Consider the following 72,089-nt stretch of genomic DNA (forward strand, 5'->3'; position numbering starts at 1 on the left):
AGAGACCATTGTTTCAGGGTGCGTGAGGAGAGGGGATTCAGAGCACCGCCTAAATGAGCTCCAGAGATGGGCGTGAGCTGCGGCTAACAGCGTGGACACCAGAGATGGCCATGAAATGCTAAGGCTGATGCTGCAGCCACCAACAAGCCTGTGTGCAAGCACAGGTCGTTATCCACACCTCCCCTCCCAGGAGCCTGTGCACACTCCCACTGCCAGGGTCCCGTGATCCAGGGACACTTCCCCGGGGAGAACACACGGCGTGCCTCAGGCTGTTGCAATGTCACACCAACCTCTGTTACCACAGGCTCGCCCAGCATTCTGCACCCCTCTCCCCCCAGCCTGAGAGAGCCAGAACCCCCTAATCAGCTGCTACTTTAACCCTGTCCTGTCTGGGCAGGGAACTGATGCCAGAGGGTGACCTACATGCAGAGGAGGGGCCAGATCCAAAGCTGAACCCCAGGAGCTGTGCAAACAAAGAAGAGAAAGGGAAATTTCTCCCAGCAGCCTCAGGAGCTGCAGCTTAAATCTCCACAATCAACTTGATGTACTCTGCATCTCTGGAATACTTTAATAAACAACAAATCAACCCAAAATTGAGGCAGTGGACATTGGGAGCAACAGTAGACATGGGGTTTGCTTTCTGCATCTAATTTGTTTCTGGTTTTATGTTTATCTTGGTTTAGTATTTAGAGCTTACTATCATTGGTAGATTTGTTTATTAATTTCGCTGCTCTCTTCCTCTCTTTTTATACATATATATTTTTTCCTTTTTCTCTTTTTCTGAGTGTGTGTGTATGCTTCTTTGTGTGATTTTGTCTGTATAGCTTTGCTTTTGCCATTTGTCCTAGGATTCTGTGTGACTGTTTTTTAATTGTTTTCTATTTTTAGTATAGTTTTTAGTGCATGTTATCATTGGTGGATTTGTTTTCTGGTTTCGGTGCTCTCTTCTTTCCTTTTTTAAATTACTGTTTTATTTTTAATATTATTTTTTATTTTAATAACTTTTTATTTTATTTTACTTTATTTGTTTATTTATTTTCTTCTCCCTTTTCTTCTTAGCCATGTGGCTGACAGGATCTTGGTACTCCAGCCGGGTGTCAGTCCTGAACATCTGAGTGGGAGAGCCAAGTTCAGGACACTGGTCCACCAGGGCCCTCCCAGTCACACATAGTATCAAATGGTGAAAGCTTTCCCAGAGATCTCCATCTCAATATAAAGACCCAGCTCCACTCAATGACCAGCAAACTACAGTGCTGGACACCCTATGCCAAATAACTAGCAAGACAGGAACACAACTCCACCCATTAGCAGAGAGGCTACATAAAATCATAGTAAGTTCACAGGCACCCCAAACCACACCACCAGACGAGGTCCTGCTCAACAAAAAGGCAATATCCAGCCTAATCCACCAAAACACAGGCACTACTCCCCTCCACCAGGAAACCTGCACAACCCACTGAACTAACCTTACCCACTGGGGGCAGACACCAAAAACAATGGGAACTACAAACCTGCAGCCTACAAAAAGGAGACCCCAAACACAGTAAGTTAAGCAAAATGAGAAGACAGAGAAACACACAACAGATGAAGGAGCAAGGTAAAAGCCCACCAGAACAAATGAAGAAGAAATAGGCAATCTACCTAAAAAAGAATTCAGATCAATGGTAGTAAAGATGATCCAAAATCTTGGAAATAGAATGGAGAAAATACAAGAAATGTTTAACAAGGACCTAGAAGAACTAAAGAGCAAACAAACTATGATGAAACCACAAAAAATGAAATTAAAAATTCTCTAGAAGGAATCAATAACAAAATAACTGAGGCAGAAGAACAGATAAATGACCTGGAAGATAAAATAGTGGAAATAACTACTGCAGAGCAGAATAAAAAAAAAGAATGAAGAGAATTGAAGACAGTCTCAGAGACTTCTGGGACAACATTAAACACACCAACATTTAAATTATAGGGATCTCAGAAGAAGAAGAGAGAAAGAAAGGAACTGAGAAAATATTTGAAGAGATTATAGTTAAAAACTTCCCTAATAAGGGAAAGGAAATAGTTAATCAAGTCCAGGAAGCGCAGGATAAATCCGTACAGGATAAATCCAAGGAGAAACAAGACACATATTAATCAAGCTATCAAAAATTAAATACAATGAAAAAATATTAAATGCAACAAGGGAAAAACAACAAATAACATACAAGGGAACCCCCATAGGGTTAACAGCTGATCTTTCAGCAGAAACTCTGCAAACCAGAAGGGAGTGGCAGAACATATTTAAAGTGATGAAAGGGAAAAACGTACAGCCAAGATTACTCTACCCAGCAAGGATCTCATTCAGATTCGATGGAGAAATTAAAACCTTTACCGACAAGCAAAAGCTAAGAGAATTCAGCAACACAAAATCAGCTTTACAACAAATGCTAAAGGAGCTTCTCTAGACAAGAAACACAAGAGAAGGAAAAGACATACAGTAACAAACTGAAAACAATTAAGAATATGGTAATAGGAACATACATATCAATAATTACCTTATATGTAAATGGATTAAATGCTCCCAACAAAAGACACAGACTGGCTGAATGGATAAAAAAACAAGACCCATATATATACTGCCTACAAGAGATCGACTTCAGACCTAGGGATACATACAGACTGAAAGTGAGGGGATGGAAAAAGAAATTCCATGCAAATGGAAACCAAAAGAAAGCTGAAGTAGCAATTCTCATATCAGACAAAAGAGACTTTAAAATAAAGACTATTAAAAGAACAAAGAAGGGCACTACATAATGATCAAGGGATCAATCCAAGAAGAAGATATAACGATTGTAAATATTTATGCACTCAACATAAGAGCACCTCAGTACACAAGGCAAATACTAACAGCCACAAAAGGGGAAATTGACAGTAACACATTCATAGTAGGGTACTTTAACACCCCACTTTCACCAATGGACAGATCATCCAAAATGAAAATAAATAAGGAAACACAAGCTCTAAATGATACATTAAACAAGATGGACTTAATTGATATTTATAGGACATTCCATCCAAAAACAACAGAATACACTTTCTTCTCAAGTGCTCATGGAACACTCTCCAGGATAGATCATATCTTGGGTCAAAATCAAGCCTTGGTAAATTTAAGAAAATTGAAATCATATCAAGTACCTTTTCTGACCACAACGCTATGAGACTAGATATAAATTACAGGAAAAAATCTGTAAAAATACAAACACATGAAAAAAAAATACAAACACATGGAGGCTAAACAATACACTACTTAATAACCAAGAGATCACTGAAGAAATCAAAGAGAAAATAAAAAAATATCTAGAAACAAATGACAATGAAAACACAATGACCCAAAACCTATAGGATGCAGCAAAAGCAGTCCTAAACGAGAACTTTATAGCAATACAATCCTACCTTAAGAAACAAGAAACATCTCAAAAAAACAACCTAACCTTACACCTAAAACAATTAGAGAAAGAAGAACAAAAATACCCAAAAGTTAGCAGAAGGAAAAAATCATAAAGATCAGATCAGAAATAAATGAAAAAGAAATGAAGGAAAAAATAGTAGCAAAGATCAATAAAACTAAAAGCTGATTCTTTGGGAAGATAAACATAATTGATAAAGCATTAGCCAGACTCATCAAGAAAAAAAGGAAGACTCAAATCAATAAAATGAGAAATGAAAAAGGAGAAGTAACTGACACTGCAGAAATTCAAAGGATCATAAGAGATTACTACAAGCAACTATACGCCAATAAAATGGACAACCTAGAAGAAATGGACAAATTCTTAGAAAAGCACAACTTTCTAAGACTGAACCAGGAAGAAATAGAAAATATAAATAGACGAATGACAAGCATGGAAATTGAAACTGTGATGAAAAATCTTCCAACAAACAACAGCTGAGGACCAGATGGCTTCACAGGCGAATTCTACCAAACATTTAGAAAAGAGCTAACACCTATCCTTCTCAAACACTTCCAAAATATAGCAGAGGGAGGAGGACACCATCACCCTGATACCAAAACCAGACAAAGATGTCACAAAAAAGGAAAACTACAGGCCAATATCACTGATGAACAAAAGTCCTCAACAAAATACAAGCAAACAAAATCCAACAGCACATTAAAAGATCATACACCATGATCAAGTGGGGTTTATCCCAGGAATGCAAGGATTCTTCAATATATGCAAATCAATCAATGTGATACACCATATTAACTAATTGAAGGAGAAAACCCATATTATCATCTCAATAGATGGAGAAAAAGCTTTCAACAAAATTCAACACCCATTTATGATAAAAACCCTCCAGAAAGTAGGCATAGAGGGAAATTACCTCAACATAGTAAAGGCCATATATGACAAACCCACAACCAACATCATTCTCAATGGTGAAAAACTGAAAGCATTTCCACTAAGATCAGGAAAAAGACAAGGCTGCCCATGCTCACCACTATTACTCAGCATAATTTTGGAAGTTTTAGCCACAACAATCAGAGAAAAATAGAAATAAAAGGAATCCAAATCAGAAAAGAAGAAGTAAAACTGTCTCTCTTTGCAGATGACATGATACTATACATAGAGAATCCTAAAGATGCTACCAGAAAACTACTAGAGCTAATCAATGAATTTGGTAAAGTAGCAGGATACAAAATTAATGAACAGAAATCTCTTGCATTCCTATACAATAATGATGAAAAATCTGAAAGTGAAATTAAGGAAACACTCCTATTTACCATTGCAACAAAAAGAATAAATATCTGGGAATAAAACTACCTAAGGAGAAAAAAGACCTGTATGAAGAAAACAGTAAGACACTGATGAAAGAAACTAAAGATGATACAAATAGATGGAGAGATATACCACGTACTTGGATTGGAAGAACTAACATTGTGAAAATGACTATACTACCCAAGGCAATGTACAGATTCAGTGCAATCTCTGTCAAACTACCAATGGCATTTTTCACAGAACTAGAACAAAAAATTTCACAATTTGTATGGAAACACAGAAGACCCCGAATAGCCAAAGCGATCTTGAGAAAGGAAAACAGAGCTGTAGGAATCAGGCTCCTGGACTTCAGATAATACTATAAATCTACAGTAATGAAGACAGTTTGGTACTGGCATTTAAACAGAAATATAGATCAATGGAACAGGATAGAAAGCCCAGAGATAAACCCACACACATATGGTCACCTTATCTTTGATAAAGGAGGCAAGAATATACAATGGAGAAAAGACAGCCTCTTCAATAAGTGGTGCTGGGAAAACTGGACAGCTACATGTAAAAGAATGAAATTAGAACAACTTCCCAATACCCTACATAAAAATAAACTCAAAATGGATTAAAGACCTAAATATAAGTCCAGACACTGTAAAACTCTTAGAGGAAAACATAGGAAGAACACTCTTCAGCATAAATCACAGCAAGATCTTTTTTGACCCACCTCCTAGAGAAATGGAAATAAAAACAAAAATAAAAAAATGGGATCTAATGAAACTTACAAGCTTTTGCACAGCAAATCAAACCGTAAATAAGATGAAAAGACAACCCTCACTATGGGAGAAAATATTTGCAAATGAAGCAACTGATAAAGGATTAATCTCCAAAATATACAAGCAGCTCATGCTGCTCAATATCAAAAGAACAAACAACCCAATCCAAACATGGGCAGAAGACATAAATAGACATTTCTCCAAAGAAGATATACAGATTGCCATCAAACAAATGAAGTATGTTCATCATCACTAATCATTAGAGAAATGCAAATGAAAACCACAATGAAGTATTACCTCAGAATGGCCATCATCAAAAAATCTACAAACCATGAATACTGGAGAGGGTGTGGGGAAAAGGGAACCCTCTTCCCCGTTGGTGGGAATGTAAATTGATACAGCCACTATGAAGAACAGTATGGAGTTTCCTTAAAAAACTACAAATAGAACTGTCATATAACCCAGCAAACCCACTACTGGGCATATACCCTGATCAAACCATAATTCAAAGAGTAATGTACCACAATGTTCATTGCAGCTCTATTTACAATAGCCAGGAGATGGAAGCAACCTAAGTGTCCATCGACAGATGAATAGATAAAGAAGATGTGGCACATATGTACAATGGAATATTACTTAACCAAAAAAGGAAATGAGATTGAGTTATCTGTAGTGAGGTGGATGGGCCTAGAGAGTGTCATACAGAGTGAAGTAAGTCAGAAAGAGAAAAACAAATATCGTATGCTAACACATATGTATGGAATCTAAAAACAAAAAAAACAACAAAAAAACAAGTTCTGAAGAGCCTAGGGGCAGGACAGGAATAAAGATGCAGATGTAGAGAATGGACTTGAGGGCACAGGGAGGGGGAAGGATAAGCTGGGAGGAAGTGAGAGAGTGGCATGGACATATATATACTACCAAATGCAAAATAGATAGCTAGTGGGAAGCAGTTCATAGCACAGGGAGATTAGTTCAGTGCTTTGAGTCCACTTAGAGGTGTGGAATAGTGAGGGTGGGAGGAAGACACAAGAGGGGAGAGATATGGGGATATATGCATATGTATAGCTGATTCACTTTGTTATACAGCAGAAAATAACACACCATTGTAAAGCAATTATACTCCAATAAAGATGTTAAAAGAAGATAATAAACAAAGATACTAGATCTTATTCCAGTAACCAGCTTATTCCCGTTATCCAGGCCACTTGGTTGTTTCATCTAGCAAGCTCAGAAGAAGGAACAGAACATGATTTTACAATACAATGTGGTGCCGTTAAAGACTGGATGAAAGCATAAGGGGTGGGAAAGCAAAATGTCCACCGAGGACAAGGGTCCCCTATGTGAAGTCACCAATGGAGTGAGCTAAGGAGTAGGAGCTTTAGCAGAACACCCTGTATCCATGTAAAAAGTTATGTTTACCTTGACATTCCCTGTAATGGACTGAATGTTTTAGCCTGTTACCCATTCATATGTTAAAACCATATTCTCAATGTGATAGTATTTGGAGGTGGAAGCTTTGTGAGGTAATTAGATCATGAGGGTGGGCTCTTCATGAATGAGGTTAGTGCCCTTATAAGAAGAGGCTGGAGAACTAGTTGGGTCTCTTCCTGCTGTATGAGAATACAAGTCAGCAGTCTGCAACCTGGAAAGGGGTCCTCACCAGAACTGGACAATGCTGGCACCCTGATCTTGGACTTTCAGCCTCCAGAACTGTGAGAAATAAATTTGTGCTGTTGATAAGCCCCCTAGTTTATGGCATTTTGTTAGAGCAGCCCAAGTTGAATAAGATATCTCCTCAGGAAAAATAAGATGCATCTCTGAGTGACTAAGGAATGGGTTGAAACTTCTATCTTGTCTAAAGATGAAGAGGTTACACCTGACACATCTCATTGCCTAAGAATAAGGGAGATGGTCAGACATTGGATTCTCTGCAGAAATGAAAAATCCAGTTCCCCCCTCCCGTCTCTTTCAGACTGGTTCACTGTCCTGGCTCCCTCTTCTGTCTTTGAATGAAACAGTGTAGTTCTGATATGCCAGAGAGAAAAGGCTTAGAAAATAAAGACAGTGACTTATTACAAAGATAGAAAAGCATTATTGTTTTTACAGATGAAGTCTCAAGCTTTCCTATCCAAAATGCATTTTGAGTGACAGTGGTAAATATTACTGTACTGTTACTGGAAGAAAACTCTAAAAACAGAAATAGTAAAGAGTAGTAAGGATTGAAGTCTTAAGTAAAACTGCCACTCCTGTGGGAGCTGGGGTGGATAGGAGACAGTGGTAGCAGAGCAGGTGGGTACTTCATAGGGGAAAGCTACCCATACACCAAACATGAACTGGAGTGCTTGTGGTTTGACCATGTAAGGGAGACATGGTAGGTGGCATGTCTGGTTCTGAATGTCCTGTTTGCTGGGGTTGTTTCTCACCAGGTACTTTTCAGCAGGAACTGTAAATCTTACTGCTCTGAAAACTGTTGTGATCCTTCTCTCCAGAGCTGTTTCCATGTCCTGGGCTGACAGTCAGCTCTTCTGGGCCCATTGAGGAGGGCCCAGTGACCGTGATCTCTCTTGAAAGACCCATCCCTCTCCACAGAGCTCAGATGCCCAGCTCCAGTTTGCTTCTTCAGGGATAGCAGGACCCTGGGGTTAGGCTAGAGCAGCTCCCCAGAGCTCTAGTTCCCCACCATGTGGAGCGAAGACTCAGGGTCTTACTGGTGCCATGCAGAGACAGTGACTCACAGTGTCAGAAACTGGAGCCTCCAATCTTAAATTCACGGGCAGAATAAGTATCAGTGGGGCTGAGCATGGGGAAAAACATGAACACTGTAGCTTCAGCATGGATGGCTAGTCTTTTGTTTCTTTGTTCAACTTCTGTCCTTGTGGAAAGTAGGAGCTGGACTAGAGAAACTCTCCAAATTGCTCTTGGCATTTCATAAGAATAACAAATGGACTAAGCTCCTTATAATCTTTCTCTTCTTATTAAAGTAATATCATCAATCAAATCTTCATTGATCACCAACTGTGTGCATTGGCATTTAGTAGAGGGTTGGGAACTTTAAAAGACAAGGCTCCTGCTCTCCAAATGTCTCCACATGCTGGATTGCAACACATATGGGGCTAAAATGAAGAGTCAGAAGAGCAGAAATCAAAGTGAACTGGAGTGGTCAGAGGAGAGGGTGACAATTTGTGTTGATCCTTGAAATTGGGAATAGTGGAGGAATTTTTATTGACATTATTAGGAACAGTGCCTTTTTCGAGGTAGACTGATGCTACCAGTAAACTTCTTAATTCTATGCAAAAGGTATGTGTCTGCACAGTGACTCATCCAAAAAAAAATGTTTCTTCTCTCATGTAGTGGATGATTCATCATGATTCTTTAATGATTGCTACCCATGAAATTAGCCCAGATCTGGGTTAGGACCTGAAAGTATCTGCATCCACATTCTTCAAGGATAATTACCATGGATTCCTTACCATTGTATACTTGTAATATGTTACATAAGCAATACCCATATTCCCACTCCTTGTATTAGAGGCTGAAATAAGTCTACCTTCTGTTCCCAGAGTCTTTCATAGTCAGGGTTCTCATATGTCATCTTCTATTCAGCTAGAAGTCCTGGGCTCTAATGTAAGCTTAGATACCCAGGTCCCTGGGGGACAAGAGACTGAAGGAGGGGATCTCACCCTACTCTGCTCAGTGGCTGAGGGCACAGGAGACATCACATTTTCCTAGCACAGAGAGACCACAGGAACCAGTCTGGGACAGAAGCCCAGCATTTCCTGTCAGCAGACCTGGAGATCCCAGCTGTGAAGGAGTACAATGCTGGCCAATATTACTATAGAGCTGACAATGGCCACAATCCCATCCAGAACAAGGTGGTGAATATTTCTGTGAGAATTAAATTTCACTCCCATTCATCTCAGACAGAAATCTCCAAACAAAGAGCCAGAAGTCATGAGGAAATTCCAGGAGATCCCAGTGATCAGTGATGTGGAGAACCACCAACAACTTGAGGATGGGTTACCTTCACAAGTTAAACTGCTGACATCTTCTTTTTTCATAGCAGAAAACACAAAGGTGGTTGGGTTGGCATTAGAAGTAAATAAGATGAGAACGACAAATGATCATGTCTCTAGACAATTACCCAGAATTGATATTTCCCCAAATTTCTAAAGACACTTTGAAAAAACAACCTCTGATTGCTCTAATGGGGATACAGGAATGGAAGGAATACACAATGACCAAGAGCCAGGCCCGATGCTGAGATCCTGGTATGGGAATTCATGAGTCTAATGCAGCGTCACAAATCCTCTCTGATAGCCCCCTTTGGGTCTGTTAGTTCCAACATCTTGTCCTGTCCTCACCCTCAGGGGTCCCAGGACCCAGGCTGTCATGGTGGATATGGTAGAGCTTTGCTGTGAGGCTTGGAGCTGCCCCTACATCCCCCACCCCAATCCTGTACCGGTTTTATCATGAGGACATCAACCTGGGTAGCAGCTCAGTGCCCTCTGGAGAAGGAGCATCCTTCAACCTCTCTCTAACTGCAGGGCATTCTGGAAGCTACTCCTGTGAGGCTGACAATGGCCTGGGGGCCCAGTTCTGTGAAATGGTGCCACTCTCCATCTCAGGTGGGTTGATGGTCCCTGGATACAGGAGTAGTATTATAGTCAATGGCTTTTTATTGGTACCATACTTGGGTTTCAGAAAATAGGTGGAGGTCTAGGTGATGTCTGCTCTATGGGGGGAGTTGGAGAAGGTGAGCTCCCTCAATGCCTGACTGCTTTTCTTCTCTCCACACTAACCTGAAAAGTACACACTATGCTTAAATTTACATGAATTTATTTACTGTTTCTGCATAGTATTGGCAAGGATTCCAGGACCCATTACTGCTATAGATTGGATTTGAAAAAAAAAGAGAGAAAAATGAAAACCTTCAAAAATCTGATCATTTATTTTCATGCTTCACAATTTTCTAAGCCTCCATGTAGTGGGCAATGTTGCCATATTACTAATTTTACAATTTGTCATTTTTCCCTGTGTGTAGTCACTTGAGACTAAAACCATTAGCACATTCCTCCATGCTTGACTTTTAAATAAAAAGTCCAATTATTAAATGTAATTTAATAATTTTCAATAGACAAAATTAGTTTATATGCAATGGAGTAAAATATAATTAAGAGTTTTATTTAAATAAATGAAAACAACTTAGTATAATATTTTATTTATCCATTTCTTCTCAGTTACCCAACTCATGACAAGAACAGTGACTCCTTTTTGAATTCTTGGATCTATTATATAGATCATAAGGGGCCATCTTCACCTGCATGTCTGGTGGTTGATGCTGGCTATAGGTTGGGACCTCAACCTGGACAGTCAATTAGAGTGTGTATGTATGACCCTTCAGTGTGGTCTGGACTTCCTCATAACATGGTGGCCTTAGGGTAGTCAGACTTTTTATATGTTGGCTTAAGCTTCAAAAAAAAATGTGATAGTAAATCTATAACATCTCATCAACTAATTCAAAAATTACAGTATCACTTCCACCACAGTTTTATTGGGTCTTTGCACCTAACAAACTTCTCCAGATACAAGGGGAGGGAGTATAGACTCCACCTCTAAATTGAGGAACTGTCAAAAATTTTACAGCCATATATATATTTTTTATTGAAGTATAGCTGATTTATGATATTGCATTAGTTTCAGGTATACAGCACAGTGATTTGGTTCTGCTTCTGGTTTTTTTTTGCAGATCATATTCCATTATAAGTTATTACAAGATATTGAATATAATTCCCTATGCTATACAGTAAACTCTTGTTGCTTATCTATTTTATGTATCATAGTTTGTATATGTTAATCCCATACTTCTAATTTATCCCTCCCTACCTCTCTCTGTATCCTCTTTGGTAACCATAAGTTTGATTTCTATGCCTGTGAGTCTGTTTCTGTTTTGTATATTTATTCATTTGTATTATTTTTTAGATTACTTACATGTAACTGATATCATATAGTATTTGTCTTTCTCTGCCTGACTTGTTTCACTAAGCTAAGTATTCTCTAGATCCATTCATGTTGCTGCAAATGGCAGTATTTTATTCTTTTTAATTTTACAATCATATTTTAAACACTTCCACACACACCAGCATGAATACCAGTCCATGTCTCCCAACCCCACAGGACTGGGCTAAAGCACAAGCCTCCCTGCTGCCCTTTCTGGACTTGGCAAGTGCCCTTTTAAACAAGTGGTTTCAGAAGCCAGGTTTTTCTCCCTGAGCTCCTTTCTTCTCTAATCGTGTCTCAGAATTCTTCGCTGTCTTATTATCTCTTCAGTACCTTGAAAGAGACTTTTAAAAGAATTTCGCCCAGCATTTCTAGTGATCCTCAAAAGAAAGGTTAGTTCAGTTTCTTCTTCCATCATTACTGGAAGTGTAAATGCATCCACCTTTTATAACCAACACTTTCATAAAGGTGTTATGTTTTTAGCCTTTTCAGCATAACTTTATCTCTTTGTAATATACAATTTTTAAGACCCAAAACTTAGAGAATACCTCCAAATGATATATCATACTAATCCCTACTAATATTCTACTAGCCAAAAAATTTTACCAATGACTAATTATTGGGTCTATTATGTATGGAAAACTTACACATATTATCTGGAATTATTAAAAAAAAGTATGTTTTAAGTGTGTGATATTGTCCATGGTTAACAATCTTGGGGAAGTAGTTTGCCATGTTCATACAGTCAGTAGAGGGTAGAGCTAAGACCAGAATCCATATTTCCCTGACTGCAGAGGCTTAAACCTGACTTTGTTGCACCTCTTCACTTTATTTTCCTCTTATAAGTTTCACCAATTTTAGTAAGGCATCATAATCTGTAAGATACAGCATCTATATTAAACAGTATAAAGTTTCTAACAAAAATTAAAGATAGAACTATTGTATGATCCACCAATCCCAGTTTTGTGTATTCATCCAAAATAATTGAAATCAGGATCTTGAAGAGATATTAGCACTGCTATGTTCATTAAAGCACTATGCGCAATAACCATGATGTGGAAGAAACCTCACTGTCCATCAATAGATATATGGATAAAGAAAGCATGGTATACATGTTACTGAGTCCAAGTTCCCTCTGCTCGCTGGATGACAGGCCAATAAATCAGGAGACAAGGTGTTGAGGCAAAGAATAATGACTTTATTTGGAAACCTGGCAGACAGAGAAAATGGCAGACTAGTGTCTAAAAAAAAACCATCTTATGGGGGTCTGGATGTCAGTTTCTTTCATAGAACAGAGGGTGGGAGGAGGTGAGGAAGTAAAATAAAAAGGCCATAAGTCTTGCAAATATCTCCTGGAATGGCCAGCCTCGGAGAGGGGACATGCTAATTTCTTCTTTCTTGCAGCTGTTCCCAGGCGGACAGGGTCAGGTTGCTTCCCTAAACAAAGGTACTTTGGTTTAACATTCAGGCAGAGGGGCAGGGTTCCCGAAGGCAGGCCATTATGTATACACAGTGTCCTTTTAGTGAACAAAAGCAACAGGAAGCAAAGGTTAAAGTAAAGAAACAGATCCAACATGGAGACAGGATTGGCTCTTCCCTGTTATATGTACATACAATGAAAAACTACTCAGCCTTAAAAAAGGAAGGAAATTCTTCAACTTGTGACAACAAGGGTGAAACATGAGGACAATTATGTTGTGACATAGGCCAGTCACAGAAAAACAAACATTGCATTATTCCACTTACATGAGCTATCTAAAATAATCAAATTCATAGTATCAGAGTGGAACTGTGGTTGCCAGGAGGAGGAACTGAGGGGTTACTAGTCAACTGGCATGAAGTTTCAGTTACGCAAGATTAAGTTAAGCTTTAGAGCGCTGCTGTACAACATTGTATCTATAGTCAACAATAATGTATAATGAAAAATTTGTTAAGAAGATAGATATCATGTTAACTGTTCTTTCTACAACAAAAAAAGAGAGGAAGGGAGGAAGGAGTGTAGGAGGAAATAAGGGATGGGAGGAAGGAAGAAAAGAAAGAAAACGTGATGGAGAACACACCAGACTCTTTTCAGCCCTGTGATACTACAGTCTAAGGAGAGAAAGGAACATCATAACCACGTAAATGCATACAGAAAAACAAAATTTGGTAACTGTCATGGGGGGGAAGAAAAGAATGCCATCTGGTTAAAGGAGAGGACTTCTTTCCATTATAGCCTCAGGATAGCATCCACAAAGAAGGGAAACTTGATCAGAGGTTTCTGTTTCTAATACAAAGATGTCTTTGAATGGTCATAACTTTCTATCCTGGTAGTTAGATTGCTGAGAATGGTCTGTCTCTATGTCTCGAGCATGCATTCCCAACAGAGGTGATATCACCCTCAAAGCAGCAAAAATTGATCCTTGTGGAGGTGAAAAAAAAATCTTACTTTTTATGTATATATATACATACAGTGTATCTGTGCTATTAATGTTTCATAGAGGAGGGGGGTGGATAGAAAAAAAAATCTGAAAAGGCCCCTTAGGGAAGTGCTAATGAAATAAATGTCAAGAAACCCTGGTCCAGAGTTTTTCATAGTTTCTCAAAAAACACTTATTTAATGCCTCCCTGCAAGAGAAAATTGGTAGAGGTACAAGGGATACAACAATGGGTAAGCTAAACATGGGCCCTTGAATGATAGCTGAGGAGAAGACATAAAAACAAACAAGAAAATAGAGGAAATAATTACAAATAATGATAAAATGCTATGAAAAACAAGCATACAGGAGCTTGAAACAGAAAATAATCAGGTGAGACCTCTTTGATTGCAAGGCCAGGGAAGGCCTCTCTGATAAAGGCTCTGGCTTTAAAAACAGAGGTTCTGTAGTATGGGCCCTAACAGTTGTTCTTTCTTTCATAATGCAAGTGCCTGACTTAAACTTTGATTGCTGAGGCATCCACTTCAAAGAGCTACTTTGAATAAACACATTGCCAGCCACTAGATAAAAGGCAGCACCAAAGCCCACCCCACCGCCCTCCTTTGCCCCCCAGGCTCCTTTGTTTTAGAGATATTGGTTGATTTTGATAACTGACCATTTGGGCCTCTTGTTTTTTTCTCTTCCTGTGCTTTAACTTCTGGCTTTTATATTTTAAATTCACCAATAAAGAGTGAGCCCTCAAAACACTAAGCCCCACCCTCCACCCCAATAAAAGCTTTCCAGGACCTATGAGTAATAAACTTTTTTCCCCAAAGTTTCTTCGTGGTTATTGCTGAGGGTGTCTTGCAATCACAATAAGAATCACAAGGGCCTGTCCAGGCACAGCACTGGTTATAGGCTGAGATGGGGCACAAAACAGTTTCCTACCTAATGCTTGTTCTTTTATCTCCTTATTTGCACAGATCTGGGAGGAATTTAGGGGCAGCTCCTTTTGTAGTTGGTGAATTTTAAAAAGTTGTTCCTCCTCAACAACTTTGTGCCAGTGTATGTAAAGTCAAAAGGCTTTCGTGTCTGCTTTGACCCTTTGACTTTTTGTGACTTACACCATAAAACATAGCAGGACACCACAGTCACCAGGTATGTCTATATTAGGAGCCTTATGCAGAACCAGATGTTGTATGAATTCAAGGTAATGGAAGGGTTTTTCCATTTGAAAAATGAAAAAAAGTTATTTGAATACTAGCAAATCTATAGTGTGGCATTTCAGAGAACCCAGCACAGCCTTGGAGACATTTCTCCAGAGAGAGTTGAGCTGCTGGAAGATAACTGTCAACGTCTAAAACTGCACAACTGCCGGGGTTGAAATACAAACAACATTTAGGAAGGTAGTTGTGTTAAGTTTTCAGAACCCAAAGCAAGATATAATTCTTTTACTTCCCCTTTTCTAACTCTTGCAGATCTCATCTGAGTACCTCCCTTCTGTCCTCTTTCGTGGATGAGAAAGAAGCCTGGCTTATGGTGAGACAGACTTTCCCTGCCCTCAACCAGGCCACATCCCCATGTTTCTGTGGCTGCTACTGCTGATCCTGGGTGAGTAGATGGGTTGGACTGGGACAGGGGCCTCAGCTCCTAATGTCATCCAGGGAAGACCAAGGAGCTTCTGTCTCTGCTTCCACTTGGGGTTCAGAGACAGATAGCAAGTGTCAAATGAAAGAAAAATGCACAACATAAAAGCTGAGAATTAAGTTTTATTAAGAAACTTACTGAGGACTATCACCCAGAAGACAGCCTCTCAGATAGCTCTGAGGAACTGCTCTGAAGAGGTAAGGGAGGAGCCAGGATATATATAAACTTTTTGCTGGTAAAACATGTAGTCAAGCATCAAAAGATTACTGCTAATCACAAAGAAGAGAAATCTCAACTTAATGATTTTAGTGCTTTTCTCTGTATGGGAAGATGTAAGAATCTGGGGTCATTTAAAAATTTCCCTTAGGGGCTTCCCTGGTGGCGCAGTGGTTGAGAGTCCGCCTGCCGATGCAGGGGACACGGGTTCGTGCCCCGGTCCAGGAAGATCTCACATGCCGTGGAGTGGCTGGGCCCGTGAGCCATGGCCGCTGAGCCTGCGCGTCTGGAGCCTGTGCTCCGCAACGGGAGAGGCCACAACAGTGAGAGGCCTGCATACCACAAAATATAAAAATTTCCCTTAGATATACATCTTAACTATTTAAGGACCAGTATATCCAAAACACAGAATGTTTCTTGTTTTTCTCTATCCTGAATTCCCCTTGGAGCTCACTGTTTGTGGGCAACTGCAGTGGCTAATGGCTTGATCCTTATAGAACTGGAATGGCAGGCAACATTTTTTTCTTTACAGTGCCCTTTGTTGGTCATAAATTTGACCAAGGTTTGGGAAGCATTTCATGACCTATTTGTCCCGTGGCGCTAAGAACACTTATTCCTAAGTAAGGCGAAGATCTCAGTGATAGGCCATTCATGTGCTATATCTGGATTAGGCCCTGTTAATAACCAAAAATTCTCTGGATCATCTGTCTTACTAGTCTATTATGATCCAGGAAATGTTTTTCCCTTGTTACTTCTTCCCATATCTAGAGTTGCACTATTACAATTATTCTGTATAGAGTTATATATGTGATCATTGCCTCAAGACTTTTAGCCATCATTAATTTTGTTGGAGGCCTGGTTACACATCAGGTAATTTAAGAAACAACAATATTACAAAATAGACAGAATATAAGTAATATAGCTCAGAGTGGAGCAGAGAGAGACAAAAAGCATAGTTTGAAAACAACAAAGAGAGAACAGATTAAAATAATGATGAGTATAACTAGTTGTAATCTGGATTGTAATAAGTTATAAAGTCCAGAGGGGAGCCAGCTGGAAAAGCCAGATTCCGGAGGGATCAGGTAGAGAGAAAAAGCTAAATATTTCATCTTTGTTTACAAAGGTATACTTTATCACTTTTTTGTAGGTCATAGTGTAAGAGGAAAGGTTTTCTGGAAAATAAATATTAAAAGTCAGTAATATTTCAGAAAAAAGTTATAAAATACAAATTGTGTTTATTAGTTCATTCAGTCCCATGTAATTGATTCCTGCTGATCTGGATGAAGTCATCAGGTTTTCCATTAGAGTTTTGTAATTTCTTACCCAGTTCAGTGGTATGATCTACAAGTCATCAGAAACCTTATTTGTCAAAAAGTCCTTTCTGTGAACCTTGAAGATCTTGATTTTGTAAAAGCATAAAACAATGACTGTATATAAAAGACAAAAGATTTTAAATGGCATGGTTAAATATCTGATTACAACATAACTGACAAAGAATATACAACATTCTGTGACATACAACATTTTAAGATAATAATTAGAATTATGACTAATAACACTATACCAGGACATATCGGATTTTTAGGAATTTCATATAATTTTTAGAAGCTCTATATTAATGACATATACCCATATATATAGCCTAAGAAAGTTTATCACAACTTATTTGACAATATTTCCCATGTAATTTAACATACTCAACAACCCTAATCAGTTTAATATCTCTCTTTGGGATGTTTCAGTGGCCCTTTGAAGCATCACAAAGTTAGCTAGAAGTCAAGAGAATTCATTTGGAATTTGACTTGGGAAGTTTGTCAAAGATATCAAAAGGTTTTTTTTTTTTTTTGCGGTATGCGGGCCTCTCACTGCTGTGGTCTCTCCCACTGCGGAGCACAGGCTCCAGACGCACAGGCCCAGCGGCCATGGCTCACGGGCCCAGCCGCTCCGCGTCATGTGGGATCCTCCCGGACCGGGGCACGAATCCGTGTCCCCTGCATTGGCAGACGGACTCTCAACCACTGCGCCACCAGGGAAGGGAAGCCCTCAAAAGGTTTTTAAAACACTTGGTCAAATAGGATCATAGGTCAGTGTGAAACAATACTTATTCACTCAACCAACGTGACATTAAAGATTTTAAAGGCAAATACAGAAAGCTACAACAAATTATTTAAAAGGTAAAGAAACGTTACAATCTGTTATCAAAAGCAGATCAATATTCCCAGAAAACTTTGTTCTCTAAACTTGGAGAGAAAACCAAATTCTAGTTTTGTACCAGCTTACTTTTAATATTTAAACTTATTTACTCAATTAAATTTTATTTTAATTCTAGCCAGTCCTGACCATGCACAAAACTCTTTTCTCAGGGTTCCTTTCCCACAAACTTTCTATAACTGTCTTTTTTACTTTCAGATTTAGTCCAGTGCTTTTTCTTCCTTTTTTTCTCTCCGGAACAAAATGACTCTCTTTTCCCATAACAAAATGTTCATTCTTTATGTCCTTTTCCTTTCATGCAAAGTTGTTACCCTTATTAGTTTTAGTAGTTTTAGTTATGTATATTAATTAGAATTCTTAATGTTTAAGTACTGTAATTTCTAGTAAAAGCTAAGAAGTAAGCAACGATGCACTGTCTTTCACATTAGCATTCTGTAGATTGGCAAACTTACAAATATTATTTATGATTTCTAAAAATATGTGCTTTTTTATAGACTATTTTTTAGTGTGGCACCAAACATTTTCATTAATAGTCCGAAATATCTTTAGTTTCTCTGCAAAATGAAGCTTATATTCAGTAATTAATATTTCAGTATCTTATTTTATTTGGAAATGGTCTAGGTATTTAATAAATTTCCATCATTTAAATTCACTTACCAAAATTCTAAAGTTTCAAGTTACCAAAAATCTAGAGAAACTATTTTTAAGTAGATATACCATAAAACATAATTATTCTTCAAGGGTTCGCCTAAAAGCTCTTACCCCATTTATATCTATTTAATTCATTTGTTCTCAACAATTATGTTTAGATTATCCATGAAAACTTTGAGACATGACACCAAGTCAGCCACCATCCCAAGCTATTTTTCTCACTGATAAATTTTATAATAGAGATAATATGACCTTATTTGACTTATAGTAAAGCTAAGTGTAATAAAAAGTAAGACATATCTGTATTAATTAAATCAACAAACTTGAACTTTAATACTGAATATTAATTTAATATTGAATATTTCCCAGATCATGTGAACTTGAAATTCATTTGGGTTAGTTTCTACTACATTTAAAAATATTTAATTTGTAAATGCTACTTTTAAGTCAATTAGATAGAGCTCTTCTATAAATTTAATTTTGATAATACTATCTGAAGGTAAAGATGTATCATATGTATAATGTACACACAGATGTATAAACAGACATAACTAGAGATCTCATAACTTCATTTTAAATCTGAGTCATGAATCAGGTATTACAATATAAACTTACTAATTTATAAATGACAGTTGGTGTAAGTTAAATTTATTTGCTCAGATAATTAAGGCTTTTTACTATTTGCAGAAAAGACTTTGAGATTTGTATCTGTCCTTGATAAATCCTTAAGGAGGCTGTTAATTCGATTTTGGGTGAGGGAGGCTTTCAAGCAGTTTGAGTTTGTTTGCTTTTGTTTTGTTTAGTTTTTTTTTTTTTTACATCTTTATTGGAGTATAATTGCTTTACAATGGTGTGTTAGTTTCTGCTTTATAACAAAGTGAATCAGTTATACATATCCTTATGTTCCCATATCTCTTCCCTCTTGCATCTACCTCCTTCCCACCCTCCCTATCCCATCCCTCTAGGTGGTCACAAAGCACCAAGCTGATCTCCCTTTGCTATGCGGCTGCTTCCCACTAGCTATCTATTTTACATTTGGTAGTGTATATATGTCCATGACACTCTCTCACTTTGTCACATCTTACCCTTCCCCCTCCCCATATCCCCAAGTCCATTCTCTAGTAGGTCTGTGTCTTTATTCCTGTCTTACCCCTAGGTTCTTCATGACATTTTTTCCTTAAATTCCATATATATGTGTTAGCATACGGTATTTGTCTTTCTCTCTCTGACTTACTTCACTGTGTATGACAGACTCTAGGTCCATCCACCTCATTACAAATATCTCAAATTCATTTCTTTTTATGGCTGAGTAATATTCCATTGTATATATGTGCCACATCTTCTTTATCCATTCATCCGATGATGGATATTTAGGTTGTTTCCATCTCCAGGCTATTGAAAATAGAGCTGCAATGAACATTTTGGTACATGACTCTTTTTGAATTATGGTTTTCTCAGTGTATATGCCCAGTAGTGGGATTGCTGGGTCATATGGTACTTCTATTTGTATTTTTTTAAGGAACCTCCCTACTGTACTCCATAGTGGCTGTACCAATTCATATTCCCACCAGCAGTGCAAGAGTGTTCCCTTTTCCCCACACCCTCTCCAGCATTTATTGTTTCTAGATTTTTTTGATGATTGCCATTCTGACTGGTGTGAGATGATATCTCATTGCAGTTTTGATTTGCATTTCTCTAATGATTAATGATGTTGAGCATTCTTTCATGTGTTTGTTGGCAATCTGTATATCTTTTTTGGAGAAATGTCTATTTAGGTCTTCTGCCCATTTTGGGATTGGGTTGTTTGTTTTTTTGTTATTGAGCTGCATGACCTGCTTATATATTTTGGAGATTAATCCATTGTCAGTTGCTTCATTTGCAAATATTTTCTCCCATTCTGAGGGGTGTCTTTTGGTCTTGTTTGTGGTTTCCTTTGCTGTGCAAAAGCTTTGAAGTTTCATTAGGTCCCATTTGTTTATTTTTGTTTTTATTTCCATTTCTTTAGGAGGTGGGTCAAAAAGCATCTTGCTGTGATTTATGTCATAGAGTGTTCTGCCTATGTTTTCCTCTAAGAGTTTGATAGTTTCTGGCCTTACATTTAGGTCTTTAATCCATTTTGAGCTTATTTTTGTATATGGTATTAGGGAGTGATCTAATCTCATACTTTTACATGTACCTGTCCAGTTTTTCCAGCACCACTTATTGAAGAGGCTGTCCTTTCTCCACTGTACATTCCTGCCACCTTTATCAAAGATAAAGTGACCATATGTGCATGGGTTTATCTCTGGGTTTTCTATCCTGTTCCATTGATCTATCTTTCTGGTTTTTTGCCAGTACCATACTGTCTTGATTACTGTGGCTTTGTAGTATAGTCTGAAGTTTGGGAGCCTGATTCCTCCAGCTCCATTTTTCGTTCTCAAGATTGTTTTGGCTATTCAGGGTCTTTTGTGTTTCCATACAAATTGTGAAATTTTTTGTTCTAGTTCTGTGAAAAATGCCAGTGGTAGTTTGATAGGGATTGCATTGAATCTGGAGATTGCTTTGGGTAGTAGAGTCATTTTCACAATGTTGATTTTTCCAATCCAAGAACATGGTACATCTCTCCATCTATTGGTATCATCTTTAATTTCTTTCATCAGTGTCTTATAATTTTCTGCATACAGGTCTTTTGTCTCCTTAGGTAGGTTTATTCCTAGATATTTTATTCTTTTTGTTGCAATGGTAAATGGGAGTGTTTTCTTGATTTCACTTGCAGATTTTTCATCATTAGTGTATAGGAATGCAAGAGATTTCTGTGCATTAGTTTTGTATCCTGCTACTTTACCATATTCATTGATTAGCTCTAGTAGTTTTCTGGTAGAATCCTTAGGATTCTCTATGTATAGTATCATGTCATCTGCAAACAGTGACAGTTTTACTTCTTTTCCAATTTGGATTCCTTTTATTTCATTTTCTTCTCTGATTGCTGTAGCTAAAACTTCCAAAACTATGTTGAATAAGAGTGGTGAGAGTGGGCAACCTTGTCTTGTTCCTGATCTTAGTGGAAATGCTTTCAGTTTTTCACCATTGAGGATGATGTTGACTGTGTGTACGTCATATATGGCCTTTATTATGTTGAGGAAAGTTCCCTCTATGCCTACTTTCTGCAGGGTTTTTATCATAAATGGGTGTTGAATTTTGTCAAAAGTTTCTAGCATCTATTGAGATGATCATATGGTTTTTCTCCTTCAATTAGCTAATATGGTGTATCACGTTGATTGATTTGCATATATTGAAGAATCCTTGCATTCCTGGAATAAACCCCACTTGATCATGGTGTATGATCCTTTTAATGTGCTGTTGGATTCTGTTTGCTAGTATTTTGTTGAGGATTTTTGCATCTATGTTTATCAGTGCTATTGGCCTGTAGTTTTCTTTCTTTGTGACATCCTTGTCTTGTTTTGGTATCAGGGTGATGGTGGCCTCGTAGAATGAGTTTGGGAGTGTTCCTCCCCCTGCTATTTTTTGTAGGAGTTTGAGAAGGATAGATGTTAGCTCTTCTCTAAATGTTTGATAGAATTTGCATGTGAAGCCATCTGGTCCTGGGCTTTTGTTTGTTGGAAGATTTTTTTTTTTTGTGGTATGTGGGCCTCACTGTTGTGGCCTCTCCCACTGTGGAGCACAGGCTCCGGACGCACAGGCTCAGTGGCCATGGCTCATGGGCCCAGCTGCTCCACGGCATGTGGGATCCTCCCAGACTGGGGCACGAACCCGCATCCCCTGCATCAGCAGGCGGACTCCCAACCACTGCGCCACCAGGGAAGCCCTGTTGGAAGATTTTTAATCACACTTTCAATTTCAGTGCTTGCGATTGGTCTGTTCATATTTTCTATTTCCTCCTGATTCAGTCTTGGCAGGTTGTGCATTTCTAAGAATTTGTCCATTTCTATCAGGTTGTCCATTTTATTGGCATAGAGTTGCTTGTAGTAATCTCTCATGATCTTTTGTATTTCTGCAGTGTCAGTTGTTACTTCTCCTTTTTCATTTCTAATTCTATTGATTTGAGTCTTCTCCCTTTTTTTCTTGATGAGTCTGGCTAATGGTTTATCAATTTTGTTTATCTTCTCAAAGAACCAGCTTTTAGTTTTATTGATCTTTGTTATCATTTCTTTCATTTCTTTTTCATTTATTTCTGATCTGATTTTTATGATTTCTTTCCTTCTGCTAACTATGGGGTTTTTTTTGTCCTTCTTTCTCTAATTGCTTTAGGTGCAAGGTTAGGTTGTTTATTCTAGATGTTTCCTGTTTCTTAAGGTAGGATTGTATTGCTATAAAATTCCCTCTTAGAACTGCTTTTGCTGCATCTCATAGGTTTTTGGTTGTCATGTCTCCATTGTCATTTGTTTCTAGGTAGTTTTTTATTTCCTCTTTGATTTCTTCAGTGATCACTTCGTTATTAAGTAGTGTATTGTTTAGCCTCCATGTGTTTGTATTTTTTACAGATCTTTTCCTGTAATTGATATCTAGTCTCATAGTGTTATGGTCAGAAAAGACACTTGATACAATTTCAATTTTCTTAAATTTACCAAGGCTTGATTTGTGACCCAAGATATGAGTCCTGGAGAATGTTCCATTAGCACTTGAGAAAAATGTGTATTCTGTTGTTTTTGGATGGAATGTCCTATAAATATCAGTTAAGTCCATCTTGGATAATGTATAATTTAAAGCTTGTGTTTCCTTATTTATTTTCATTTTGGATGATCTGTTCATTGGTGAAAGTGGGGTGTTAAAGTTCCCTACTATGAATGTGTTCCTGTCGATTTCCCCTTTTATGGCTGTTAGTATTTGCCTTATGTATTGAGGTGCTCCTATGTTGGGTGCATAAATATTTACAATTGTTATATCTTCTTCTTGGATTGATCCCTTGATCATTATGTAGTGTCCTTCTTTGTCTCTTCTAATAATCTTTATTTTAAAGTCTATTTTGTCTGATATGAGAATTGCTACTCCAGCTTTCTTTTGGTTTCCATTTGTATGAAATATATTTTTCCATCCCCTTACTTTCAGTCTGTATGTGTCTCTAGGTCTGAAGTGGGTCTCTTGTAGACAGCATATATATGGGTCTTGTTTTTGTATCCATTCAGCCAATCTGTGTCTTTTGGTGGGAGCATTTAGTACATTTACATTTAAGGTAATTATCAATATGTATGTCCCTATTCCCATTTTCTTAATTGTTTTGGGTTTGTTATTGTAGGTCTTCCTTCTCTTGTGTTTCTTGCCTAGAAAAGTTTCTTTCTCATTTGTTGCAAAGCTTGTTTGGTGGGGCTGAACTCTCTCAGTTTTTGCTTGTCTGTAAAGCTTTTGATTTCTCCATCATATCTGAATGAGATCTTTGCTGGGTAGAGTAATCTTGGTTGCAGGTTTTTCGACTTCATCACTTTAAATATGTCCTGCCAGTCCCTTCTGACTTGCAGAGTTTCTGCTGAAAGATCAGCTGTTAACCTTATGGGGATTCCCTTGTGTGTTTTTTGTTGCTTTTCCCTTGCTACTTTTAATATGTTTTCTTTGTATTTAATTTTTGACAGTTTGATTAATATGTGTCTTGGCGTATTTATCCTGTATGGGACTCTCTGTGCTTCCTGGATTTGATTAACTATTTCCTTTTCCATATTAGGGAATTTTCAACTATAATCTCTTCAAATATTTTCTCAGCCCCTTTCTTTTTCTCCTCTTCTTCTGGAACCCCTATAATTCGAATGTTGGTGTGTTTAATGTTGTCCCAGAGGTCTCTGAGACTTTCCTCTGTTCTTTTCATTCTTTTTTCTTTATTCTGCTCTGCAGTAGTTATTTCCACTATTTTATCTTCCAGGCCATTTATCTGTTCTTCTGCCTCAGTTATTCTGCTATTGATCCCATCTAGAGTTTTTTCATTTCATTTATTGTGTTGTTCATCATTGTTTGTTTCATCTTTAGTTTTTCTTGGTCCTTGTTAAATGTTTCTTGCATTTTGTCCATTCTATTTCCAAGATTTTGGATCATCTTTACTAACATTATTCTGAATTCTTTTTCAGGTAGACTGCCTATTTCCTCTTCATTTGTTAGGTCTGGTGGGTTTTTATCTTGCTCCTTCATCTGCTGTGTGTTTTTCTGTCTTCTCATTTTGCTTATCTTACTGTGTTTGGGGTCTCCTTTTTGTAGGCCACAGGTTCGTAGTTCCCGTTTTTTTTGGTGTCTGTCCCCAGTGGCTAAGGTTGCTTCAGTGGGTTGTGTAAGCTTCCTTGTGGAGGGGACTAATGCCTGTGTTCTGGTGGATGAGGTTGGTTCTTGTCTTTCTGGTGGGCAGGTCCACTTCTGGTGGTGTGTTTTGGGGTGTCTGTGGCCTTATTATGATTTTAGGCAGTCTCTCTGCTAATGGGTGAGGTTGTGTTCCTGTTTTGCTAGTTGTTTGGCATAGGGTGTCCAGCATTGTAGCTTGCTGGTTGTTGAGTGAAGCTGGGTGCTGATGTTGAGATGGAGATCTCTGGGAGATTTTTGCTGTTTGATATTTTGTGGAGCTTGGAGGTCTCTTGTGGACTAGTGTCCTGAAGTTAGCTCTCCCACCTCTGAGGCACAGCACTGACTCCTGGCTGCAGCATCAAGAGCCTTTCATCCACACAGCTCAGAATAAAAAGGAGAAAAAGTAGAAAGAAAGGAAGAAAGAAAAGAAAGAAAGAAAGAAAGAAAGAAAGAAAGGATGGAAGGAAGAAAGAAAGAAAAAAGAAAGAAAGGAGGAAGGGAGGGAAGGAGGAAAGAAGGAAGGAGGGAATGAAGGAAATAAAGAAGATAAAATAAAATAAAGTAAGATAAAATAAAGTTATTAAAATAAAAAATAATTATTAAGAAAAAAATTTTTCTTTTTTAAAAACAAGAAGAGGAAAAAAAAAAAAAGGACGGATAGAACCTTAGGACAAATGGTGGAAGCAAAGCTATACAGAGAAAATCTCACACAGAAGCATACACATACACACTCACCAAAAGAGGAAAAGGGGAAAAAATAATAAATTTTGCTCTCAAAGTCCACCTCCTCAATTTGAGATGATTCGTTGTCTATTCATGTATTCCACAGATGCAGGGTACATCCAGTTGATTGTGGAGCTTTAATCCGCTGCTTCTGAGGCTGCTGGGAGAGATTTCCCTTTCTCTTCTTTGTTCTCACAGCTCCCAGGGGCTCAGCTTTGGATTTGGCCCCGCCTCTGTGTGTAGGTCGCTGGAGGGCGTCTGTTTTTCGCTCAGACAGGACGGGGTTAAAGGAGCCACTGATTGGGGGGCTCTGGCTCACTCAGGCCGGGGGAAGTGAGGGGCACGGAGTGCGGGGCGAGCCTGCGGCGTCAGAGGCCGGCATGACGTTGCATCAGCCTGAGGCGCGCCGTGCGTTCTCCTGGGGAAGTTGTCCCTGGATCATGGGACCCTGGCAGTGGCGAGCTGCACAGGCTCCCCAGAAGGAGGGTGTGGATAGTGACCTGTGCTCGCACACAGGCTTCTTGGTGGCGGCAGCAGCAGCGTTAGCGTTTCATGCCCGTCTCTGGGTTCCGCGCTTTTAGCCAAGGCCCGGGCCAGTCTCTGGAGCTCCTTTAAGCAGCGCTCTTAATCCCCTCTCCTCACGCACCATGAAACAAAGAGGGAAGGAAATGTTTCTTGCCTCTTCGGCAGGTCCAGACTTTTCCCCAGACTCCCTCCCGGCTAGCCGTGGTGCACTAACCCCCTGCAGGCTGTGTTCACGCCGCCAACCCCAGTCCTCTCTCTGCGTTTCGACCAAAGCCCGAGCCTCAGCTCGCAGCCCCGCCCGCCCCGGCGGGTGAGCAGACAAGCCTCTCGGGCTGATGAGTGCTGGTCGGCACCGATCCTCTGTGTGGGAATCTCCGCTTTGCCCTTCGCACCCCTGTTGCTGCACTCTCCTCCGCGGCCCCGAAGCTTTCCCCCGCTGTCACCCGCAGTCTCCGTCCGCGAAGGGGCTTCCTAGTGTGTGGAAACCTTTCCTCCCTCACAGCTCCCTCCCACGGGCGCAGGTCCCGTCCCTATCCTTTTGTCTCTGTTTATTCTTTTTTCTTTTGCCCTACCCAGGTATGTGGGGACTTTCTTGCCTTTTGGGAGGTCTGAGGTCTTCTGCCAGCGTTCAGTAGGTGTTCTGTAGGAGTTGTTCCACATGTAGATGTATTTCTGGTGTATCTGTGGGGAGGAAGGTGATCTCCGCGTCTTACTCTTCCGCCATCTTCCCCTCGTTCCTTGTTTAGTTTTTATTTATTTATTTATTAGATAGGTAAGAAGTGGATTTATTTATTTACTTTTAATTTTTTTGATTAATTTTTATTGGAGTATAGTTGATTTACAATGTTGTGTTAGTTTCTATTGTACAGCAAAGTGAATCAGCTATACACATACATATATCCCCTCTTTTTTGGATTTCCTTCCCATTTAGTCACCACAGTGCATTAAGTAGAGTCCCTGTGCTATACAGTATGTTCTCATTAGTTGTCTATTTTATACATAGCGTCAGTAGTGTATATGTGTCAATCCCAATCTCCCAATTCCTCCCACCCCCACCCCTTTCCCCCTTGGTATCCATACATTTGTTCTCTACGTCTCTCTTCTTTGCAAATAAGATAATCTATACAATTTTTCTAGATCCCACATATATGCATTAATATACGGTATTTGTTTTTCTCTTTTTCACTTACTTCACTGTGTATGACACTCTCTAGGTCCATCCACGTGTCTACAAATGACCCAGTTTCATTCCTTTTTATGGCTGAGTTTATTTAGAGAGATACACTTTCCATAGGCAGAATGCTATTCGCGTCTCAAAAGGCAAGACGGCCCTGGGAGAAACACACACCACAGACAGAATGTGGGCCATCTCAGAAGGCAAGAGCACCAACAGTTTGAGTTTTATTGATAAAAGGCCTCTTTTTTCCTTTTTTCCCTCTTCAGCTTCAGGTTCAACCTGATTGAGCTAATTAGGCTCAGTCTCAGGTCACTGTGGGCTGTATTTACATTTCTGATTTGTAGATTGGCAAGACAAAGACAGTTGCTTTTAATTCCCCAAAGAACTGGTCTGCTGCCTAAATGATATTAAAAGATTGATTTGCCCAATTACATTTTCTTTCATTTGCTTTTTTAATATCAGCAAGAAGATTTTCCACTAAACTGGAAATCAAGAGTTCTATGTTCTAGAACTTTGGGATTCAATTTATCATGCCTTAAAAATTTATGCACAAGGTATTCTACAAAGACCCTCTTTGTGCATGCACAAATTAAACAGAGCAATTTACCCTAGGGGCAAAAAATATTTATTATTGCTTTTATTAGTCCCTGAATGTTGGGGCCCAGTTTTTACTTTATACTGTGTGGGCGCAGGTAACTATATTGGTTTCTTTCTTTTTTTAAAAAATCAACTTTTAATTAAATTAATTATTTATTTTGGTTGCACCGAGTCTTAGTTGCAGCTCTCCAGCTCTTTAGTTGTGGCATGCAAACTCTTAGTTGCAGCATGCATGTGGGATCTAGTTCCTTGACCAGGGATCGAACCCATTTCCCCTGCATTGGAAGGCGGATTCTTAACCACTGTGCCACCTGGGAAGTCCCTATTGGTTTCTTTTAGTATGTTTAATTAATACTGCCTAAGGGACAGATTTATATGCCCTGTCTTATAATACCAGTCAGGGGAAGCATTCCTCATAGAGATGTAATGTCTATCCCACAGTACAATTAGACAAAAGAGATGTAACCATCTTATATAAATCCCATTCAAATACACCAGTTTTTATAAGATTTTATTTCAAATTTATAACTCTTGTACCTTTAACTTAAGCCTCCATTAGGACCCCATCAACAAGTCTTGGTCTTACAAGGAGTCCAGAAACTTTCCTTTTTATCCCCTGGCCATTTTATCCATTTTTGTATAAAAAGCTTTGGGGTCCCCAGTGAGGGGTCAAGCCAAGGGACACAGGCCCTTTTGTCAATCTTAACTTCATTAATTGATCTCACTGTTGTCCCAAGTAAATGCTAGTCAGGTATCTCAGTGTAATTTTCTTCCAGCCTTTAAATTTTGTTTCAAAATAGGGGTTAATAGAGAGCACTTTAATGTTGGGGGGACTAATTGGGGGGTCCCTTTGGTCTATCCAACCCCAGGTAGTCAAAACTTTTGTTTTAATCCTATCAAAATCCATTTTATTTATCCCATTTCCTAATAATCATCTAAAGATTTCCATTCTGTTGGGATAAGTCCCTTTAAATTTTTCACTTTGTTGGGAAGAAGTCTCTTGACTTTCCCCTCAGTTTCTTCTTATTCTCCTGTTAATCAACCTAATTAACATTAATTAAGCTAATGTTTTTATTAGCATCTACAAGAACCATTGAAGGGAAGCTGAAACCACAAATAAGGCTTCCTAAAACAGTTTTTATTTGTTAGTTTTAAACTAAGGGAGGTTTTTTTTTGTTTTGTATTTTTGTTTTGTTTTGTTTTGTTTTGTTTTTTTTGCAGTACGCGGGCCTCTCACTGTTGTGGCCTCTCCCGTTGCGGAGCACAGGCTCTGGGCGCGCAGGCTCAGCGGCCATGGCTCACGGGCCCAGCCGCTCCGCGGCATGTGGGATCTTCCCGGACCGGGGCACGAACCCGCGTTCCCTGCATCGGCAGGCGGACTCTCAACCACTGCGCCACCAGGGAAGCCCTTAAACTAAGGGAGTTTTTAAGGTTACCTGTTTTACTTATGTATGTATATATATATTTTGCATCTACGTTTTAATTTGGTATTTTCATAGGCACCAATAAAACAGCTGTTTAAAATGAGAGCTCTCTAAAAATTTAGCAATTTAGAAGTTTCTCCAATTTAAAGAATCCAATGTCTGGCCATTGATGAATAGTATCTTAATAGCAACTCAAACCAGTAAGACGCAAGAGGCAACCCCACAAGACAGCGCAAAGAATGCAGCCTTCTTAAAATACAGAAAGTTTACTCCCCATAATAGTCTAAGAAACTAAAGGTCTTTTTTGTGCAGATAGACACAACAAAGGTTGAGATGACAAGGCCCCTTATGGGCTGGGACTCCTTATAACAAATTTTCCTGAGAGCTGGCATAGCCAGACAAGATGACTGCTTGGAATCCCAATCTATTCAGCTGGATGCCAAATGTACACCATATGTGTACCTTCTGGATGGCAAAGACCAAGCTCTCGAAACACGGAATAAAATGCCTAAGAAGATCAGATATAACATTTACATCTCAAAAGCACAGGGAGAGAAATGCAAGTTCCTCCTAGAAAGGCTTTTGTTCCTTTAAGTTCAAAATTTTGAAAAGATGTTTTATCAAGCTGGCTTTCTTCTAATCATTTTTAGAATGTCAAAAGAACCTTATCTTGGCCATTTTAGGGCAAGATTTCCTTTAATTCCCAATTAAACAAGTATTCAATATTTGTAAGTATAAATTCCATATGTACATAAACATGGCTGGAGTGTTAGTTGGAGGCTGGCTTTCTGATGCCCTTCATTTTGCCCAGACCAGAGGCTCAGTGTCTTTCAACTGAATAAATCCTTGTATCTTTTAACCAAGCTCCCCCAGTATCTTTAAACTGGGGTGGAGGTGATTTTGGAGAGGCAGAAGTGAGTGGTGGCATGAAGCGAGATATTAATTCCCTGCCCAGGAATTGAACCCGGGTAGCCTGAATGAAAACCAGGAATCATAGCCACCACACCCCATGGCTCTTGCCCCCAGTGAAAAATGCATTTCTCATAGAGGTAAAAACTGTAAAAACAGGTACAAAGTTTATTATTAGAGACATAGCACAAGTGGGAGACAACAGAGAAACAGTTTGTTTAGCAAGGCAGAGATGCACGCCCCGAGAGAAAGGGTGTGGGCATCCTCCCTAAGGAGAAGAGCGATAAAGAGGCAGTTAAGTCGTTTATATAGGGCAGTTCTTCCGGGTCTTTGTTTACCTTTGGCCAATTATCTGGCTTCTTTTTCCACACCTGACCTGCCCTAGGACCCTCCCCAACATGTGTGTGCAACTTTTTTCCAAGTTGGATTTCAGCCCAAAGGCCTATGGGGTGGCCTTAGCATCACATATTATGGGGTGGTGAGCCCTCCTTTTTGACCCTCAAGGAGACTTTCTGCCCATGTGCAATGTGTCCCTTGCCCCAAGAAGGGGAAATATGTGACCTCTTGACCCTTTACTCAAACAAGGTTTAGCCCCTCTCTGTTCCAGCCGTGACTGTTATCTTAAGGTGGCCCTGAGCAAGGGCAGCCAGGGAGGGGGACACACAGGATGCTGGAACCCAGCAGATCCTCTCCTGTTATTCAGCTGTACACACCCTGCATGCATACACGTGCACACACACACTTGCACGCATGTACACATGAACAGAACTGAACACAGAGTGGAGACTCCCAGCCCGGGCGGCGTGTGGTTGGGCTTGTCAGATCACCCCTCAGCTTTTGAAGGTGTCCACAGGAGATGAAACCTGGCTATTTACACTGTCTCTGTCATTGCTTCCATTTCGGAGAGCAAACAGGAGACTGATTTTCAATGTCTAACCTGGAGGTCATCTATCTCCTGTCCCAGGAAATGCAAACGGGAGTCTAGCTGTAAGTGTCCAGCCCGAAGCCCATGTTTTCCTCCCTCATGAAATGTAAATGGGAGGTCAGTTGTAAATGTTTAACCTGGGGCCCATCTATCTCCTGGCTCAGGGGGAGGGGAGACAAATCCCATTATACACCACAAAATAGAACTAACTCAGGATCATCAACCAATAATTGGGAGATCCTACAAACAATAAATGCTGGAGAGGGTGTGGAGAAAAGGGAACCCTCTTGCACTGTTGGTGGGAATGTAAATTGATACAGCCACTATGGAGAACAGTATGGAGGTTCCTTAAAAAACTACAAATAGAACTACCATATGACCCAGCAATCACACTACTGGGCATATACCCTGAGAAAACCATAATTCAAAAAGAGTCATGTACCAAAAATGTTCATTGCAGCTCTATTTACAATAGCCAGGGCATGGAAGCAACCTAAGTGCCCATCAACAGATGAATGGATAAAGAAGATGTGGCACATATATACAATGGAATATTACTCAGCCATAAAAAGGAACAAAACTGAGTTATTTGTAGTGAGGTGGGTGGACTTAGAGACTGTCATACAGAGTGAAGTAAGTCAGAAAGAGAAAAACAAATACCATATGCTAACACATATATATGGAATCTAAAAAAAAAAAGAAAAAAAAATAGAAGAACTTAGGGGCAAGACGGGAATAAAGATGCAGACCTACTAGAGAATGGACTTGAGGATATGGGGAGGGGGAAGGGTAAGCTGGGACAAAGTGAGAGAGTGGCATGGACATATATACACTAGCAAACATAAAATAGATAGCTAGTGGGAAGCAGCCGCATAGCACAGGGAGATCAGCTCAATGCTTTGTGACCACCTAGAGGGGTGGGATAGGGAGGGTGGGAGGGAGATGCAAGAGGGAAGAGATATGGGGACATATGGATATGTATAACTGATTCACTTTGTTATAAAGCAGAAACTAACACACCACTGTAAAGCAATTATACTCTAATAAAGATGTTAAAAAAAAGAATATATGAAACATTATGCTGGGACTCTATAAAGCCATGGACATTATATCATGATTATATGTTTAAGTAGCTGAAAGTCATTTGTAGTCTTAATATGCATGGATGATATAATAAAGGACATGATGAACATGGGCCTTAAACCAAAATAATAATAATAATAATTGTGAGATCCGAGAACCAGGAGAGACTCACCCAAATTTGTCTAAACTCATGGAAGAGACAAATGGGCACAAGAGGCTCTTGCTGATACCAAGGCTCCTGATCCTCAGGCAAAGGAGTGAAGTCTGCTCTGGGTCCCTTTGTGGTCACCGAAACTATTGACTGAAAGAAAACTGCACAATGTGAAATCTGAGTTAAGTTTTATTTGGGGAAATTATTGAAGACTATAGCCCAGAAGACAGCCTCTCAGATAGCTCTGAGGAACTGCTCTGAAGAGGTAAGGGAGGAGCCAGGATATATATAAACTTTTTGCTGGTAAAACATGTAGTCAAGCATCAAAAGATTACTGCTAATCACAAAGAAGAGAAATCTCACCGATTTTAGTGCTTTTCTCTGTATGGGAAGATGCAACAATCTGGGGTCATTTGAAACTTTCCCTTAGATATGCATCTTAACTGTCTAAGGGCCAATATATCCAAAGCCCAGAATGTTTCCTGTCTTTCTTCATCCTGAATTCCTCAGAGTACACTGTCTGTGGGCAACTACAATGGCTAATAGCTTGATCATTGTAGAACTGGAATGGCAGGCAACACTTTTTTCTTTACACAAGAGATGAAGAATGAGCAGAGCTGGGTCCCAGGAAAACCAAAGCCAACAGAGCAAACCAAGTATATTACCCTTGATTCTTCAACCATTTCTTTTTCATCTCATAGGAAGCTTGGATGTTTCTTTCCACCAAACCCCTTCTAAATCCCTCACATAAACAATATTTTTCAAAATTCAGTTGAGTAAGGAAAGATCTACTGAGAAATATGACCCCGCTTCCTGAGACTTTAAGCCAGTATTTAGCCAGAGATTGAAAAAGTAGGAGGAACAGTACCCAAGTAATGAGGGGAGGAGAAACCATTTCTCCAAGGCCTTTTCTGTCTCTACATGGCTGAGTTCAGACTAGGGAAGACGGGGGGAATGAACTATGAAGCTGCTATGTATTAAATAGCAAAAAGTCAGGATTGTGGGTACAAGTCATTCATATTTATACAATAAATTATAGGCTATTCTTTTTTGTTTCTTTGTTTGGGTACTATGGGTATCATAGAATGGGGGCAAAGAAATGGGAAGGAAAAACCGAAGAAGTGGTTGTGGCTGGGTTGTTGGAACACTTCTCAAATTGCGTAAGTGAAAAGGTTTGAAAAACTTTACTCTGTGCTAACCTTTAAATCTTGGCTCCCTCACAGCTCCTGGAAGAGATCAATCAGGTTAGTTTTCCCTTTTCTCTGTTCTTCCTGGTCTCTGGGCATTGGTCCTCCCAGCCAGCACTGCCTGTACCCATAAATGAGGCCCGTGGTGATGTGCCAACATCAGTGGTATTGCTACTCCGAGGTCACACCTGTTGCATTAGTGGGTGAGCAGACTCTCCTCTGACTTCTCTAGTCTTCAGTTCTTTCCCTATTACCGAATGCCACAGTGCGGAGGGGAAGGAAATATTTGCAGAAGGAAAGGCAGAGGCAGGAGGCTGATATTGAGAGAAACTCAGATCTGATCTCCTCTATTCCCTAAGACCCCTCTGTATGTCCAAGCTGGTGCCACTATCAAAGAACATAGAAATATCTCCTATTCACAGTGGAAAATGCTAGAGCCAAATCTTTATACATCTCCAAAAGAAGCTCATGTCACTACACTGTTTCAATTTCTGGTCCCATTGGTTAGTTGCAATTATATATACAAATATGATTATGCAAGCAGTCCATGCCCCTTTGTTCAAATTTTTTATATCCTGTATCAATTACTGATTATACTCACCTTAGGCGGAGAGTAGAAAAATGTTGCCTTCCCCATAGACTCTCAAATTAAGCAAAGTTTAAAAGAATTGTAAGTGAAACAAATCTTGTTCATTAGATATTAATAACCAAGTAGGTACTGGTTTTTCAGAGTCTAGAAACTGCTTCTGAGGTATATACATCCCAGGCTGACTTTTACCTTGACAGGAAGGTATAGGACAAGAGCACTTCAGAATCAGCCCACCTTCAGAGGCCCTCACAGTGTTTGCCTAACTATGAATCATGTCTCCTGAACTTTTCTGAGCCCATACCAGGAACCTGAGACCTATCTCGCATGACACCTACCCACCCACTGCTACTAGGCAAAAAATGACAAAGAACAGATTCTGTCCCAGGCAGTTCCCCAAGTTGTGTCTGCTCCATTTCCAGCCCTAGTCCTAATAGGAATTAGCCCAGAAAAACTCCTAGTTGCAGCTGGGCCCTTCCTTACGCCCCACCCACCTCTCATTCACCTTTACCTGCCTTCGTCTTTCCATTTCCTATTCAGGAGTAACTCCAAAAGCTTTTCTTCTCCTCAATCCTCCATGGTCTACAAACTTCAAAAATGACAGAGTGACTCTCACATGCAGAGATTCCCTTTCTTCAGCCCAAGGAGACATATCTTGGTATCATAATGATCATTTGTTGGATAATAAATCTGAAGAGATCCAAATACACAAGACTGGATATTACAAATGCAAGACTCGAAGATCTTCTCCCAGTGACCCCGTACATATGGATTTTTTATCTGGTGAGGAAAGAAAGGAAGGAGTCTCTGAAATTAAACCACTGGGCAGCATGTCTAAGGGCTACGCTAATGCAGGGAGCCTAGGCAGGGCTGTAAACGGGCATGAGGATATTTGATGTATTGACCCCAGTGGGGAAAATAAGGAGATAGGACAGCAACAGAATGCTGCCTTGTCCATCCTCTCCATCCAGAGAAGTATTGGTAAGTATTGGTAAGAAGTATTGGTAAGTATTGGTAAGTATGGGGGAAGTCACCAGGAAAAAGGGACTTGGGTCTGAAGAAATGTATGGTATAAAACTTCTCTTTTAACAATATGTATGAGGATTTCTTAAGGATATTTTCTGGAAATTACTTCATTATCCTAGGACAAGGGAGAACTGGGTTTTGGGATCATGTGGAAATGTTGATGGAGGACAGTTGCAGGTATGTATAGGACTGCAGCTCTTTCTTCATGGGCAGAAATGAGAGTTTGAAGAAACAAGCATCAGGAAATAAATTGATTGCATTCCTCCACTCTTTGCAGACAGACTGATCATCCAGGCTCCACACCCTGTCTTTGAAGGAGATGATGTTGTTCTGAGATGCCAGGGGAAAGAAGCAACAAGTGAAACAGTTTTATACAAAAATAAAAAAGAAATTAGGAAGAGTTATATATCAAACTTCACACTAAATTCAGTCTACAGGGACAATGGCAAATATCATTGTACTGCTTCTAGGAAAAGCTTTTGGGGAATGAAGAGAGACATTTCAAAACCTCTAACAATTCAAGTTCAAGGTAATGGATGCCCTCCTGTGGGTAATAGGACTTGGCAGGGAAACTGTGTGAGGATTTAGGGAGGGGCTCATCAGTGGGGATTTCATGAAAATCCTCCAGTCATGGGAGGGAGATGGGAAGTGGTTCCACCTACTTGGGTCTCTGTGTTCCGATAGCTGGTGCTGAAAGCACACGTGCATCTTTCCAGGAGCCCTGAGCCTCACTACCTTGGGAACTGTGTTTGTTCTTCTCTCTAGAGCTGTTTCCCCCTCCTGTGCTGACAGCCAGACCCTCCCAGCCCATAGAGGGGAGACCGGTGACTCTGAAATGTGAGACTTGGCTCCCTCCACAGCGGTCATACATTCAGCTTCAATTCTGCTTCTTCAGAGAAGAGCAGGCCTTGGGATCAGGCTGGAGCAGCTCCCCAGAGCTCAATTTACCTACCATGTGGAGTGAAGACTCAGGGTCTTACTGGTGCCAGGCAGAGACAGTGACTCACCATGTCAGGAAAAGAAGCTTGAGATCCCAGATACATGTGCAGAGTGAGTGTCTGTGGGGCTGCACTTCCAGAGTCAGAGCTGGGGAGAGGAGAGGAGAGCAATGACATTTCCTGCTCCCTAGGACACTGAACATAACAGAGAGGAGAATTTCAGCTGTCCTGGTATCCTTCTCTCTTCAGGTTCAACACTGGCCTAATGTCCCTAGAACATTCTCTTCCATCTAACTCAGTTAATAACAGTTATTGATCAGTTACAGGGTCCCCAACCCTGTGGGGGGGGGCGGTTACAGAGACTTACAGGATATGTTCTCTCAAGAGTCAACAGATAGGGCTTCCCTGGTGGCACAGTGGTTGAGAGTCCGCCTGCCGATGCAGGGGACACGGGTTTGTGCCCCGGTCCGGGAGGATCCCACATGCCGCGGAGCGGCTGGGCCCGTGAGCCATGGCCGCTGAGCCTGCGCATCCGGAGCCTGTGCTCCACGACGGGAGAGGTCATAACAGTGAGAGGCCCGCGTAGCGCAAAAAAAAAAAGTCAACAGACACAGATGACCACATGCAGTCTTTAGAGGTCCCTATGCTGCTTCCGTTTGTTGACCTAAACATATTCCAAAATAAAAGTGGAAGACAAACATGAACTGGAATAATCAGAAAATAATGTGGGAAGATGGAGGTGAGACTGGAGGAGAGTCTTGAAGGATAGGAAAGGGGTTTGAATTTCAGGATAGAAGTAATATTCTCAGGGTTCACTCTTATTTTGTGATCCATCAGCGCACCAAAGATTCCTTAGATATAAATGTAAATAAAATGTGACTGCAGTCAGCATTAGGTTTAAGAAGATCAGGAGCCTAGTCCCCACATTCCCCAAGAATGGGAACTGTTGTATGTGGTGGGAGGGGTGTTTCTGCCTTTATAATAACATGCACAATTAATTCCTTATTGCCCACTTTGGACCCCTGCTTATTGTACCTGCTGCTATGGGCTTGTTCGTGACAGAACCAGCCTTCTCCTTGACCCTGAAGTTTCTGCCATGAGAACCCTCATGTGTCATCTTGTGTCCTCCCAGGAGTCCCTGTGTCTGATGTAAATCTAGAGATCCGGCCCCCCGAGGGGCAGCTGATTGAAGGAGAAAATCTGCTCCTTATCTGCTCAGTAGCCAAGGGTACAGGGACTGTCACATTCTCCTGGCACAGAGAGGGCACAGTGAGAAGTTTGGGAACAAAGACCCAGCGTTCCTTGTCGGCAGAGCTGCAGATACTCACTGTGAAGGAGCATGATGCTGGGAGATACTACTGTGCAGCTGACAACATTCACGGTCCCATCCTCAGTAAACTGATTAGAGTCACACTGAGAAGTAAGTTCCCGATTCCTTCTATTCAGCCTCGGTTCACAAGCCAGGGTTTAGGCTTTCTATCAGCCATGAGGCTCTTTGGAAGAAGGCAAAGGAACAGAGTTGTGAAGATTTAGAAGCTAACCAAGGAATGGCAAAGATGACAAAAGTTGAAGATATTTTACTTGTGGAGAGGACCGTAGTGATGAAAACAAAATTATCTAGGATTACTCTTCATGGTTCAAGAGATATATCTATATTTAAGTTTCTTGAGTGGGGTTATGAGTCTGTCACAGCATCAGAGTCCTCTGACAGTCTACTATCTCTCTCAGTTCCAGTGTCTCGCCCTGTCCTCACTCTCAGGGCTCCTGGGGCCCAGGTTGCGGTGGGGGACGTGATGGAGCTTCACTGTGAGGCCCGGAGAGGCTCTCCCCCGATCCTGTACCGATTTTATCATGATGGTGTCAGCCTGGGGAGCAGCTCAGTTCCCTCTGGAAGAGCATTCTTCAAATTCTCTCTGACTGCAGAACATTCTGGAAACTACTCCTGTGAGGTTGACAATGGCCTGGGGGTCCAGCTCAGTGACAGAGTGACTCTCAGTGTCACAGGTTAGTAGGGGTGCCTGCAGCAATTACAGCCCAGAATAGACTGTGTCTTCTCTTTTGGGCTACTTGCTGGTGTGACATTCCAGCAGACTCCCCACTTTTTCTTCCTCTACCTGAGAGTCCTGGGATTCTTTCTTCTGACTCTACATTCAGGAACTTAGGCCATTCCTAATGGTTTTTCTGCATTTATCAAGATGGTCATATGATTTTTATTTTTTATTTTATTGATGTGATGTACCATGTTGATTGATTTGCAAATGTTGAACTACTCTTGCATACATGGAGTAAATCCCACGTGATCATGGTGTATGATCCTTTTAAAGTACTGTTGTATTCGGTTTGTTAATATTCTGTTGAGGATTTTTGCATCTATGTTACCTGAGATATTGGCCTGTAATTTTCTTTTTTGTGTGTTGTCTTTGGTTTTGGTATCAGGGTGATGTTAGCCTTATAAAATAAGTTAGGAAGTATTCCCTTCTCTTCAGGTTTTTTGAATATTTTGAGAAAGATAGGATTTACAGCACCTTTGAATGTTTGGTAGAATTCACCTGTGAAGTTATCTGGTCCTGTACTTTTATTCTTGGGAGGTTTTTGATTTCTATTTCAGTCTCTTTCCTAGTGATTGGTCATTCAGATTTTATTTTTTTATGATTCAGTCTCAGAAGGTTGTGTGATTCTAAGAATTTGCCCATTTATTCTAGGTTGCTCAATTTGTTGGCATATAACTGTCCACAATATTCTTGTATAATCCTTTGTATTTCTGGGCATTCATTGTTATAGCTCCTCTTTCATTTCTGATTTTATTTATCAGAGCCTTCTCTCATTTTTCTTAGTGAGTCTAGCTAAAGGTTTGGCAATTTTGTCCATCTTTTAAAAGAATCAGGTCTTAGTTTTTATCAGTATTTTCTATTTTCTTTTTAGTGTATATTTCATTTCTCTTTGAATCTTTATCATTTTCTTCCTCCTACTGACTTTTGGCTTCATTTGTTCTTCTTTTTCTAGCTCCTTTATGTGCAAAGTTAAATTTTGGTATGTCGTATTTTCATTTTCATTTGTCTTCAGGTATTTTTTCAATTCACCTTTGATTTCTTGTTTGACCCAATAGTTGTTTAGCAGCTTGTTGTTTAGTCGCCACATATTTGTGATTTTCCAGCTTTCTTCTTGTGGTTGATCTCTAGTTTCATACCATTGTGAACAGGCAAGATGGTTGATATGATTTCAATCTTCTTAAATTCATTGAGACTTGTTTTGTATTCCAACATATGGTCTATTCTTGAGAAAGTTTCATGAGCACTTAAGAAGTATGTGTATTTTACTGCATTTGGATGGAATGCTCTGTATAAATTTATCAAGTCCATCTGGTCTAATGTATCTTTTAAGGCTGCTGTTTCCTTGTTGACTTTCTTTCTGTACGATCTATCCATTAATAGTGGGGTGTTACAGTTCCCTACTATTATTGTGTTGCTGTCAATTTCTCCCTTTAGGTCTGTTAATAATTGCTTTGTATATTTTGGTGCTCCTATGTTACGTGCATATATATTTATCACTATTACGTCTTCTTGATGAATTGTCCCCTTTATTACAATTAATGTCCATTTTTGTCCTTTGTTATCTTTTTTGGCTTGAGGTCTATTTCTTCTGATATGAGCATGGCTATACCCACTTTTTTTTTTTTTTTTTGGCTGCCATATGCATGGAGTATCATCTTCCATCCTTTCACTATGAGCCTATGTTTGTCTTTAAAGGTAATGTGAGTTTCTTGGAGACAGCATAGAATTGGGTCTTATTTTTTACTCCATCTAGCCACTCTATGTCTTTTGATTGGTGAATTCAACCCATTTACATTTAAGGTTATTATTGATAAAGAAGAATTTAGTATTGTTTTACCTTTCATTTTCAGGTTGCTCTATATCTCCATTTTTTTCTTCCCCTTAAGTTTCTGCCTGACATTTTGGTTTTGTGGTTTTTTATGATATTTTTCTCAGTTTCCCTTTTTTCATGTTTTGTATCTCTGTTCTAGACTTATATTTTGTGGTTACACTGAGGTTTGCATAAGACCTTTCCTAGATAAAATAGTCTGTTTTCTGCTGATAGAATCTTACCTTCATTTACCTATATGGGTTCCATCCTTTTCCTCTTCCCCTTTTATGTTTTTATTGTCTCAAATTATCTCTTTTTGTATTGTGAGTTTTATACCAAATTGAAGTAGCTATAGTTATTTTTCTGGCTTCCCTCCTTTTACCTTTATGCTATAATAAAGTGTTTAAAACCTATTCTGATAAAGAGCTGCAATTTTCTGATTCTGTCTATTTCAGTTTCCTCAAAGTTTTGTATACTTTTGCCTTTTTGTTTTTTGTAGAAGAGCTTCTTTCAACAATTCTTGTAAGCAGAACCAGTGTTGATGTATTCCCTCAGCTTTCATTCATATGGGAAAGTCTTTGTTTCTCCTTCATATCTGAATAATAACTTTGCTGGAAAAAATATTCTTGGGTGACACTTTTTATCTCTCAGTATTTTGAGAATGTCATTCCATACCCTCTTGTCCTGTAGAATTTCTGTTGAGAAACCTGATGATAGGCTCATGGAGATTCTTTTGTAGGTTACCATCCTTTTTTCCCCCAGGCTGCCTTAAAATTCTTTCTTTGTGATTGACTTTTGACAATTTTAATATAACATGTCTTGTAAAAGGTATTTTTGCATTGAAGTAATTAAGTGTTCTCTTAGCTTCATGGATTTGTATATCCAGTTTCTTTCCTAGGTTTGGGAAGTTCTCAGCTATTATTTATTTAAATATACTCTCTGTTTGCCTCTCCCTGTTCTCTCCTGGGACACCCCTTATACTAATGTTGCCTTTCCTAAAAGAGTCAGATAGCTCTTGGAGAATTCCCTCATTTTTAAATTATCTTATTTATCTCTCCTCTTATACTTGTATCATGTCTAGATTTCTATCTTGAGATTGCTAATTCTCTCTTTCATATAGTCTGATCTATTTCTAGTGCTTTCCAAGGCATTCTTCTCAACATTTATTCAGTTCTTCAATTCCAGAATTCCTGTTTGGCTCTTTTTTAGAGTTTTAATACCTCTGGTAAAGTATTTCTTTTGTTCATTAATTTTATTTCTGAGCTCATTAATCTGGCTTTCTGAGTGTTCTTGTAGCTTGTTGAGTTTCTGAATGACAACTATTTTGACTTTCTTTGAATTCTTTCTCAGTTAGACCACAATATTTCATGACTGTAAGTTTGAATTCTTTCTCAGTTAGATCACAATATTTCATGACTGTAAGTTTGGTTTCTGGAGAATTGCCAGTTTCTTTTTGTGGTTCAGTGTTACTGTGATTCTTCATGGTACTTGATGGGTGGTTTCTCTGCTGGTACACTTGACGTGGTGACAGTTAGAAATCAGAGGCCTTTCTTTTGTTTTCCAGTAGGTGGTGGTATGGCATAAGTTTTTGGTTTCTCTTACCCAAGCTGCCTCTGGCTATGTTTGAGAGTAGTCACTTTCCATCCTCCCCTCTCTCTATAAGAAGTGTGGCTCTATTATCACTTCCTGTGCCTCCGGAGTTACTGCTGCTTTGCTCCTGAAGTGTTGCTGTTATCATCACCTGGTGCCCCAGGATGGTGGGCTGTTCTCTCGTGTCTGGGATCCCTTGAGTCATAGGCTCCACCAATGCAGGCAAAGCAAGGGGGTAGGGTGGGAGCTAGGGTCAGGCTGGCACCTATACCCTTTCTGATGTCATAAGGTTTGTGGACTCTGCCGTTGTGGGTTGAGGGGCAGGGGCTGGCGTCATGGGGCACTCATTAAAAAAATGAGTAAAGGACCTGAATAGACATTTCTCCAAAGAAGACATATAAATGGCTATTAGATACATGAAAAAAATGCTCAACATCACTCATTATTAGGGAAATGCAAACCAAAACTACAATGAAATACCACCTCATACTCATTAGGATGGGTACTATAAAAATAATAGAAAATAACAAGTGTTGGCTAGGATGTGGAGAAATTGGAATCCTTGTGTAATGTTGGTAGGAATGTAAAATGATGAAATCATTATTGAGAACACTATGGAGGCTCCTCGGAAAATTAAAAATAGAGCTACCATATGATACAGAAATTCCACTTCTGGGTATACATCCCCCAACGCTGAAAATATATTCTCAAAAAGATATTTGTACACGCGTGTACAGAGCAACATTATTCATAATAGCTAAAACATGGAAACAACCCAGTCCGTTTATCTGTTGATAACCCAATATCCATTATCAATAGATAAATGGATAAGCAAAGTGTGGTATGCACATAATATGAAATATTACTCAGACTTAAAAAGAAAGAAAATTATGCTACAACCTGGATGAATCTTGAGGTCATTATGCTAAGTGAAACAAACCAGTCAATAAAAGACAAATACTGTATGATCCCACTTATATAAGATGTTTAGGTTAGTCAAAATCATAGAAACAAAAAGTAGCCTGGTGCTTGTCAGGGGGTGGGGAAATGGAGTGTAGGGAGTTATTGTTTAACGGGTATAGATTTCACTCTTACAAGGTAAAAAGTTATGGAGATGGATGGTGGTATTGGTTTCACAATGTCATGAAATTATTTAATACCACTTAACTGTACACTTAAAAAGTTTATGATGGAAAATGTTAAGTTTTGAGCATTTTACAGCAATAAAAATTGGATAAAAATATATGAGGTGGTGACATGGGTGGAAAGGCACACTGAGATGTGCAAAGAATGTATAAAGCCTTACCCCTGAGACCCTTCACATTTGGCCCAGGTCACTATATATTGTAAAGGATGTACAGAAGGGTGAATTATTCCCATTCAATGGATTGTCTCCATGCTCCCTCCCCTTTAGCCAATCTCAGATGCAAAGCAAAGCTTAAGATCCTTACCAAACTTCTCTTGCCAATGAAGCACACAGCTTATATCTAAAGCACTGCACACAGATTGGCTCATCCAGGTTCCCTCACAACTTAGCAGAATCAGCAATCTCACAGTTCACATTTCACATTAATTAATTATTGATTAATAATTCCATATATTAATTAAAAACATAGTGATTTTCTGTTTTTCCTGGCTGTCCTATTTCTATAATCACAAAGTAAAATGGAAATCATGTTGTTATTGCTGTGTCTGGATATTTTGGGGCCAATCTGGATCAATTTTGTCATCCACTCATTCACGAATTGTTGATGAACTATTACATGCCAAGACAAAGTTCCAGCAGCCGGAAATACAAAAATGAACAAACAGATAAGTCCTCATCCTTATGAAACTTACATTCTATTAGAGGAGTCAGATATACAACAATGACAGATGATAGATAGATAAATAAGAGAGAGATACATAGATACATAAATTGATAGATGTTAGTGTTAATGCTATGCAGAAAAATAAAGCAAGGTAACTGGGTAAAAGGTAATGAGGTCCTACTTCAGATAGGTGTGGAAGTCTAGGTTTAAAACTAAGTCTCAGGAGTCAATCAATGATATGGAGAAACAAACCTTGCTTTTAGTTATTATTTCTATCAGTAATAGTAGCTAACATTTATCGAGCATTTTACATACATGATTCTTATTACCATAGCTTGTGATATAATTATTATTAGCTCCATTTTACGAAGGAATAAACTGAGACTTGGAGCTAGTAAAAAGTTTTTAAAACATCAAGATCACAGGGCTAATAAAGAGCAGAGATGGGATTTAAACTCAGGTTTTCCTGAATCCCAGGTCTATGTTCCTACTACTAAACTAAACTAAATATTTCCTTTATTAACTTATCTTGTACACATACTTAATTAAAGCTGCTCATGAACTATGTTGCTTCCCTCAGTTCCAGTGTCTCATCCTGTCTTCACCTTCCACCCTGCTGGGGCCCAGGCTATGGTGGGAGATGTGTTAGAGCTTCGCTGTGAGGCCCAAAGAGGCTCTCCCCCGATCCTGTACTGGTTTTATCACAAGAATGTCACCCTGGGGAGCATCTCGGACCCCTTTGGAGGAGGAGCATCCTTCAACCTCACTCTGATGGCAGAGCATTCTGGGAACTTCTCTTGTGGGGCTGACAATGGCCTGGGGGTCCAGCGCAGTGAGATGGTGACACTCAGCGTCACAGGTTGGTTGGTGGTACCTGGGCTATAGGTTACATTTATAAGCAATAAAATATTTCTCCAATAGACTGTAGAAATTCTCCCAGTGTCAAAGAGTTATTAACATGAAAACAAGGCTTGAAGCTTCTGGAGACTGGTACTGATTTCATGGGGGTGGGGGAGGGAAAAGGAATACATTTTAATGTTAGATTCTGGCAATCACTCTCATGTGCTATTATTTTGAAAATTACGAATTATACTGTAAATGATTCAAATTGAGAAATCAGAACCTGGCAAAAACCTGTCCTGATATATAGCTAGCCCCCACGTACATGTTTTTTGTCTAGATAAAAAAATATTTGGCCCTGAACTCAAGTATAGGTCTCTTTACTTAGGGCCTTCCAGTAACAAAATAACGCTTATCACCGAGGGGGTCACTGCAGGACTGCTAAGCATCCTTGGCCTTGCTGCTACTGCTGCTCTGGTGTGTTACTTCAGGACCCAAAGGAATTCAGGTGAGTGACTATATCTTACTCTTTGATGTTGTGACTTTTGCCATTGCTGTAATAACTTGGACTTGTGTAGTACATCCTATAAAGGTCAATTATTCCTTTCCAAATACTAAGCCCTCAGTTCTAATCACTGCCACTCTGTGGCAGTGACAAAAAGGTATAACAAATTTCTTAATGAAGTTACTACTCCATGTGTTTAATTTGAGATTTAAATCAGAGAACAGAGTTTAGCTTCCATTTAAAAATTAGAAAGTTAAGTATTTACTGTTCCAACCCCAGTCCAAAGCTTACTGAAAACAAAAAGAAGGAAAAACAAAGTCCTCCACTTGTAACAACAACAAAAATAGACAATAGCCATAAGTACAAACCATAAACTCTGAGATATATTTGAAAAACATATAAAGACAGTGATATTTATTAGTAGATAAAATTAATAGATATTCTGAGAATGAAATTAAAATTTTAATTTCTGATTGTTGCTAGTATATAGAAATTCAGTTGATTTTTGTACATTGATCTCATATCCTGCAACCTTGCTAAACACACTTATTAATTCTAGTATTAGTTTTGTAGATTCCATCAGATTTTTCTGCATAGATGGTCAAGTCATCTGGGAATAAAGATAATTTTACTCCTTACTTTCCAATTTGGATTCCTTTTATTTCTTTTTCTTGCCTTAATGGACTGGCTAGAACCTCCTGTACAATGTTGAATAGAAGTGTTGAGAATAGACCTACTTGTCTTGTTCTTGAACTTAAAGGGGGGAAAGTGTTTGGACTTTCACCACTGCATATGATAATATTGGCTGTGGATTTCTTGTAGCTGCTGTTTATTAGGCTGAAGAACTCCCTACTAATTGTAATTTGCTGACAGTTTTTTTTTTTTTTTTTTGCGGTACGCGGGCCTCTCACTGTTGTGGCCTCTCCCGTTGCGGAGCACAGGCTCCGGACGCGCAGGCTCAGCGGCCATGGCTCACGGGCCCAGCCGCTGCGCGGCATGTGGGATCCTCCCGGACCAGGGCACGAACCCATGTCCCCTGCATCAGCAGGCGGACTCTCAACCACTGCGCCACCAGGGAAGCCCTGCTGACAGTTTTTACAGAAGAAATGACAAATGTTTTTTCTACATTGATTGAGATGATCATATGATTTTATTTTCTAGTCTAGTGATACAGATTTTGGATTTTGAATGTTGAACTGGCTTTGCATTTCTGGGGTCAACCTCACTTGCTTATAATTTTTGAATTTGATTTGCTAAAATCTTTAAGAATGTTTGCACCTATGTTCATAAGGGATATTGATTTGGTAGTTTTATTTTCTTGTCATTTCTTTTTCTGGCTTGATGTCTAGGTAATATCCACTTAGTTATCACTTCCAGAATTCTTCATTCCTTTTTGTATATACATACATCCATATGGTATCATTCTCTCTCAGTTTGAAGGACTTCTTTTTAACATTTCTTGTACTATGGGTTTGTTTGTGAACTTGATTGACAGTGTTGCTGAAGTCTTCTATATCCTTTCTGATTTTCTTTTTACTTGATCTATCAGTTATTGAGAGAAGGGTATTGAAATCTTCAACAATATTTGTAAATGTTTCCATTTCTTCTTGCAATTCTATCACATGTGCTTCATGTATTTTGAAACTTTATTATTAGGTGCACAAATATTTATCATTGTTATGTGTTTTTGATGAAATGACCACATTATCCTTATGACCTTTTTATTCCTGTAGCATCATTTACTCTGAAATATTCTTTGATATTAATATATTAATATAAATAATGTTAGCATGATATTTCTTTTTTCTACCCTTTTAACTTATTTGTGCCTCTATTTATTTATTTATTTTTTTTGCGGTACGCGGTTCCTCTCACTGTTGTGGCCTCTCCCGTTGTGGAGCACAGGCTCCAGATGCGCAGGCTCAGCGGCCATGGCTCATGGGCCCAGCCGTTCCGCAGCATGTGGGATCTTCCCAGACCAGAGCACGAACCCGTGTCTCCTGCATCGGCAGGCGGACTCTCAACCACTGCGCCACCAGGGAAGCCCTGTGCCTCTATATTTAAAGTGTATTTTTATAGATAGCATATAGTTAACTTGGATTTTTTTATCTAATATGGCAGTCTCTACCCTTTAATTTTAAAAATTTAGACCATTTAGATTAATGTGATTATTGATAGGGTTAGGTCCCTAAATCTATTATTTTGCTATTTGTTTTCTATTTGTCTCATCTGTTCTTTGTTTTCCATTTCCTTTTTTTTTCTACCCTCTTTTGGACCACTTGAGTATTTTTTATGATTCCATTTTATTTCCTTTTTTGGCTTATTATTTATATAACTCATTGCTTTGTTATTTTAGTGGTTGTTTTAGAGTGTATGGTATACATATCTAACTTATCACAGTCTACTTACAAGTGACATTATATCACTTCATGTATAACATAAGAATCTTACCATTGTGTACTCCATTTCTCCCCTGCCTGTTACATTGTTATTAATTTTGTAAACAATTATCTTTTAAAGAAGTTTACATATAATTTAAAAATATTATACATTTACTCATAAAGTTACCACTTCCAATGTTCTTCATTCCTTTTTGTATATCCATATGTTCATCTGGTATCATTTTCTTTCCACCTAAAAGATTTCTTTTAACATTTCTTGTAGTATGGGTCTGCTGGTGGTGAATTATTTCAGCTTCTGTATGTCTGTAAAAGTCTCTGTTTTGCATTCATTTGTGAAATATATTTTTAGTGGCATAGAATTCTGGGTTGAAAATTTTGTTTTCTTTCAATATTTTAAAGATGCTGTACTGTCTTCCTGTGTGCATGGTTTCTAACAAGAAATCTGCCATAATCCTTGTCTTTGTCTTATGTGATTGCTTTTATTTTTCTCTCTGAATGTTTTTTCATGGATCAGAAATCTTTGAGTGCATAGACTGTTTTATTCAGTGCTTTGAGTGCTTATAAGGTTTCAAGACTTTATATCTGGAATTACTAATCCTTTACTTTCTGTCTTTCTCTGTGGTGTAACATGAACTCTCTTTTTCTGTCAGACCAAATGGTTCTGTTTTCCTTTTTCAGGGCTCATATTGAAAATCAAGCAAATAAACAAATAATTGGGTCTCAATTTAATGAAGGCTTTACATACTTTCCTTAATGATAGTGGTTAAGCATTGTCTTCTGACTTCCACTTTCAGGTCAATCAATGAGCATCCATCCTTCCTCTTCTTTGTATAAAAAATGGCATCATCATTTTATGACTGATATTTAAAGCTACTTAATAGTTTCTTAAATAATATTACATATACAATTATGTGTGCAGCACTAACCCTGATAGTACTCATCATAAAATCTGTCATTCATGTAGAGTCTATTATATGCAATTTTATAGTGTCTAATTCTCTCAGTTTTTCAGTATGTACATTTCACTTCAATTAAACCAATATCATTATAACCATATTAAAGATGAAGAAATGAAGATTTGGAGAAGTTAGAAACCTTTCCAAATTCATGTGTATCTACTAAGAGTCAGAGTTAGGTCTTAACTGGGGTCTCCCTAGCCCTTGAGTCCATATACTCTCCATTACATCTTGGTGACTTGTAAAAGGCTGGTTGTACCTCCTACTTTAAAAATTACTTTTCTATCTCATTACCTATCTGGATGTCATTTATTAATCAGTAACATACTAGAAGTGCAGACATTAGAACCTCAGTATTGCAGTTGATAATATTAAAAAAACAGGTTGCTCAGTCAGTACAACACCAAATAACACAAGGGAAGGAAAGATTACCAGTCATTATTTAATGTGATCCATGAGGGCAGAAACCCAGGAGATTCTGTCCTCTATATCTAAGGGAAATGTTTTTTTAAATAGCAAACTCAACTAAGGAATTCTGACAGTGTCAATCAGAGGGTCTCTGCCTTTCACATCTCAAAATCTTGTCTACTGTACTTCCCTCATAGCAAAGTCTTCCTTCTCATTATTGACCAGTCTTCTCAGGGAAGAGCTCAGCCCTTTCAAATTCATCTAAAAGTGAAGGACTCTGCTCCTTAAGCCTGAGTGTTTCCTCCAAGTTACCTAAGGGAGTGATATATTTATTAACTCTATAACTGCTTAGAATTAAATTCCAGTAATGTAACTCTCCAAACTCCAGTCTCCTTAGCTGTATAATGGTCATAATAATAGTATATACCTTTTAGGTGCTATGAGACAATCTATGTAAACTGCTTAGCACAGTGCCTGGCCCATATACCTTTAGTGAATACTAGCTTATATTATAAATAGCCACCTTCTGGGTCTGTTTTCCTTTATGCAGATGAAGAGATAATCTGACTCTCAGATGCATCCTGGAACTTAGTTAACCTGCTTACAAGTAAGGGTATTAGTTGTTGATTGATATGGTTACAATGGCCCTGAGGAGAGAGATACAGGCCAGGATCACGCTTACACACCTCTAGTTTAACTCAGGACACCTGGTTCCCAAAGATGGGGTTTGTAGGCATTAATCAGTCATTTTCCATGAGAGGTAAGGCTGAATATATTTACTTTGGGAAATAACTTGTGTCCTCTAAGACCAGTGAGACAGATATAGAGCCACAGATAAGTAGGCAAAGGGCAGAGATGGGAAACTGGGAGGAGGCTGTACTGGGCAGGCCAGAAAAATTTCAATATTTATGTGTTGATGGAAAGCTGGCATATTTTCAAGGCTGATGGAGTAGGCTTCCAAATTAGGTTTACATGTAGTCACCTATTAAAAAATTGTCAACTTGTTTTTCTTTTAGTCCTCATAGTACATAGTTTAATTTGTTCAGTTGTTTAACAAATCTTTACTAAATATTTTCAACCTTCTAGGCACTGGAAATAGAAAAATAATTAAGACAAGTTTTGCGCCCTCAAGTAACACACCTTTTCACGAAGGAGAGAGTTAGAGGCAAACACAGAAATAGATAATTAAAATACAATATAGTAATTTTAATATTGCAGGGTTCTATATGCATGGATATAGGTCACTTAATCCAGCCTGTTGGCATCAGGGAAAGCTCTGGAGGAGGAAAGATAAATTGGTATTAGCCAGGTGAAAGCGAAGGAAAGAAGGGGTATGGAGAAAACAATATGCACCCAATGTTGTTGAAATGGATTTGCAAGGTCAGAGATAAAGAAAGGTCTGGGCTTATTCTGGTAGTCCTATTGAGTCATACTTGTGTAACAAGTATTAATTTTAACCCCCCTCTAGGCCTCAGTCTCCTTGTCTCTACCTCATAGGACTGCAGTGAGTATAGAGAAGTGGGAGTATGGGAAGCACTTGATCTAGAGTTAAATATTAAGTTGTCTCTCTTCTGCTACTTCGTCACAACTACTTAGAGTTCATGCTGCTATTACTGATTGAATGATTGAGAATAAGTGTGATTCTGTGCAAATGTCTCTCCAGACCCCACCTTCTTTATCTATAACATGACATAAAGGATGGAGCCGGATGTTCTCAAAGATTTGCCATAGCTGAAATCTAGGATGAATTTGATTTCTGGGAAAGGATATTCTAACATAGAGCACATTGTCCACAGAGATCACTTATCATCAATGTTCCTTTTTTCGTTTTTCAGGAGGACTTTCCACCACTGGAACACCTAGGTGAGGTCTCTGCTTCTTGTGCTGTCAGCATTTTCATTTTATTTATGCTCACAAGATAGAACATGGAATTATGTACATTAAAAATATTTTACTCATTTCCTATTAAAATTTCAAATTCTTATGAAATAAAAAATGTGATTAAGAAGGCCACTTTCGATCATAGTTGTGAATAATACTCACTTATACCTACTTATACAGAGAAATAATGTTATTTACTATCCATGGTTAATTTATCTCCTTCCTTAAGTGTGCGCCAGTAGAGAATTGATCACTGATGTCTTAATGATATCATCTTTCATAAGGCTACATTTATTCACTCCCTTATCACTCATTTCCCTACTCATACACTCATTCAGGAAACAATTTTGAATGCTGGCAATGTTCAACTCACAATATTAACTGCAGAAGGAAATGAAATTGGAAAAAAATACTTTTCCTGAAGAGCCTTCATAATATTTTACAGGAAAGGTAGATCATTGTAATATGAGGTAGAAAACTGAAAGGAACCTAAAAAAGGACAAAGGTCAACTTCTGTGGAATGCAGAAGCCTTTGTGTACCAGTGTTAAAAAACATTTAAACTTTGAAAGTAATAAAAAATAGGCAAACACAAGTGTTTCCTCTATCAAAGGGACCTTGAACTATGTAGCCTTTGTCCTCTGACCTTGCCTCAGCTGGCCTTCTCTGTAATGCTGCCCTGGCTCTGTCTTGTGCCATACTTCTGACGTTTTCTCAAAAGAAGCATGAAGGCTCAGAGTAGCAGCCATGATATTTTCACATGAACCATGCTGAGCTCTTCCTGGATATTGATTTTCCTGAGATTCTGTGTAATCCACAAATACTTTTCTCCTTTTTGTCTCTCTCCCCTTCTGTCACAGTTACAGTCCCAAGGAGTTTAAGGAACCTTCTAGAACCTCCCACACAGACCCCCAAGAACCCACTTACTCTGAACCACCAGACCCAATGGAACAGCAGCCAGTGTACAGCAATGGTGAGAACTTCCTAAGGAACAGAGGGCTCCAGGGAGGAACCAGGGAGGGAAGAGAGATTGAGCAACAGTCCATGGTTCAGTCATATTCAATATAAAAATGTCATTTCTGTCACTATGTCAAGGTTAGAAGGTGGTTATAAACTTGGTGACTGGGAAGAAGAGTTTATAGTGTGAGCTCTTGACTGCAGCCAACTGTGATCTATTGTTTTGCAGTGGATCTTGGTGAGAGCAACCTGGTTTATTCCCAGATCTGCAGCATCCAAGATACAAAAGAAAATTCAGGTGAGACACAAGTAGAGGTAAGGTGGCAGTGTTTTATCAAATCCAGCAAGGGGTTTTTGATCAAAGAGTCATCTCAACATGAATCCAACATGAGAGGCATTAACTGCTCCTCTTATATTACCAATCCTATAATCATATCCATTCCCTCTTACCTGTCTACACTGCCACAATTACCCCATAAACTCTTTAAGGACAGACACCTTATTTCTTTGCTAATATATCAGTAGCATATAGTGTTATGCTTAGAAAATGATAGGCCCCCTCAAATTTTTCTTTAATGAATGAATGAACATAGGCATAATAAATGAACAATAAATGAACATAATAAATTAACAAAGGCATAATAAATTAAGTCTTTAATTATCTAATGTGTAGACAATTGTAATTCTCTTAACTGGTCTCTTTATTTCTAATCTCATTCTCCTTCCAACCTTGTAACGACCTGTTTCCAGTGTGATCCCTCTGAGATGCACAATTGATCACATCATTGTCTAGGTTAACTGCCCTCAGTGATTCTCCATTTTAAAGCATGACCCTTGCCTTCCCCTGTGATTTTATCCCTCCTCTAAGCTCTGCCTTATGTCCTTACTTTAGCCATATTGAACTCTTAACATTTCTTTGATCAAACTGGGTTGTTTTGTGCTTTGGTGCTCGTGCTTCTTATTTGTCTTATAATGTTCTTGCCTCTAGTTTGTCTGTGACCCTTGCTCACATTTCAAGAAATAATTCAGTTATCATCGTGAAACTCAGTAATTCCCACCGGCCCTCCCTATCTCCTAACCTGAGAGGAACTGATTACCCTTTGTGGCAACAGCATAGTTTAATATGTATTTTTATCTTGGTGCTCATAAAACTTCTTGCATTTGTTTCCATGTCTGTTTCTCTATTTCTCTCCTTAAAAATGATAAGATTCTTAATTGTATGGACTGAGTTTATGTCATTTTTGCCACTTTATGGCTTACCAATGCTTAATAGAAGGTCATTGTTCACTGAATGCTTATTGGCTGAATAACTAAATGAAAGAGATCCAAAGAATCCCTTGGAAGGTTAGGAGAAATACACACACTGAATTTTCTCAATGTTAGCACTGCGTATCTTTGGCTTACTGGGCATTTTCTGTTTGGCCTTAGAATGCCAAGTCCCTATTGGAGCTGCCTCCTCCAATTTCTCTGTGCAAAGTGAAGTGAATCATATTTACTTCCTTCTCCCAGATGATCAGTGTAGCCATAGAGGCCCTAATAGTAGTAGGGAGGTAGAAATAACAGAGTTGCTCTGCTGGGGTTGTGATGAGCCGTGGAAAAAGGAAGATATTTTCAATAAAGTCATTCTGGGCATTTTATGGGCAGAGGAAAGGCTTTATTGTTTGTGTGAGGATGAGATTCTTGCTCTGTGAGGGCTTTGGAAGAATTCAGCAGAGGAGACAGGAAATGAGTCAGCAGAGGAAAGATTGGCTTGGAATGCACTGTAAGTAGGTTGTAAGTTACAATGTATTACCCACAGTTTAATACTTTTCTTTCCTCTTCCCATCCAACAGCAAATTCACCAAAGAAACACTGGGAGGATAAGGTGGGTCATATTTCCTGGCTTGCTTTCCCCTCTGCTCTTCCTCACCTACATTTAGGTACTTACTATCTGTGTTTTGTTTTGTTTTATTTTTCCACTAGGAGCCTGCAGTCATCTATTCAGAGTTGAAGAAGGCACATCTAGATGATTCTGCAGGGCTGGCCATCAATCAAGACAGGGACCTTGAAGATGCTGCAGAAAACTATGAGAATGTCCCAGGTGCACTGTCAGCCATAGACCACTAGCTCTGTACCCATAGTGGCTCACAGAGACCCTGAGAAGCAGCCTGTGTCATTATCTCTGTTATCTCCAGCCATGCTACCTCTTTCCCTCCAGGGCTCAGCATCCCAAGAGGCTGGGCTATAGGGGACATCAGGCTGGGTGAAAGCTCTGCCAACTTCCTCTGTGCCTGAGTCTGTGTATTATCTAGGAACATAGTGATCAGCATTTGAGTAAATTCTGCATTCTTTTCACAGTAGAGACACATGTGAAGGCAGGGCAGTTGGGCCTTCAGCTCCCGGGCCTGTTGATGAGAAAGGAGAAATGGTCTAGCCAGGATCATGAGGATGCAATCGTGACCAGTTGATCTAAGTGGGATCAAAATCTTTTAATGTACTATCTCTACATAAACAGTTTGTTCTAAACATCTTGTTTCCATTTTTGTGGGGTTGATAGTGGCATGGCTGATGTTCTGTCGTACATGCTTTGTTTCAGCTACCAAATTGGAAACAACCAAAAAGCTTTGTTCTATCCACGTATATACTATTTCTTCATGAACTATACATCAGTATTAAGATTTTTTTAAATAACACATTCTATTTAATGGGAGAGAGTTTCCAAATTGTCTGATTAGATAGTATAATGGACTGAATTGTATTCCCTCAAAATTCAACGTGACTATACTTGGAGATAGGACCTTTAAGGAGATAATTATGGTGAAATGAGGTCATAAGGGTGGCCCCTAATTGAATTGGACTGGTGTCTTTCTAAGAAGAAGAGGAGACACCAGAGCCCTCTCTATCTTTCTTCATGCACACAGAGGAAAGGCTATGTGAAGACACAGCAAGACAGATATCTGCGAAGCCTGAAGGTGGCAGGAAGAGAGGTCTCACCAGAAACCAACTCTGCCAGCACCTTGATCTTGGACTTCTAGAACTGTGAGAAAATAGATATCTGATGTTTAAGCCACCTAGTCTGTGGTATTTTGTTATGGCAGCCAGAGCAGACTAACACAAATTTATACATAGATACATAGATGACAAATGATTGATGACGACGATGATGATGATAGATAGATAGATAAAGATAGATGCAGGTATATGGCACACACACACATACACACCCCAGCCCACACAGAATTTGTAGTCTTCAAGATACTTCATCTCTCATAAGATCAAACATTCCTCCTACAAGTTGCAGCTCAGTTTTACTGTTTAATTATTCAACATCCACTATTTGATGGCTACAGAAGCATCAACATCAATCTTGGAATGTCAGTAGAGCCAATGATTTACATGACTCAGATGGTAAAGCTTAGTGTCACTCAGGAGCCCTCATGACCTGAGCTGGCAGTGGGTGTAGAGATGCAAGGCAGTTAGTAGGCTCAAAGGAAGACATCCCCTTCCATTGCTCAGTGACTCCTAATCAATTCCTCAATTGACTGACAGATATTGGGTGTCTACCAATGAAGAAAAAACATTTTTTTAAGTATGCCAGCAAAAATGTCAGAAGCAGTTTTATTCATAAGTTCTGCTGAGGCAGAAAAGGAATAATTGAAATTGTTAGCCTCTATCACCTAGTGTTACACTGACCTTTTTTAGCTTTGAAAACAATAGACCTTAAGGAAAGAAGCTAGAAGTTCACTGAGGACTGATGCACCTCAACTGATACAATTTATGGACATCATTGATTTTACACCAGCCATTGTTGATAACATTAAGTAAATAATGAAATGATGCTTTGCAAACCTTGAAAACACTTCAAGCATAAAAGTATTGTGTATTTCAAATTTTATGTTTTTCCCCTTGGGTGTCAGAAGCTTAGACATCAGGAAGTATAACATATATCAAAATGCAATCTGATTTGAGGCTTTTAGCCTTGACTAATGAATTCAACTAACAAGATCATTTGCCAAGGGAAAAAATGATTGCCTTCTTAAAGAGGAAATACATATTTTTATTATGAAAGAGGGACTTACCATTCTAGTTTCCATATTAGTAGGTACAATATGCAATCCATAATGTATGCCTGGCCTTTAGAGGGAGAAAGGAATCCAGGTGTAGTCTGTGTCTGTCCTTAAATTTTGCTCCAAATGCCTCCCCACCTTGAGCTCCAGAACGAATAAGGTATACAGGAAAAGGGGAACATGACACTAGATCCAGCTGTGGGAAACCCATCTAAAAGAGTTGTGACAAAAGGCAGGTTTTCTCTCTCTCTTGACTTAAGAGAGAAAAAAATCCTTAAGGGAGAAAGACAGGATTGAGGTAGCTTCCCATGGACAGCGAGAGCCACTCTTCAGGAGTGCATGCAAGAGGTGCAAGCAGCACCAAGGACAGCAACCTATAAGATGGACAGAATCAGGAAAAGCCAGCAAGAAATGGGGACACCAGAGGGGCTGTACAGCCTACAGAATAGTTCCGAGTGTACGGAGGACCTCCCTCCCAGAACCCCTTATGCAGATCTTCAAACTAAGGGCAAATAGTAGTACCTGTAAGCAGTCAGGGAGAGTTGAAGGAATATTTGAGAGAAGATTCATGAGGCAATTATTTTCCCAACTAGTCAGGAAGGTAACAGTTGAGGCATTAAGATTCAAGACATTACTATAATTTCTTTCTTTATATTTATTTTAATTTTTTTACAAATAATTGAATAATTTATGCAGAGTAAACTGCATGGATTTAAAGTATACAATTTGATGAATTTTGACAAATATATGCATCCATGAAGACACTACCACAATCAAGATCCCAAATATCTCCATCACCCCCCAAAGTTTCCTTATCCTGTACGTAATACTTCTTTCCCTCCACCTTTATCTTATGCAGTCATTGATATGCTTTCTGTCACTGTAGATTACAGTGTATGCTGTAAGATTTTATATAAATAGAACCATAGAGTATATACTCTTTTGTGCCTGGCTTCTTTCACCAAGCAGAAAGATTTTGAGATTCATTCACATTGCTTCATGAATCCATAGTATATATATATTTTTTATTGCTGAGTAAATATTCCATTATATGTATATACCACTTTTGTTATCCATTTACCTGTTAATGGACATTTGGATTGTTTCATTTGTCATTATTAAAAATAAAGCTGCTATGAAAATTCATGTACAATTCTTTGTGTGGACATATGTTTCCATCGCTCCCTTGTAAACACTCTGGAGTATAATTGCTGGGTCACATAGTAGATTGATGCTTCACATTTTAAGAGGCTGCAATACTCTTTTCCAAAATGGCTGTACCATTTTACATTCCCATAAACAGTGTTTGATAGTTACAGTTGCTCCACATCCTTGCCAACACTTGGCATTTTCAGTTTTTAATTTTGGTCACTCTAAAGAGTTTGTAGTGTGGTATCGTGTCATCTCATTGTGGTTTTGATTTCACTGATAATCAATGATGTTGATTATCTTCTCAATTCCCTATTAGCACTTTGTAGGTCTTCTTTTGTGAAGTGTCTATTCACACATTTTACCTCTTCTTTATTGGATAGTCTTTTTTTTTGCGGTATGCGGGCCTCTCACTGTTGTGGCCTCTCCCGTTGCGGAGCACAGGCTCCAGATGCACAGGCTCAGTGGCCATGGCTCACGGGCCCAGCTGCTCCGCGGCATGTGGGATCTTCCTGGACCGGGGCACAAACCCGCGTCCCCTGCATCGGCAGGCAGACTCTCAACAACTGCGCCACCAGGGAAGCCCTACTGGTTAGTCTTTTTTATGATTGAGTTGCAAGAGGTTTTTTTGTTTGTTTGTTTATATATCCTGGTCTGATTTATGTGTTGCAAATGTTTTCTCCATGTCTGTAACTTGCCCTTCATTTTCTTAATGGTGTCTTTTGAAGAGAAGATATTCTTTTATTTTTGATAAAATCCAATTTATCTACTTTTTCATTTTATGGGTAAGCTTTGTGTTTTTTATATAAGAAAGTATACCCCAAAGTCAAAAGATTCTTTCCTATTTCGTTTTCTAGAAATTTTATAGTTTAACTCTTACATATAAACCTAAGAGCCATTTAGAGTGAAAATTTTTGTGTGTGTATTGTGTGAGGAAAAATGTTCATTTTTTTCTTGTGAATATCCAGTTGTTCCAGCACTATTTGCTGAGTAAACTTTCTTTTGCCTCTTTATAATTTGAGTTCTTTGTCTTCTTATTACTGAGTTACTGGAGTTCTTTATGTATTTGGGATATGTATATCTTTGTCAGAAATGCTTAGCAAATATTTTCTCCTAATACATGACTTGCCTTTACATTTTCTTAACTGTACCTTTCAAAAGCAAACATTTTTAATTTGATGTGGTGGATTTATAGTCTAAATCGTTACCAGTTCCCCAGCCCAACAGCTATTCCTTGTTTCTACATATTCACATTTCCCAATCATTAACTCTTGAGTCAGCCTTTTACTTCAAAAGACAAGGTCACAGGGGTATGTACATGATTTCAATACTGATTTCTAATTTAATTACATTGTTATTGGAGAACATTCTATTATTTCAGTCATTTCAGACCTATTGGGACTAGTTTTATGACCCAGTATATAATCTGTCTTGATGAATATACCATGTGCACTTGAAAATAATATATATTCTGCAATTTTGGAGTGTCCTATTCTATAAATATCAATTAAGTCGAGGAAGTTGAGAGTGTTGTTCAAATTTTCTGTGTCTTTATTGAGTTTTTGTCTAACGTTCTTTCAAGAGCTGAGAGAAGAATGCTAAAAATTTCCTACTACAATTGTGGAATTATGTATTTTTCCCTTTTTACCATCAATTTTTGTGTCATGTATTTGAGGCTCTGGTACTAGATGTATACACATTAATAATTATGGATTCCTGAAGTTGTCTCTTTCATCATGAAATTCCATTTTATCTCTAATAATAATCTGTCTTGAAATCTATTTTATCCAATATTAGTGTAACTACTCCAGTTCTCTTATGCTATTGTTTGAATAATGTATATGTGTCTATCCATTTACTTTCAATCAGTGTCTTTATATTCCAAGTGTGTTTCTTGTAAGCAGTGTATAGTTGGGTTTCACTTTTTTAAGTATTCAGATAATTTCTTTCATTTCATTAGTGTTTAGACCAATAACATTTCAGATAATTATTGATATGGTTGGACTTATTAACTTTAGTTTTTGCTTCCTATTTTTCTCCACTGTTTTTCTGTTCCTTTGTTTTTCCCTTTCCCTCTTTCGAATTATTTGAATATTTTTAGTATCCTACTTTAGTGTGTTAATATGGCAATTTTATTATCTTTTTAGCTATATGTCTTTATATTATTTTTAAAGGCTGATCTAGAGATTACAATATACATTCTTAATCTTTCCTGATCTGCTTGAAATTAGTATTCTACTTCTCCATAGAAAATGGAGAAATGAAACCATATAGGTATCTTTATATCCCTGCTCCTTGAGTTCTTTATGTGATATTTGTCATAGGTACTACATTTACATACATGTAAAAAAACACATAAGTCATTGCTGTAATTTATGTTTTAAGTAGTCACACATATTTTAAATAACTTAAGTAGAAAATTGTAATCTTTTATTTTTCTCCAGCTATTTCAATGTTCTTAACTTTTCCTGAAGATCCAATTTTCCCTCTGATATGATTTTCCTTCAGTACTCAATATATTTGGACATTTTTCATGCTGTTAAGTATTCTTCTAAAACATGAATTTAATAGCTATATAGTATTGTATGATATAGATTCTCCCATTTTAGGATATTTCATTTTTTTTCTACTTTTGTAAAAACTTTGAGGTGTAACTTTTTTCTGTATCTCTGATTATTTTCTCACAATAAATTCTTATTGGGAAATGGAGTATAAAGAATGTTAAAGCTCTTAATTCAGTACAACTTTATATTTTATTGTTCCAGAAACGTGTATGTGCTCCAACACTGGGTGGTGTATTTTTTTTTTTTTTTTACAAATATGATAACAGAAGCTATATCTGATGGTTTACATTTTATTTGGTTATTAGCGAAGTTGAATATCACTTTATGTGTGTGGGGTAGTGTTCTTTTTTTTAAACCAATAGTCAGTTTGTGATAATATTTTTATATTTTTTTTTAGCAGTTGGAACCGTCTTTTCCTAGTGAACTGTGTGATTACTTTATGAACTAATGATACTAATCCTTTACTTATTATGTGGGATGTAGATATTCATGGTGTGTCCTTTGCCTTATACTTTTGTTCATGGTATTTTAATATGCCAAAGTTATCTAATAGAATATAAAGATATATTCATTTATGAAAATGCCCTCTTCCAGCCATGGGTGAAGAGACAGGACATCTGCTGACACTTCTCTAAATTTCTCGAAACATGAAACCAAAACTTGGTCTGAAGAGAGGAAATACCCATGTGTAATGTGGAAGACATGACACTTCTTGAATTGTATTCTCCAAAGCAGGGTGTCTTGATGCTCAAAAATCTCTGAAAATTAGGTGTCAGACAGAAAGAATTAAGGATAGGGCCCCCTAACTGCAAACAACCTGACAGCAAAGGATGATTTCAGAATCATGGACTAGGGTTACTGCTTAAAAGAACCATAATCCTTGGGTCATTCAGTCTAGAGAACAGCTTCATTGTTCCAAAAGCAAGTATGGTGTAATATATATTGGAGCATCCACTTTTGTCTGTGCTACGCACTTACAGGGGACATACTCTTAAGATGCAAGCCAAAAACAGTGCCTTGTTGGTGAATAAAGAGACATTTATATCAAGGATTATAACTTACAATGAAATAGCCTCTCACAGTTCCCTTTGACATTTCAGTTTCCTCCCAGTACTGTCCTTCTAGTAGATGAAATCATATTTACACATTACTCTCTCTGACAACTGTAAATTCTTCTCTCTCCCTTCCTTGGTTTGAAGGAAGTTGAATGGATCTATCTACACAAGCCACTCTTAAAATAAATCTCTCCCCTCTTCTCTATCGATGGATAATTAATGTGATTCTGCTTCAACAACTGCTAATTTCTTCAGCCTTTCAGCTAGGACTGGGCTGCTTTACATATGGTGTGAGGGGTAAAAAAGGAATAGAGGGAAGTAAGCACAAAAGGAAGAAGTAGTGGTTAGTAGGTTGCTGAGAAAGTTCTCAGAAATTTGCAGATTGAAAAGGTTGGAAAATGAGCAATTCTGTGCAAGTGTCTGGTTTCTTTTCTTTGGCAGTTCCAGGCAGAAGGAAAAAAAAAATCTGTGACTTCCGTTCCTGCTTTATGGTCTCCAGGCAAGGTCCACTCCCTTTATCAGCACCCAGAAGACTCATATATATCTATCTAAGCCCCTTCTATCTAACAGCTACAAGAGTGAGGCTCCCGTCACTTGAAGCCAAGAGACTTCTGTGGTTACACCCATCTGCACCCCAGTCTCCTGCCTGTCATTCTGTGTGACCCTATCTGCTGAGGAATGCTAATGAGGGAGGGATAAGACCTCTTCAAACAGAAGGGCAGGTTTTACAAGTGGCTATTGATGGAACAATGTCTGTGCCATCAATCTCCTTGAGATTTGGCAAATGACAGACTTCGGTGAGATGGATCCTGAAAACAAAGGGAATCTTGTAGAAAAATTCATGATCCATGTCCAGAATAAAGTAGTATCCTTGTGATTATCATCTGCTTTCAATAGTCAACCCAGCCATTTAGCTTTAGCTTCCCATTAACCAGGTGCCTCAACTAGTTCTTCATACAAACTTTTTTTTTTTTTGGTCCCTCAGTACCTAATGGAAAGAAAGGCCCCTAATACTAATATGGTAAAGAGGAGAACCTTGCTCTCCACACAGGTTTCAATCTACTGAAAGTGGAAATTGCTCTTTACTCGTAAAATATCGATAGGACTCTTCTGGTATCAGGGAATGTGATCCAACTTATGTGACCTTAAATAGAAGTGGGAAATTATTATTAAAAAACAATTGCTTTTAGAATACTGATCAGAAAGGTCAGAAACAAATTGGAATCAGAAAGTGGGATGCTATGGGAACCTCAGCACTAACCTGCCCCTGAAACCAGGCAGACTCGTCCACCAGCCCCCATGTGTCCTTGGACAAATACTCAACTTCCTTATGCCTCAGTTTCCTCATATTAAAATGAGAATAACAATATTTTGTGAGGATGAAATGAGTTAACTTGTGCCAAGGGCTTAGAGCTATGTCTGAAATTTACTAAACACTCAAATAGTAGCTGTTGTTGCTGTTACTATTGTTGTTGCTTGCTTCATTTTATCTAACCACATATTTTGATTTCTATTTTGTTTCTTTCATAGAAAGCCCCACTATCTGAAACTATCTCGTTTACATAATCGTTTATTGGTATATTTGCCTTCTCCGCTAGTATGTAAGTTTCTTCACAACCTCAAGGACAGTGGGTGTCCTGCTGTGTGCCCTGTTTGCTGGTGCTGAGAACTCTCAGCTTGTTTCTTACCCAGACTTGTACTCTGGAAACTGTAACAGTGTCTCATCCCCAGGGCTGGTTCTATCTCCCTAGCTAAATGCTGGACTTCCTACCCCAAGGAGGGGAGCTCCTTGAACCTCAACTCTAAAGGTGAATTAATCAGAATTCATTTGATTTCAAGTCAGACTGAGAAGACGACCATTTATAATGCTTGAAGTTCTGTCCCTTGTAAGGATTCCCTTCATCACTTTTTTTCAGGAACAATCCTAGTTGGAGTGGTAATGCTGTAGCAGTTCACTTCCAATTAATTTCAGTATTTTTTTCAAAATCGTCATGAAACAAGCCCTAGTTTTTCTTCTTTAGTTAACCGGTTATAAGGAACTCTACATGTGGGCTGAGAGAGAGGAGGAAATGAGGCAAAAGTTGGTACCATGGCAGCCTGAGCTACCTGCTCACACATCACACAACTTACTTATGCCTGTCTGAGCCTAGTTTGGTTTTGTTTTGTGTGTGTGTGTGTGTTTCGTTTGTTTTTACTCTTGAGGATGGATTGCTGCTGTGCATATACAATATGATTATCTAAAATCTATCTCATGATTTTGTGGTCACTTGATGTCCCACGGTTAAGCATTCAATTTCCAATAAGACCCAGTAAGAAATCTAGATGCTACTTCTCAAAAGAAGAAGAGTTATCTCAGGAGTTATCTCTAGAAGAGAGTGCATAGTTTTTGTCTAAAATCTTAGGACGCTAGGCTGTAATTCTCCTCTCCTGGCTCCTCGGGTGCCCCATGCAACATCCATACTTGCCACAGTCATCTCAGGCAGCATCAGATTTTCAGGACTGTACCCCTCCCATGGTTGAGCAGCTTCCATGGCAACGTGGACTTGTTGCAGACTCGTCTTTTGCCCTGGACCTCACTCAAAACTGACAGTCGTCTGGTGTCCTCAGTGACTGGGTCACAGCAGTACACTTAAATGAGGAATACGTTGCCTCCAAAATAAAAAAGAAAATCTACCAAGGATTTTGCCTCTTCTTTAGTGATAAGGGGGTGTTAGGTGCAATAATTGGCTTTGATGATGTCCTGAAATGGGGGTAATAATATCATCTAACTTACAGAGGTTTCGGGAGGAGAACATGAGATACCTGGCACAATGTATGGCATTTAGTAAGTCCTTAGTATTAGCTCAGAGGATGATGGGGGTGATGATGATTCTGTTTATTATCTCAGCAAGACTGCATAGAGAGTGCCTTTTCAGACTTTTAAAACCTTTTTCCTTCTTCCCATCCTCACCACTGCACACCGCAATCAGCAGAGTCAGAAAAGGATAGAGATGACATTTGAGGTAGTCATAACTGTATTCCTGTCTATTATAAAAAGCAGCTATCAAATTCAAGAAGCCAGCTTAGATCTCTACTGTAAAAAGTTAATGAACAGGAACTGCCATTAAATAGAGTCAGAAGACCAGCAGGGAGAGCTCTCACACCCTGTGATGGCAGCAGAGCCGACCAGGAAGAAGAAAGACCTCTTTTAGCAAGGACTCAGCAGTTAATGAAGTCATGGACTCTTTTTACTGCAGCCCTCTCAGCTTCCTTTTCCCTCTAGAAAAGCATTCTCCTTCCCTCTCTGTGTGGGGACTTGCATATGGCTAACCGTGGTTGCAGACCCTGAATTGTAATTCTCTGCTGATCCCAAATAATCCCACCTTTGCTGGAGAAATACCTGGCGGTCTATTTGTTTCAGGTCGACAGTACAAACAGCTGTTGTGTGTCTAAGTCATTTTATATGTAGTTATATTCCAGTGAAGTCCTAGACAATTTTTTTTTACAGTTTTTAGCAAGAAAGTGACAAGAAGTATCCTTGGTCCATACTTGCTGTGTATGTTTGTGTGAATGTGCGTCAGGGCAGGGGTGTGGGGAAGGACAGGGGGCGGGTACAGTGACCTCCACCCCCAGGAGGATAACAGGCCTTTGGGTTCCTAAGTACCAAACCCTCCATAATCCCAGAAAGAATAAACAGGTCTTCCTGGGTTTGTGTGGGCTAAGACCTTCCTAACAGACAATTCAATTTTTACTTTCAAGAAGGAAATGGATACTTTGAGTTCAAAAGGCAAAGGCAGTTGTAGACCTGGTATGAGAATAAGGAGAAGGAAAAGAAACAGAGGCTTTGGGTCCAGGAAAGAAGTAATCATCCGCTCCTGAACAGATGGAGCTCCTGAGTGGCACCCCTCACACTGTTTTCAGGATCTGTCTGTGTCCCAGGAAGTCCCAGGGTCAATCAACTATTGGCTCTACTACTGGGAGGGACACCTTGAAAGTGTCCAGCAGTGGTGGCTAAAACAGAGGACCCATCCCAGAGGTACTCTTTCCAAGGAAGCCCTCCTGCCACATGAGTGATAACATTGTCACTCACGGGCTTCAGTGTACTGAGCACCACTTACTGTGGAACTGCAATAGGACACATCCCAGGACTTGTAAGATCTATGTGATCACTAAGACCCACTGGGTGGAAGAGTTGGAGTGCATATGTAAGCAGTTCTTTGCAGTAAACTGCCCTCAGCAGGAAACCCCTTTTCTTGTCACTTTAGCAAAGCTATATTGTTACTAACATTTTTTTTTTTTTTTTTTTGCGGTACACGGGCCTCTCACTGTTGTGGCCTCTCCCGTTGCGGAGCACAGGCTCCGGACGCGCAGGCTCAGCGGCCATGGCTCACGGGCCCAGCCACTCCGCGGCATGTGGGATCTTCCCGGACTGGGGCACGAACCAGTGTCCCCTGCATCGGCAGGCAGACTCTCAACCACTGCACCACCAAGGAAGCCCTGTTACTAACTTTTAACAAGCACCCCCTTGCTCTACTCATCTCTGGCTCTAGCAGACCTTTCAAATCTTTTGATCACACAATACTTCTTTGGTTCTTTCCCAGATCGAAGAAGTAGAAACAAAGAATAAGTAATTAACAGATGACCATATCTCTTCCTTAGCTTTGTCTTCAGTAATATCATGAACAAACTTTATGACCAAACTGTGTAAACAAGATAACATCTAGAGGAAGATCACAAGAAGTAAATGGGCCTGCATGCCATGGGGGATAGCCATGACCCTGACCCCCTATCTCAAAGATTAACTGAGATTATTTCCTTTTTTTCCTTTAAAATGTTCATGGTCTAGCAGAGTCTCCGGAGGTAATTTTTTGGGGAAGCTGATTCTACCACCTCCCCAGATTGCCGGCATTCTGATTAAAAGCAACTTTCTTTTTTACCAACATTTGTCTTTCTTGAGTTTGAGTTTTGAGTGGAGAGCCGCCAGACCTAATTTGGTAACACATATACTCTGGAGGTGAACTGAAACAATTTGGTGCACGACGAGTATGGGACAGACAGATATTCCCCTTTCATTCATTTATTTCTTGTATGTGTCAGGTGCTAGTTTAAGTGTTTTCACATAGTAACATTTAATGGAGAAGTTGAGATTTCTGCTCAAGTTGAGAGCCAATCAGCCCTAGAGCACATGAGTGTGTTTGCAGGGTGTGAGCAGAGTAGAAACTACGTATAAGGAACCACATGAAGTATAAACAAGTGATAGATGAGAAGCATTCTGTTGAAAGACATCAAGTAAGTTTTTTGATCCTAACAGGAAAATAGATGATATGTCATTCTCTATCAAGGCTTTCTCCCCTCATTAGACTAGAAACTACATGAGGGCAGGGATCATTAGCTTCGTTCAACACAACATGGCCAGGGAGATATAGGTCACCTATATAACTCAGCCCATAAGACACAGTAAATAAACAATAGATAATTGTTAAAGGAATGAATGAAATCCCCCAGACACAGAAACTAGGGAGACTTGAACTGTTATAATGGGATACCAAGTCTTACAGTTCCTGAATGACTCCTGGACTATTTTAGCTACGTTGTTGACCTATATTTAAGCAGATATATAAACAAGAGAACAATTTCACTTCCTTAGGACCCCCAACAGAGGAAATGGCAATTAGCAAATAGCAGTGTCCTCGGCTTCCCCTTTTCAAAATCTCTGGGCCACGCTTATTGGTGCCACTGTGGACAGCCTCTGTCCTCAGATCCAAGTGCAACCGTCAATTTCCAAGAGGAACTGCTTCTGAGTCTCCTGGAACAAGACTCCATGCTGCTGTGGATTTGCTGCTGGTTCTAGGTGAGTGGGCACCACAGAGCAGGACCTGGATGGGATGGATTTTTCAGCCTCCCCAGAGCACTAGTCTCAGATGCCCATAAAAATTCCCTTGGGCTCTGCCCTCAGGCATTCTCTAGGGGTAAAATGGACTGGGAAAGCTTTCCTTGGAATGTGGGCCCCTATCATCTTAAATAAGAATTTAGCAGTGTGTCAAAATAAAAATGATGACAATAGAAATGTTAATATCTTTTGAGTGCTCTCTAGCAATTTGCTTGTGTTAAGTATTTTCATCTTACACTAACTACTACCAAGTAGAATTTGTGTCAGAATTGAAGAATAGATACATCGACGGTTATTATATAATTAACCACATCAAAATGCTAAATAGGAGAAAAATTATGGTGACAACAGGTGCCAAAGGTATTAGAAGAGGTATAAAAAAATCAATATCTACTCCTAAAATAAGTATCACAGAACAGAAGACTACCTACCTAACATAACAAAGAATACCTGTTCTAGATTGACAGCCAATATTATACATAACAGAACAAGACTAAAATTTCCATTCAAATTGGAGCTAGAACCCAGAGGCTTGCTATCATTATCATTTGTCATAGTTTTTAAATTTTGCCAGTACGCTAACATTAGTAGCAAAAGTAAGAGGCATACACATTGGAAGGCAAGATTTAAAATATATTATTCATTCTTTATTCATTCCCACCACACTTATTTGGCATTTGCTTGTTTGCTATTGTGTTATGAACTATGCAACCTCTATTCTTGATTATATCATCTATGTGGTATAGTTTGAAGTACATGAATATGAATTAATTAGGAAGATTCAAGATAAACAACCAAAACAGTGACCTCCTTGAATATTATCAAATATTAGTTTGAGATTATAGCGAAGAAATTCCATCTACAATAGCCATAAAAGTGAAAAAATAAGAGTGATAAAAATGTTTTTGGACTTATAAAAGGAAATCTATAAAACTGTACAAAGAAAACTTCAATGAATGAAGACATGTCATTAGTCTGGATAGGAGCACTAAAGTAGAAGTGTTATAAAGATGTCAGTTCTCCCCAAGTTGATTTATAGATTCTATATAATTTCAATCAAACTACCTGCAGAATTTTCCTTGGAACTCAATAAAATGTTCAAAAACTTATCTGGAAAAATCTATTGGTGAGAGTATCAAAGAATAGATTTTTTTTTAAAGAGTAACATTGGAAATCTAATTCATATATTTTAAAAATAGATTCTAGAACAATATAAAAAGATGATATTATGGGTACAAGATATAAGTATAGATCAGTGGAAAATAATAGAAATCTAGAAATACGTTCAATTACATATTAGCTTAATTTATGGTAAATAGACATCATCACACAATAGATATTTACAGATTCCACTGTAAATTTTAAAATAAACCAGATAATTAAGAAATAAGTGTATTTTTTTAATTCTCAAAAACATGGAAAATGCATTAAGACTGTATTGGATTTTTATACAGATTATGTCTTCCTAAATATTGAAGTAGTAGAAAATTCAGAGAGGATTTTCTAAAATAAACATTTGATATGTCTGTAATATGATAATAATACAACTATAATAAAAATGAGTATTATCTTTGGAAAATATTTACAGCTAATAAGGCAAAGAGCTGAGATATGATGCAAAGAATTCATATAAATTGGCAAAAAAACTTGAAAATGTTCCGGGTAAATGGATAAAGATCATGATGATCTACTAAAAGACACTTCCTGCAGCAGCTGCTTACTGGACCACCCGCTTCACAAAAACCACTGTTTATCCCTAAAACCTAGCAGAGTGCCTGGCACGTAGCTGCACTCAGTTAATATTTCTTGCATGAATGAGTAAATCCATTCAAGAAACACAGATTAAAACATGGCGGTACAGTTTACAGTCAATAAATTTGCAACAGCAACAATAATCCCAGAAGGCCACATGCTAGTTTCCCAGTGCGGGAAGATTGAGTGAAGCAGATGCAGTCACATTGCTCCTGGCAGCGGAAGTGGTAAAGCATATCTGGAAAGCCAGTTAAAAAATGGCATGTATGTTGACCTAGGAATCCCAGTTCTGGGAATCTAAAATAAAGGGGTGAGCATGGAGAAGAGAATATGCACCATGATGTTCACTGTATTTATTATAATATGATAATATCAAAGAAATGAAAGCAGAATTCTAAACTGTATCTTAACAAGCACTAAAATTAGGTTAAGATAATACACATACAAGAAAAATGGAAGGAAATAGTGAAATCTGATGAGCTGTGGAATTGAAAATATACATGAGCAGTTATATTTTTTTAATATAAATAATATTTAAAATATTTGAAAAATAAGAGTTTCAAACTTCAATTCTGACAGTAGGCTTAGCAGTTTTACTTTGATGTATCCCTGTTACATTGCAAAACTACATAAATGGTCTTTTTTTATTCAGTAACAAGGAGACGTTTGATACCCACTTCTGTGTTCTTAACAATTCTCTCTTCCCACTGTCATAGCCCTATTACACTGTATTGTAATTTCTTATCAACTTAGCATCTCTTCCATTAGACTGTAATTTTCTTGAGGGTAGGGGCAGTGTCTTATTCTTGGTAACTCTAATATTTAGACCCACTCCTGGCACAGTATTTACCAAACGCTTGTTGAACAAATGAGTGCGTGAACAAGGAAGTTGCTTCCACTGAGTGCCCTTGTAAAGGGACAATCCCCCAGATGAGAACTTGGTGAGATCAGACTTCTGCTAAACCCTTCTCTGGACACCAAAGTCAAAACAGAGAGCAGGTAAGGGAGACCAGTGCAGAGGAAATGGAAGGGCTAGATGTCTTTCTCCACTGTTCTTCTTGCCTCTGGGCTATTCCACACTAGCGTCTGGGACCAAAAAAGAGAACTGCTGAGTAGTCAATAGGCCCTGATGATGAACTGGAGAAGTGTCCATCAGCTGTTTGGGTAGGGACAGGGCAACACAGAGAAGGCAAAGAAAGGCAGATAAAGTGTGAGTGTGCAGCTGAGGACGGGATCCCTGTACTGTGCTAATTTCTCATGTCTCTCTCTCTTGCAGTTCCTGGCTGAGGAGAGTCCTGTAAGCTCCTCTTTGTTTCTTTTTCATCGCCTTGGAGTTACAGTGCCCGCCACAGGAACCTGGGGAAGCTTGTACCAATCCTTCTCCCCACAGCTGCAGGGAAGTGTCCCCCTTTCCCCTAGGCCCAGTCGTTCTAGTCCTATCTACCTCTCTGTTCCTGGCACCTTCCTGCTCTGCTCTGCTCAAGAGTTTACTTTCTGACCTCTTCTGCAAAAGGAGGAGGATGCACCTGACAAAGGAAAGACAGGTAAGGAGACAGTGTCTTCACCTGGTTGCAGGTGCACGAAGTCTCCTAGGAGCACCCCAGCTGGAAATCCATTGTAGGAACAGGGAGGCAGCTCTGCCAGAAATATTCACAGGAACTGTCTCACCCAAATCCTTGATCCAGGCTCAGAACAAATTCCTGTCATTTCCATCCTTTTCACCTACAAACTCAATATTTCATATTGACCCTGTTTCAACTTGTTATTTCCTGGTCTGAGCAAGAGTCAGTGCTGTTTTGGGGTGTGGGAGGAGGAACTGTTTACTCATTTGTCTGATTCATTTCAGGCCCTGATACTCATAAAGAATCATACGAGGAAGGGCCATAACTACCCCAGAGCAATGTGGACTCCTCACTTCCCTGGCACCAGCCAAGCAAGGGATGAGGGTTTTGGCAGCCAATCCAAACTTAGGGTCTCTTCCTCTTTCTCTTTCTTTCTCAAGCAGAGAGCATGGTTTAGTAGAAAGACTATGGCCTTAAAATTCAGCGAATGAGGTTCTAATCCTATCTTTGCTACACTCTAGCTCTGTGACCATGAGCAAAATGGCCTGATCCCCCACTGACTTACATGTTTACAAATTAGACATGATGATAATGACCCCATGGGTATTCGTGAGGATTCAGTGACCTCATGTAACGAGTATAACTAGGTGCCTCGCGCCCAGTGGAAACTTGATTCATGACAGGCTCGTTCCATCTGCTGCCCAACCAAAAGCTGTGCTCTCTTCCATCCTCCAAGGACCACCACCTTCCAAGGCACAGTGGTAACAATGACATGCAAAGCATCCCTCTACCCAGGAACAGAGAGAGCATGATGAGCCTATGAAAGCATATGGACTAAAAATTTCATTTCAAATGCTATTTAAGAGACACATCCTGGAAAGCACCAGTGCTGTACCCTGAACTTGAGTCCCAGTGACCCTGTGTACCTGGTAGTCTCTTCAGGGAGAGGAGGGTCAGGCTTCAGAAATCATCTGCTCCTGAATGAAGGGTAAAATTCATGAGGAAAAAGCAAAACTGTCATTGAAGAAACTATGAATGGATAGGTTTTGTGGGGAAAGTGAGTGCAAGATATCAACAGGCACCCAGAGGATGGAAAATCAAGGAGTGAATTGAGTGTCTACTGTCTATTGCAGACTGGCTGATTCTCCAGGTCCCACACTCTATCTTTGAAGGAGATAGAGTGATTCTGAGCTGCTGGAGAAGGGAGGGAGGGGAATTGAATGAAATTATTTACTACAAGGATGGGAAAAAACTTGCTGCTTGATGTAGAGAATGGACTTGAGGACATGGGGAGGAGGAAGGGTAAGCTGGGACGAAGTGAGAGAGTAGCATGGACATATATACACTACCAAATGTAAAATAGATAGCTAGTGGGAAGCAGCCACATAGCACAGGGAGATCAGCTCGGTGCTTTGTGACCACCTAGAGGGGCGGGATAGGAAGGGTGGGAGGGAGGCTCAAGAGGGAGGAGATATGGGGGTATATGTATATGTATAGCTGATTCAGTTTGTTATAAAGCAGAAACTAACACACCATTGTAAAGCAATTATACTCCAATAAAGATGTTAAAAGAAAAAAACTTGCTGCTTTTACAAGGAACTCAAGCTTCAGCATACCAAAAGCGGTCTCCAGATACGATGGCTTATATAATTGCGCTGCTTTCTGAGGAAGGTTATGTATCTCTGTGGCAAAGAACTTCAAACCGTGTAAGGGTCAAAATTCAAGGTAATGACTACACTCCAGGTATAGCAGGGTTGGGTGCAAACAAGTCTCGTCAAGGAGCAGGGAGGCGGAGGGTGTGCTCATCAAGCTTCCCTAGAAAGCCATGGGTAGAAATTATGATACTTCAGTTGTGCCAGGGAGTTGGGTGGTGATTCTATTGACTTGGTTTTGTAAGACCTATTTGATAGTGCTGAGAACATAGATGAGTCTCTCCAGGTGCTCTGAGCCTCGCTGCCCTGGGATTATGTTTGTTCTCTTTAGAGCTGTTTCCACCTCCTGTGCTGACAGCTAACACCGTCTGGCCCACCAAGGAGAGTCTAGTAACCCTAACCTGTAAGACTCTGCTCTCTCCACAGAGTCAGATGCCCAACTTCAATTTCACCTCTTCAGAGATGTCTAGGACCTGGGGTCATGCTGGGGCAGCTCCCCAAAGCTCCAGATAGCTGCCAGGTGGAAAGAAGACTCAGGGTCTTCCTGGTACAAGGTACAGAAGTGACTTCCTGTGTCTGGAAACTGAGCCAGAGATTCCAAATTTATGTGCAGAGTGAGTTTTGGTGAAAAGGGCTACTGGGGCTGGAAAAAGGGAGGTAGGGCAGGGCGTTATTCAGACCTTAGTTCCTTCTTTTCCCATAAGATGGGGATGGGGGTCTGTTCCAGAGAGATCCTGAGGCTATCCTGAACTCCTCTCATTTCTAATAGTGCTTTAGGACTGGAATGGTTACCGAGAGGCTTCAAGAATCATAAAACTTCATGGGCTTCCCTGGTGGTGCAGTGGTTGAGAGTCCGCCTGCCGATGCAGGGGACACGGGTTTGTGTCCCAGTCCGGGAAGATCCCACATGTCGCGGAACGGCTGGGCCCGTGAGCCATGGCCGCTGAGCCTGCGCATCCGGAGCCTGTGCTCTGCAGTGGGAGAGGCCACGACTGTGAGAGGCCCGTGTACGACTAAAAAAAAAAAAAAAAAAAAAAAAAAAATCATAAAACTTCAGAATGTCCACCACAGTCCTCTTAACTTTAC

General features: G+C 39.2%; 1 protein-coding gene and 2 pseudogenes across 1 annotated transcript; all 3 read left to right on the forward strand.

The window, feature by feature from the left end:
- The first annotated feature begins 7,889 nt into the window (after positions 1-7,889).
- LOC132515451 (Fc receptor-like protein 2) lies at positions 7,890-12,015 on the forward strand (annotated as a pseudogene).
- A 21,713-nt stretch (positions 12,016-33,728) lies between these two features.
- On the forward strand, positions 33,729-53,460 carry FCRL3 (Fc receptor like 3). Its single transcript, XM_060142283.1, has 13 exons — positions 33,729-33,798; positions 34,722-34,964; positions 35,485-35,736; positions 35,973-36,257; positions 37,278-37,565; positions 37,874-38,149; positions 43,988-44,266; positions 44,636-44,755; positions 50,354-50,381; positions 51,258-51,370; positions 51,584-51,652; positions 53,187-53,218; positions 53,317-53,460. The coding sequence occupies exons 1-13, from the start codon at positions 33,729-33,731 to the stop codon at positions 53,458-53,460; spliced, it is 2,199 nt and encodes a 732-aa protein (XP_059998266.1).
- A 17,528-nt stretch (positions 53,461-70,988) lies between these two features.
- LOC132515452 (Fc receptor-like protein 2) overlaps positions 70,989-72,089 on the forward strand; it is a 2,939-nt pseudogene continuing 1,838 nt past the window's right edge.

This window comes from Lagenorhynchus albirostris, chromosome 2 (genome assembly GCF_949774975.1).
Source record: "Lagenorhynchus albirostris chromosome 2, mLagAlb1.1, whole genome shotgun sequence".
Classification (NCBI taxonomy): Eukaryota; Metazoa; Chordata; class Mammalia; order Artiodactyla; family Delphinidae; genus Lagenorhynchus; species Lagenorhynchus albirostris.

What these genes read in the sequence shown, in the direction of transcription:
- FCRL3 (XM_060142283.1), top strand. Translation starts at nt 33,729, where the DNA reads ATGAGGCCCGTGGTGATGTGCCAACATCAGTGGTATTGCTACTCCGAG. An exon ending in GGTGACACTCAGCGTCACAG is followed by an intron (nt 44,267 to 44,635) that starts GTTGGTTGGTGG and finishes CTCTTTACTTAG; the next exon opens with GGCCTTCCAGTAACAAAATA. An exon ending in CAGGACCCAAAGGAATTCAG is followed by an intron (nt 44,756 to 50,353) that starts GTGAGTGACTAT and finishes TTCGTTTTTCAG; the next exon opens with GAGGACTTTCCACCACTGGA.